The following is a 72,089-nucleotide window of genomic DNA, read 5'->3' as shown; positions in this document are numbered from 1 at the left end:
GTTTGGTAGTACAAACGCTACATTTGTTTCTAACTTCAACCTGATGAAACGATGTATTTGTTTCTACGTTAGCTGTGTAGAAAAGTCTGTTTACAAACAACATGTGCATGCATTATTGAAATTTCAAACAGGGTCAGTAAACACTGATTAAAGGATGTATGTGTTTCCACTTTTCTAGCTTTTAGAAAACAACAACAAACGCCACACAACGTTTACAAATTTTTGGTTAGAAAGAAATGCACTCTATGTAAATGAAAATTATTATATAATTTGACATTTTTGGCCAATGCGTTTGAGTTTCCTTTTGACTAATTAGTGAGGCTGGTATCTTTTGTCACTCGTTTGGACACCGTTTGTGCAGAAAGTTGATTTGTTATAGCATTTTGACGTGGTAAAAATGGAAAAACATATATACTTGACCATAAATGGCCATGAGACCCATATTTCGTCTGTTTAGATATGACACAAGGCCACTACTGGTGGACGTTTGTCTCCGAGGGTATCACCAGCCCAGTAGTCAGCACTTCGGTGTTGACATGAATATCAATTGCATGGTCATTTTTAAATTTTCTGTTACAAAACTTTTGAAATTTGCGAAAAACTTAGGAATTTCTTATCCCACGAAATAGATTACTTTAGCTGTATTTGGCACAAATCTTTTGGAGTTTAGGATCCTCAATGCTCTTAAACTTTGTACTTGTTTGGCTTTATAACTTTTTTTATCTGAGTCTCAATGATGAGTCTTCTGTAGACGAAACGCGCGTCTGGCGTATTAAATTATAATCCTGGTACCTTTGATAACTATTTACACCACTGGGTCGATGTCATTGCTGGTGGACGTTTCGTCCGCGATGGTATCACCAGCCTAGTAGTCAGCACTTCGGTGTTGACATGAATATCAATTATATGGTCATTTTTTATAAATTATCTGTTACAAAACTTTTGAAATTTTCGAAAAACTAAGGATTTTCTTATCCCAGGAATAGATTACTTTAGCTGTATTTGCACAACTTTTTGGAATTTTGGGTCCTCAATGCTCTTTAATTTTGTACTTGCTTGGCTTTATAACTGTTTTGAGTTGATCGTCACTGATGAGTCTTATGTAGACGAAAGGCGCGTCCGGCGTATTAAATTATAATCCTGGTACATGTACCTTTGATAACTACTTAGTCCATTTACCATGCATATATTGACAATTTCACCACAAACATTTTGTAGAAAACAGTCTTTTTCGGTAAAGTCGTGACGAAAAAATATGATGATTATGAAAAGATATCAAAAGGAGTCCAATTCTGTCGTTTTCATCAAGTTTGCACTAAAATTTAAAGATTGCATGCACATATCTAGGACAAAAGTCTAAATTATAAATACTAATATATATATATATATCTCAGACTAATATCAAATGCACATATTACGGATTTTTTCGATAGAATAATAATACTTTTTGATTTTCGAATACTGGTAAAAGATACCAAACCTTTGTACTCCGAAAAGGATATGATAACAAATGCAATCCAAGCGACCAGAATTGTTATTGGATATTTTTTTTAATCCCTTCTGGCAAAAGTGGACCTTCTATCATATTATTTTGATATTCAACCTCCTCTTATATAGTTATGGTAAGCAGAAGTATAATTTCAAATTAGAGAAAAACATACGATTATAAACTGAGACGCTATCGCGGTATTGTATTTTAGTATTCAGTAATAGCTATGATATATTATTACCAGTCCCCTCGCAAAATTGGTTTTATATTTCAGATTATGCGATTATAGACTTTATCCGTAGTGTAGGTGAGATGTAACATTAAATCAAATCTGAAGATAATCCGCTTAAAATGAAAGCACAAAGCTGGTAGACAGACGGAATGTCAAATATTATACCATCTGCGACTTTGTTCAGTTGAATATACATGGTTTATTGAATTATAATAGTTGAATTGAATGTATCATCAATAATGCATACTATGGAATGATATGCTTTGTGCCGAACATTTTGTCACATTTCATTGTCTTGTTCTGTCCTAATGACTTGGATATTATATATGTTGTTGATGAACATTCGCGGACATATCACCGCCCACATGCATTATACAAAATTATGTTAATAAGTTCCACGAATAACCACACACATTACGTCGTGTGAATAACAGATCACCAAACATTGTAAATAGCATGTTAAAATAAAACTATGATATAATTTCTCATTACTTAACCTCGTGTTATATGATAAATCAATGCCATTCGTATTGCACTTAATATACGAAACGCAATGACTTTTGTACTTTTATAAACATGATCGTATAACAACTTTCCAGTGGTATTCTTAAACGTGCAGTGATACAATAATGTTTGTTCCTTATTGAAGGCCTGACTTTACCTTCGAGATTAATGTATGTTGATAAAATCTGTTTAAGGTGGTACCTAACACTACAGGGAGATAACTCTGTAAAATCAGCTAAACGTTTTAATTACGTTGTGTTGTATATTAAGGGAATATTAAGCTTCTCAATGATCAAAATAAGTGTTTGTCAAACTGCTATATAACCAGTGTAATTTTTCTGATAAAACGGTTGGTTAAAATTTTTTGAAATTCTTATAATTTTGTAAAAGGGTCAAAGTAAATACTTTGTCAAAATTTAAAAAAAATTAAACGAGCCAAAGTAATTTTAGTTAAAGTGTTGGGTACCATCTTAATACAATTCTTTCGTGTTGGTCTTTAGTTTTTTTATATTGTATTTCGTGTACTAATGTTGTCTTTTGGTTAGTTCCCCTTTTAAGCCATGTTTTAGCCAGTTTATTTTTCGACTGGTGAGTTTGAATGTCCCTCTTGTATCTTTAGCCTCTATTTTAGTATATAAGTATCAATATAGTAAAATAAAATGATTCTTTGATGACCTCGTTTTCTTTGTAAGAATTCAACTATACTGCAATGTTCCAAACACACAATTGTTTAAATTCAGTTACTTTCAATCTTAAGGGGATTTCTATACGGCGATAGTGTCGATCATTTACATATTGGAATTAGCGTGTGATAGCCTTATTGTATGAAATAAAGGCGGTTTGATGCAATGGAACAGCATCTAAATGACGAGATAACTATAAAAAAGACTACAAAGCAAGATACATTCTTTACATATCATATATATGGTATCAAGTTTTACATCTTCCGGAATCTTTAAGGATGTTCGCTACTCTGTTAAAAAACCAAGCTTTTTAAAAGACTGTTATGAATGGAAAGTATTTCAAGATACAAGCCTTTGAAAATTTGGCGGGAATTAATTCTCTCTAGATTTTTCTTACATTTAACATTGGCACCTTTTTTGTTTCAAAAACTATGAAAAAATAACAAGAATTATCTAAGATTTTGAAATACGGATTTTTAAACTTTATACAATAAAATTATGAAAAGAAAAGTAGGGGTCAGTGGGCAAAATATTGTAATGGCAATACATGGATTAAACCAGAGGGTTCCAAAAAATCTGACAAAAATTAAAAAAAAATAGAGGAGCAAACATCCTTAAGGTGGTACATAACACTACAGGGAGATAACTCTGTAAAATCAGCTAAAGGTTTTAATTACGTTGTGTTGATAAGGAAATATTAAGCTTAAAAGATCAAAATTAGTGTTTGTCAAACTACAATATAACCAGTGTAATTTTTCTGATAAAATGGTTGGTTCAAATTTTTTGAATTTTTTATATTTTTGTAACAGGGTCAACGTAAATACTTTGTCAAAGTTTAATGAAAATTAAACGAGCCAATTTAATTTGAGTGAAGGAGTTGGGTACCACCTTACATATTAGAATTGTTGGCTATTCGTTTTATGTTCAGTGGCAAATACTTTATTTTATTCTGGACATTGAATAAGATTAACAAGACGGAAAAAGTAATCACTTACGCAAAATATTAACCTATAAAGTATATATCAAGCATAAGATATCCTTCAAAGGTTTGACTAGAACATTGTAGAATGCTCCGAACTCGATGTAATTAAGGCTCAAACATGATTTACCTGTCAAAGTAAAAATGTAGGTTGTAATTTTTATAAACTGTTGAGTACGGGGACATAGATATAACACAACAATGTCTCAAAGGTATCTGTTCATCAGATAATCAATGAGTCTGGATTGGAGTGGTTTTTTTAATTCTTAAATTTAAGGTCATTCCGACTTTCATAAGGATCGTGAAACGCATTAAAATGTGAATTTTAATGTATTTCCATACTCTATCAAATATCCTATTATCTAGTATTCTTTGAGTACAATTATATATTCAATGGTTTGGCATCTTCTTATCTCTTCTAAATCGTTCCGTTATAAAATTTTTTTTTTACTCTCTTTGATTTCAGTCTTGCACTGCACAAACAATTTAAATGCAAATGTTAATGCAAATGTTTATATTAAATAAAATGCCTCATTTTTCAACGTATCATTTGATAGGTGTCATGTGACATATGTATATTATGTCATGTGGTTTTTATTTGTAGATTTCGTTACGTCATTTAATTTAGTTCCTGTTGGTGGCTTTTCATTACATCAGTCTACGTGTTGTTCCTATTTGTGGTATTTGTTGGTTTTGTAGCTTTCGATCCCTCTCAATACCACTACTCACGCAGTAGAAAAAAAATCCTATTTGTCAAATTGTTTATTTCCTCAAAATAGTAGTCTTTATTAGGCTATATAAGGTTCTTGGAAATTGGATTGGTGTAGAAAGATATTTTTTCTAATAAGTGTCGTAAGCATTAATTGTATCAGGAAATTTTAGTTAACATAAACAAAGCTTTGTTTTTGGTGTAACATTGGTAAAGTATCATACAGAGACACCATGGTGGGTCGTATTGATCTGTTAGTTATAGTTTTGGTGTTTATGATTGGTTCAAATCACTGTTTTCTATTTACAAAAGAAAAAGTTGATTGTCAACTATCGCAATGGAGCGAGTGGAGCGAGGTATATGGATTTGGAGCACGATCTAAAGAAAGGGTAATTCTTAGGTATCCCGACAATGGTGGCAAACCCTGTCCAACTGATACGGACATAACTGAGTACACATGTAAGTTACGTTTATTTGTAAGGACATGGTGATAATGAACTTTAAATTGCTACGAATTATCGAAAATATATACAAACATGTATGTCTTTTCAAAAATAAAAAAATAAATCGTTCATGTATGTTAAAGTGATACATTTTTACAATAATAAATAACAAAAAGTAAAATCAAAAAAATATTGAACTCCGTGGAAAATTCAAAACGGAAAGTCTCTAATCAATTGGCAAAATCAAATGATACAGGCTTATCAAACGAATGAACAATAACTGTCATATTCCTGACTTTGTACAGGCATTTTCAAATATAGAAAATGGTGGATTGAACCTGGTTTTATAACGCTAAACCTCTCACTTGTATGACAGTCGCATTAAATTCCATAATATTTACAACGATGCGTGAACAAACCAGACATAATAGGTAAAAGTGTCAAAATAGGGGTACAGCAGTCAGCACTGTGTCACAATCTCAATTAGAACAAAACAAACAAATATTTAACATAGAAGCACAAAAACCATCTATAAAATTAAACAAACACATTCATTGCTTACGTATATATGTATTTTAAATCAACCCATAAATATTTGAAGTATTTGAAGTCCTGTGACTGAATGGCAAGGTTCACATCAACTCTAATGAGTCGCGTGTTTGACGTCATAATGTAAACAACACACAGGAAGAAATATAAAATAATTTTGTTGTTCAAAGCATTTTCAAAATTATAATTTCACATGGGGAATGGTGGTATACAGGGTTGAAAAAAACAAAAGTTTTGATAAAACTAATTTCAGAAAAAGACCGAGATTTGAATTAAAATTATCCAGAAGTTAAGTTCATTTCATTAAATGAAATAACATGTTTTGTTCATTAATATTTTCTATGCTTTTGATATTCTGGAACAACCGCTTGGTAATCCAATATTGAATTGATTTCTCCATTTATTCTTAATTCCTAAAAAAAAAACGAAAAAAACCGTATGTCAATGTTTTACACGCTATACACGCCTATAAACTTAAAGCAGTTTTTTTTTATTGATTTTTGACTTGTTTCGATATTCAGGCTACAGTATGTCCTTTTAAATTACAAATGTATGCCTTTCTTAATATAACTTAATTTGTTATAATAAGACAGATTTCTTCTTCGAGGAAATACTTTTTTTATTAAGATTATATGATAAACACAAATATGAAATGTATCGGGCCTATGAACAGTATCATATAAGTTCAAGCTATAAATTAATATGACTTTTTCATTATAATAAATATTTATTGCAGCAAGGAAACCAACGATTCAATCAACAGCAAATACAGTAATTACCAGTTTTCTGCAGAAAAAATTGATGAGAAATCCATCGTCTTCACCAGGAACTGTTAAAGCAAAGGTGCCAGGTGATTTCAGAGATTTATTGATCATTCTTGATTCGTCTGGCAGTATAAATTCTCGTAACTTTAAAATAGTAAAAGAGCAATTAAGTGAACTTTTAGGTCTGTTGTGCCCATCTACAGATCCCTTTATTTCAAATAAACGTACTGTTTATAACCGAGCGGCGCTGATTCAGTATTCTAATAATGTGGTTGAAGAATTTGATTTTAATGACAATCATAATCTAGCTGAGCTCAAGGCAGCAATACAGTCAGTACCATATCAAGGAGGAAGTACTTGTACCGGTGATGCCTTTTATAAGGCCATACAAATGTTTACATCATCCAAAGGTATGATTATTTGATATGTTAATAATTACATTATGTATGTTTCAGTATCATACGTTATTTAGGCTATCATAAATCTCGCGTCATTCTTCATTTCAAAATGAACTATACATAATGGCATAATGTTTTAAAAAAAAGTGCACAGGCAAATATAGAAAAACTTGATTGTTATCGTGTTTTCTTGATCATAAAGAAAAAAATGTAAATATAATTATTCCATATTGATATAATGTTAGTAGTTTCTTTTTTTTTTATTATGAATAGGATTGTGAATATATAAGCATAATTATCTGCGGAAAAAGAATATTAACCGCGCAAAACGTCGCGTGCTTTTACATGCATAAATTTGGGTAAAAAACGTTTGATGTACAATTGGTTTTGGTAAATAATTTCCAATACATACATTTTTCTCGGAATAATGAATAAAACCAATACTGTCTTTTGTTTCGGTAAATGTGTGTTTCAATTGACTTTTAAAAACTGATATTCACTTCGGCCATTGGCCTCAGTGCATATAATTTATTTTTCTAAAATCAATAAAACTACATATTTACCTCATCAAAAGACAGTAATTGTATAGTATTGATTGCTTCTGAGAGTAATTTCCTAGGGTTGTAAAAGCGTTGACCGTGCGTACATTTGTAGAATGAAGCGGGAGGCGCTTCATACAAGATGTAGTTCGGTCAACGCTTTTACACACTAATGAATTTACAAAAAGAAGCATTAATTTCTCAAATAATAGAGAAAAATGGTTTTGAGTCGATAACATCATAAGTCATGTAAGAGGGAGAAAACATATAACTCCAAGACTAAATAAAAATGACAAAAAAATATATCCATTATTATTATAAAATATCCATTATTATTATAATATAATATTATTACTGTTAAAATTTCCTTATATATTTGGCAATTATGTTTTTATTATGGTATAACTTGTTCTCTAGAGTTTTACATGTAAAATATGCTTGGCGTTAAATGTTAATTTAACATGTTTTTCATGCGTGTTTAACCTTAACCACAGTCTCTTGAAATGTTTTTCTATTAATTTATTCATCATTTGATGTTTAATGTAATGTAAGTAATATATTTTGGTGTTTTGGCATTTCAGGCATGCGTCAAGGTACCAAACATGAAGTGTTAATTCTTACTGATGGACAATCAAACTGCGGAAGACCTGTTTCATCAGTATTACCTATGTTGAAAGAAAAAGCAACTGTGTTTGGATTAATGATTGGTGGACATTCGGATAATGGCAAGGCCGAACTTACATCGTATGTCAGTCAACCTAAACCTGATCACTTATTTGCAGTCGACAACTTTCAAGTTCTGAAAGACCTGCTGAAAGAAATAAAAAAACGAATAGTTAAGACAAATCCATGTGCACCATTTGAATTATCGAAAAAATAATACTATATAAAAGTTTGTTACGAAATTCGTTTTTTGTTTAAATCCATTTAGGTCGATTGTATTAATGAACAATATTTACGTTTGGGAAAACTCGACCATACATTTCTACTATATCAATATATATATAAAGGACCAAACTTTCGTAAATTGATCTATTTCAAAAACCTGAAATTGGCATAAGAAATCTCTCAAGGTGTAATACCCCCATCGATATCCCCTATCAGTCATTTTTTTTTTTACCTTTTTCAATAAAATATGCAGAATTTATCTTTGTTTCAAATAAGAAATATTTGGTTTTTGTAAAGTTTATCATGTCCAGTACTATAGATAAAATTTCACATACGTTTCATGGCATTTTAGAAAAGTAACCATGCAACTTCCAGTTTCCAAAATATTTTAAAGAAACGCCAAAAAATAATAATAATGGTGCTAATAAACACCCAGATTTTTTTTTACTGCAATAAAACATGTAAAATGTAGGATAAGTTTGCTACAACTGTCAAATTTAAGATAATATTTTGTTTCGACTCTTTCCATACGTAAATGGATGTGGCATACTATACTTTATTGGTATAACACCTTTATAATAGTGCATTATAGGCTACCATGTCAGCACAATGTGAGATACGTACATTTTAATATTTGGACGTAAAAGCCCTTACAAAGTGCCACAATCTACGATTCAAAATAATCTGTTACAAAAGGGTGACACGGTGAATATTCAATCCATTGACAATACTTGAATTAGGAATGGTAGTCATTGGCATGAATAAAAGGTCATCAATTTGTATTTTATAAAGTGAGGTGCCAAACATAATTTGTTTTGAATTAAAAGTCCTATCAAACTTGCTTCTACGTGATATTTGCAAGAGGCTTGTCTGATTAAAAACCCCACATAAAAATATTACAGTCAATCTTAAATCTCTAATTTCATGGTGACCATTCATTTAATGCAGTATCGTGTAGCTTCAAACCTTCAAAAACACGTGGTTTTGTTGTAAATCTGTTTGTATATTGCAAAGAGGATATTACCCATTAGGAAATGTATGCATTTGATATAGGAAAGACATATCTTCTATTTAATTTTTGTAAAGGAATTTTAGAACTAGGAATAAACAGTTTGCGAACTATTGACAGCAACTTTGCATATAATTTATCTCAGGTCAAATGACTTGTGTGTAACCATTAAACAAGGAAAACCAATGGTTAAATCTATATAAAATAGTCATCAAAGGTACCAGGATTATAATTTAGTACGAAAGACGTGAAACACTAATGCACCACATCAACAAACTACTGAACATTTGATTTTTGACTTAGGCAGGTGCAAACAAATGCAGCGGTTTTAAACGCTTTAATAGGTACTAAAAAAATTATCAAAGGTACCAGGATTATAATTTTATACGCCAGACGTACTTCACCCTTATCTGAAACAATAGTGTGATATCACAACTTAACATATCAATTTAAAATGGTTTGACTCAATCAAAAGACAGATAAACACTAGTGAACTAGTGTTTGTTTTGTTCAATTTCATTTGACTGTCATACAAATGAGAGGTTTAGCTGTAAAACTAGACTGAATCCAACATTTTCTACATAACAAATTCCTGTACCAAGTACGAATATGAAAGTTGTTATTCACGATATGTCTGAGCTTTTTCTATTTGATTATGGACTTTTCGTTTTGAACTTTCGGTATTTTTGTTATTTTACCTTCAAATCATGTATGTTAGTGTTTAGCAATATGAGTGATCTAAGTTTTGTGCAAACAAAATTCATTTAGTAATAAAGATTTCTTGTAATAAATGTTTTTTTTAACCTAAATACGATTTAGCAAGGTATTTGTTTTCAGTTATTCAAAATTAGAAGAAACGTGTTGAGTTTAGTGGAACAACAACACTAAAAACGAACTTACTCCTGAAATTCAGTTCACAGTTATTTAATAAAGGGATGACTACCAACACGATACATGTGTTGTCCTAACTTTAGGGGTAAATATCTGCTTTTATTAATATACAGACGCACAGCTAGAAAGTAGTACGAAACACCGAACTTGAGATCATGACAACATTGTTTAAGGGAAGAAGTCAATGCGTTTAGAATCATAAGCTTGTCGTTTTTAGACAACAAGAAAGGTACTTTAATTTGTACTGTCAACAAAAGTGATCATGTGTAGAAACAAACAGCAGCAATTATTCAACATTATCTCTATGACGTCAGAGGCGGTGTAAGAAATTCGTTCATGCGTATTGTTTTCCATGAAGTCTGAATGCTTTGACATAAGTAATTGTTAGATCTTAGTGCTGTGATACATTTTGTTGTACTTTTGCAAGGAAAGTGAATAAAGTACAGAATACTTTTCTGCAACAAGTGAGAATAATGTTTTGACAGAATATAATAAAATTGATGAACTGTGAAATAACTCAATCATATAAAATTAATTAAATTATACATAGTCTTGTGCATGTTGTGTAAACACACATTTGATATGTTGTTTTCACTTATAATCTGCCTGTCCGTGTACTTTCTCACAGTTAAATCTTTATTAAGCGAATTATTTAGTAGTTTTGTAAATTTGTAATTAGGGTTTCTAGTGAGATGATAATTTTAATGTTGTTTGATTTTCTATAATTTTTTCCAGCATTTATGAACTGTGACGAATTGATGCATTTCTATTGGTTTATGGAGAGCATCCCCTTGCACTATAATATTGCAGGTTGCCAAGTTTTAAAAAAAATCACGTCTTGTTTTGGCGATCTCCTTCCATCATTGATATTACAAAGAATAGATACTTTTACAGCTTACTGTTTATGGAATCGGCCTTGCTCATCTTAGAATGCCGTACGGTGACCTATAGTTGTTAATTTGATCTTTTGTGAATAGTTTTTTAATTGGCAATCATACCAAATCTTCTTTTTATATTGAAGGCCTTTATCTCGTCGTCTGTTATAATTATGTAGAACTGAATCGTATTCGTTCATCTCATTTTCGACAATTTAATTTTCACCTTTGGTTATGAATGAATTAAAACATGTACATTTGTATAATAAGAACATATTTGTCATGTGCAATGATGTATTATAATTGATAGTAATAGTCACAGGTGCATCACCAACTACTTTTTTTTTCGAAAGAAATGACATAAATTTGAACATGACGTAAATTATTGAAATATGTACCTATATGTATGTTCTTTCTGAATAAAATAAGTGATCGAGGTCTTTCTGTATTTGATTAATCGTTAAATTTAGACAACCATAACAAAAACATATTGTTTTTTTTCACTTTTTGGGGATATGCAGACCGAAGTATGCCTTTTAAAACGATAATAACTAAGTTGCTCTTAATTTTCATACAAAAATGGCAGAAATTTCTAACAATGTGTTAAAATTAATATTTTGTTATATGACGTCCGTCATTCGCTTTGTAAGAAAAGCCATGTTCTTTTTACAGTAAACATAGAATGCACGCGATTGATGTCATTGGTATTTTGAATAAAGTAATCACCGGTTGGATGCGCAGAAACTTGAAACAACGTGATTGAAGAATTAAATTTCGATGTTCATATCATCTAAAGGTAACATTTTTTAGTTGTTGAAAAAAAGCTAATATACCACTGAGTCAGTAAACGATGAGTAGAAGAAAAACAAAAGAACTGAACTTGAAATCAAATTCAAGAAGGGGAAGTCCAGAAAAACTGACAAGATAAAAAACTATAAATCAACAGACAAAACTATCGCCTCACTCTTTACTTCTACATGCATTTTACGAAAAAAGACTTTAATTACAGAAAACAAAAACGTAACACACGTAAGGACCAAGACACTACAAACATGTCTATCAATATTTCACAGTTAACAATTCTTATATATTTGGTTGGTGTGTTTGAGTTGGTGTAGAAGGTGTTTAATGACGTTATATATACATGTAGTTGACTTAATATTAAAGCAAACATATTTTGCAGTCGTGTGTCATAAATGACAGTTCTCTTTATATGTGTTTTTATGAACATTCAATTTGTGAACATATTTTTTTCATACAAAAAACGTAGGTAAATGTTTATATATAGATCGATTATAATAATATCAGGCATACGGCGAGGTACCAAACATGAGGTTTTTTATTGTTACCGAAAGACAATCGAACTACGGAAAAACTGTTTCAACAATATTGCCAACGTAACATGCCCATGATGCCAAAGCATCCGTATTTGAATAAATGCTTTCGTATGTCAGTAAACTTATACCTGATCACTTATTTGCCTTCGACAACTTTAAAGATCTGAAGAAACTACTGATTGTCATTAAAGATTAGATAAATAAGAAAAGTCCATGTGCACCATTTGAATTATCAAAAAAATTATACTTCATAAAGTTTTCTCCTAAATCCCTTTTCTATCTGAAATCATTAGTGCTGATTGCAACGAAGGACAATTAGCCCGTTTGGCAAAATATGACCTTTAATTCTAATTTAATCTTAAAATACTTAGACGGCAAAACTTTTGTTCTTAAATGGAACTATTTCAAACGCCTTTATGCCTGGTAAAATAAATCAATCAATATTAGTTTCTTATAATCAAAAACGTCAACACAATTGTTTAAAGTGATCAGCAAGAAATATAGCTGACTCAATAATCACCGGTACATGCAATAAAATAATAATTTACAATAAGAGAACACTTAAATGCTTAATAACATTTGTTAAATATTTTTTTAGTCTAAATTTAAATATTTTGGCATAGGTCGAAACAACCCATGAAGCAGGTGTTTTCACAAAGCTTGATATTATACTAAATCTTAATACACACCATAATCATTTGTACTACATGTACCTATTATCGTCTGATCTTTAAATAGGTAGGGTGTTTCAGATTATAAGAATTAACTTTGTAATCGAAATAACTATGTAGGTTAATATGGTTATATTCAAAAATGTGTTTAGAAGAATTAAGAAATATTGTTGTTTTAAATACAATATACAAATATAGCATAGGGTTAATATGGTTTTTTGATCGACATGAGGGAGGAATAAAATTGAGAATGGAAATGGGGAATGTGCCAAAGAGACAACAGCCCGACCATAGAAAAAAAAACAACAACAGAAGGTCACCAATAGGTCTTCAATGTAGCGAGAAATTCCCGCACCCGGAGGCGTCCTTCAGCTGGCCCCTAAACAAATATATACTAGTTCAGTGATAATGAACGCCATACTAATTTCCAAATTGTACACAAGAAACTAAAATTAAAATAATACAAGACTAACAAAGGCCAGAGGCTCCTGACTTGGGAGAGGCACAAAAATGCAGCGGGGTTAAATATGTTTGTGATATCTCAACCCTCCCCCTATACCTCTAGCCAATGTAGAAAAGTAAACGCATAACAATACGTGTTTCATAAAGTAAACACATAATAAAACATGTTTCATAAATACTATTATGTCTATAGCGAACTTGATAAAAACATAATCTACAAATATGCACACAAACTCCAAAACAGCGTTTATATCCATCCTCCTTACTACGCTACGTTGACGTTGGTAGTATAGCGGAGTTTGATATGCACACTTTAATTTCAAATTGTATAAAATTGAGAAAGGAAATGGGGAATGTGTCAAAGCGACAACAACCCGACCATAGATCAGACAACAGCCGAAGGCCACCAATGGGTCTTCAATGTAGCGAGAAACTCCCACACCCGGAGGCGGTCTTCAGCTGGCTCCTTAAAAATATGTATACCAGTACAGTGATAATGGATTTCATACTAAAATTAAAAAAAATTAAAAATCATACAAGACTAACAAAGGCCAGAGGCTCCTGACTTGGGACAGGCGCAAAACTGCGGCGGGATTAAACATGTTAATGAGATCTCAACCCTCCCCTATACCTCTAGCCAATGTAGAAAAGTAAACGCATAACGATACGCACATTACAATTCAGTTCAAGAGAAGTCCGAGTCCGATGTCAGAAGATGTAACAAAAGAAAATAAATAAAATGACAAAAATACACAAATAACAACGGACTACCAGCAGTTAACTGATACGCAAGCTCCAGACCTCAATTAAACTGATTGAAAGATTATGTCTTCATCATATGAGTATCAGGCACAATCCCTCTCGTTAGGGGTTCAGTATCATACTATCATAAAATATATGAGAAGAACAAAGATGTCATCTTTAATGACCTAACAACAGTATCGTAACTATATCCCTTCTTAATAAGTCTGTTTAAAGGTTTAGTAAGCTTTTGAGTTGAATACTGACATGTTTGTGCTTTGTAAAGAATATTACAATAACCGATTGGATGTGAAATACCTGAACGTATAAGATGTCTGCATGTTGAGTTATATTTACGAATTATTTCCTTATACTGATGATAAAATGTTTTGACAAGTTTGTGATATCGAAAACTCTGGTGTAATAATTTTTAAATAATACATAAATAATTTCTCTCGCTAAAATCTAATAAGTTGTTACAAACACGAGCGAATCGTACAAGTTGAGATACATAAACACCATAAGATGGTGATAAGGGAACGTCACCATCTAAAAATGGATAATTAACGATAGGAAATGAAAAATCATATCTTTTATCATAAATTTTTGTATAAAGCTTCCCGTTAATGATTTAGATATCAAGATCGAGGAAAGGGCAGTGGTCATTGTCAGTATTAGCTTCATTTTTTAATCTTTGTCTTAATTTAACTGTCTAATCAAAGTAAAAATCGAGGGTGTTAGCCAAAACGACCGACTAGATAACAAGCACAGCATTTAATGATATTATAAGGTCAACATAAAACATACTTTTATAAACAATTTTCTGACATATGCCAATAAATTACCAAAATAATGATTAATAAAAATCTTTTTACCATGTATTTGATACATTAAAGAATCAGGTGAGTGAGCAAAATACAATTAATCCTTCTTTTTTTTTGTTTGATCAAGGAATCGACAAGAGGATACATATTATCTAATAATCAGATTAAAACAAAAAATAATCACTGTATAGATAATAAAAAGCGGACCATAATACCAAAAAGCTATATTAAGAAGTAAAGGAATTGTAATCTTAACGCAAAAAAGAAGCCTTATATACTCTTTCAGAATTGATTAGGGCTGTTGATATAAGTCAGAATTAAAAATTAAGTGAATGGGTCTATGAATACACATGCTCATCAATTTTCAAAGATCACAATGTTGCAAAGCACATGTCATACGTCCATGACAAATATGTTATTGTTCCCGCGGAAAGAGTCAAAACAACAGAGGTCTTGTTTTGTAAATCACATCACATTAATTGCTTGATAAATTGAATGAAATATTGACAATTCACTTGGAAACTTTTGGAAATCTTTGATAATTATAGGACTTGGTCTGTTCATATTTCCATTGGAACTAAAAATGAAGAACTTGATCGTGTTTACAAGGAACGTACATCTACAGCTCTGTTTAGAAAATGCACGAATTTAGCTTTTCTTACAAATGTTCAAAATCATCTGAATACGCGTTGATAAAGACCAGTCACTGTGATATTTGATAAATACAATGTCTAAGCGCTAAACACCTATTTTGATTTATAATTCAAAAGCTATCAATCAAAACTAGTTTATGCGATTGAAAGCCTGAAATTACAAAATATTTTAAACAATAAATATACCCAGATATCGTCTTTAACGTAGATATAGAGACAAATAAGTTTTGTCTTCTACAAAATCTTAAAAACAAACCTTTTTAAATGGCATTATGAAAAAAAAGTGCCTTGCATTTATGTTGTCAACATAACCAGTCAATATTGGAAGGACAACAATGTGAAACGATTAATGATTAGGCACTCAAATGGATAAAAATACTTAAATATGTTCTATAATACTTGTAAAATTAAACAGATTGAACTTGCATAACATCCGAGATAATAAAAAATAAAACGCAATTGAAAGAAAATGTTGATGAAGTATTTATGTTTTGTTAACTGAAATGATAGAAACATAGGAGAAACGATCTTATATAAATAAAGATTCAAAACAGGTTTGAGTGTCTGGTAATGCAATACTTTGACGTCAGGAGATACATATGTTACATTGTAACTGACACGTGACTTGATCTTAAAATTTTAATAAACATTTTATTGCTCACCAAGTGCTTTGTGACAATTTTTTCACACTCTATCAGTAAGATCGTTTTGATTATAAAGATGATCTTGTTCCTCAGCGGCGTCACTCGTGCTTTATGTGACATAAACGAGCGATTGTTTTCTTATTTAAAATCTTCTTTTCTACAAAAAGATATTAATATATGTACTGATATTCGTGGGATACCAGTTTGAATGAGATCGTAAGTAAAGGTGAACAAAAAAGTTCAAAAGATATTCTAAAAGCTTGAATTTAGACTTTTGCAAAAACAACGAAATCAAATATCTACGAAAAGACCTTTTTTCTTTAATCAACGAAAAGGGATACCATTGAAAATAAATGAGTAAATCTTACACATTAACTTTCAAGAAGGGACAGACAATCAGTACTTAGAGGATTAGTAATGTGAACTTGAGGTAATTATTGCAATTTGATCAAAAACACATTTTTTGAATGGCAATCGGGAAAAAAATTGTTTTCTTTAGTAATAAGTATTGGCAGTAGTGATATCCGGTTAGAGTGTGAGGTTAGTCAGATTAGTTTTTTGTATAAAGTTTAAATATGACATTCAATCAAGAATTAATAATTCTGTAGACCATTGAGAGAGTCGTTGAAGACACTAATTTTCAAATAATGTGCAGGTTTGTTTAAGGACGAAGTCAGAAGCCATGAAGCAATACATGGAAAGTGAAAATAATAAATCATTATGTGTTGGGTCTTATTTCATTCATATTTGGCTCAAAAGAAAAACAAAGTTTTTTGTTTTTTATTTGTACTGTTTTGAAGTATGAAAATCCTGTTGTCATGGAAACCATCAATTTGGTACAAAATTTTGAAAATGAAACAAATTTTAGACCTAAATACTACAAAATACATTTTTAGATAAATCTGTATCTTTCATAAATAGTATAAGAAAACATTATTTCAGATTTACATTACTAATTATTTAAAAAAGTACCCAATTGGTAACCATGGCAATATGAAAATAGCATATTTTGCATGTTTTTCTGATATTGCTAAGGCAGCAACCATTTGATTTTCTGGGGGGGGGGGGGGGGAGGGGGGGAGGGCTTTGGTTTTTTTTTCTGGACAAACAATCTATTTTTTTCGCGACAAGTAGAAAACAATTTTTTTCTTTCAATTTTAGCATTACATATAGTGGCAGCTGAGGGTGAAACAAACAATTTTTTTTCTCAGAATCAAAAACAAATAATTTTTTTCTCCAAAAACTGGAAACAAACTTTTTTTCCATAAAAAAAACATAGCCCCCCCCCCCCAGAAAATCAAATGGTTGCTGCCTAAGTTAGAAATTTATTTACAACCACCACATCCAGCCTACTGAGTGACATGTATCAATTCATATTGGACTCAATTAACCAATAATAAAATAAAATTGGCTGGCAAATCAAAATTGTAGGGAAAAAAAATATCAAAAGTTGACATTTTTGAAATTATGAAAAAAGTATGAAAAGGTAGGATAAAGGTCTATATTGGTTTGTCTTGTTTTTTTTCAACACAAAGTATTTTTTATCATTTTATCCTTCTTACATACTTGTTATTTCAGAAATTAAAAGTTTTTCTTGTGCATTTGTTAAAAAAAACTATACCACTGTGATATCAAAAAGTTCGTGAAAAATGAAAAAAAAATGGCAAATTTTTCAAAAATGTAATTTTTAATTTTGTTTTTCAAAAATGAATTAAATCCATTGTATTTATTTTAATCAAAAATATGTTGCAATAAAATGTTTTCAAGGTATATCTATAAAATCTGGGTGGTCTATATAAATGCTCATGTAACTGTAACATATGGAATTCAAAATTGTTCATTTTGCCTCTTTTAGGACATTTTTTCATCAAATGGGTGAAGTTAAAAATTCTTTTAATCCAAACTTGTTGGTGTGTTTTATAGGAGTTTGAATACATTGCATCAATGAGCATATATCATACACTTACCTACAAATGTATTTTTATTGATTATAATTTCACAACAGCTGGTTCCATTTTTGTCTTGTAAATGTTACCTGTAGTTGTAATGTCTGTGTCATTTTGGTCTCTTGTGGACAGTCTCATTGGCAATCATACCACATCTTCCTTTTGTATATACCGTTTTGATAATTTAACTAAGGAAGCAAGTCCTTTAAAATTTGAATCAACTGGAGTGAACGCTAGAAGAACAAAAAAATAAAAAAAAAAGCAAAATATTTTCCTTTTACTGATTAGAATATAATATGATATGCTTTGGATTAATTTGATCTGGTGTTCTCAATCAAATTTTGATCATCTGATCAACAAATTGTTAAAAGATTTACAAGTCTTAAAGTGACCGCAATAATGACAAGATAGACAACAGTGATGCACTTTTAGATGCTCTCTAATGAAAGATTATCTTGCAGCTGTATCCATCCTTTTATTTATCTCTTTGAAAGCTAAGAGAACAGCTATCAATAATAAACAAAGTCATAATCAGTTAATAAATATATTTGAACATGAGAAATGAGTATAAAATTCAATTACACAAGTTACAAACAAACTACACATTTAAAAAACTTAGAAGACTAATCTGAATTTATTCCTGCAGGCTACCAAAATACTGAACACTGAATCCAATTCTATACTACTATCAAAAAAGGTCAGCCAGAAAAGCTCACACCTGTTATTCACCAATAAATGCAGAAAAAAGATTGATATGTATATATCCTAGTTATGAAACATAAATAACCTTTAAAACAATACAATTACTTATTTTTGCTAACATTAAAAAATTATGTATGATGAAAGCTTGTAAACATCAATTTGTTACTCTTTCTTATATACACACTCTGATGTTATAGATGTGATAGATAATTATGATTGTATAAAACACATTTGACATTTGTTTAAGATAAATTAACATATAAACTTCTTATTGATATTGCTATTTTCCTAAAGCAAAATTTATATCATGCTTTGAAATTGTTTAGAAAGTGCATGCAAATTTTTTCCCATTTAAATATCTAAATGGATAGAAATTTGAGAAAGCTGTCAGTAAATTCTAAAAAAAATGAGATAATTTGAATAAGAAAGGGAGGTAAACTTAAAAAAAATGATTGTTAGTTCTTGTAGGTTTTTTTGTTAGTATATTACAGTTCAATCCAATGCACATATATGGAATTGTCTGCCTTTGAATTATTTGTAGAGTTATGTCCCTTTAATTATCATTTACAAATATGCGAATTAGATAATAATCTTCATATTTTAATTTTAGAATCAAATCATTTATCATGTAGAAATGATGCAAACAATTTATATAAACCCCTGAACATGAAAATTTTCTAATAAATCAAAATAATCATAAAATATATAAGTATACATCATGTGTAGTGTATCTTGTCAGAAAGATTTAAACCTTCATAAAACTTGTCATTAAGCTGCTACTAAATTCAGTTCTATAAATTCTGCTTCAGTTGTTTCTGCTTGTTCATCATCTGCTGTATACAAAGGATTGTATAATTTGCGTTTATTTAATACAAGACGACTAAAGTAAATAGCTATCTGTGTTGCTGATAGGAACTCTTCTTGAGAAAAACGTTTTCGTCAACTTATTCTTACCATTCTCATATCCTGTGATACTTCTTCCGGATCAAACTTCTGTCCAGTTTTCCCCCTCTGTCGAACTTTTCTTGAAGATACTTCTTTTGGTCCTGGGTAAACCTTTTGACTGTTCTCCTTAACTTTAATGCCCATCCCTGAGTAAGATCACTGTTAGAATTACCAGAAGAAAAGTTATTTGAATTAAAAGTTACTGTATTGACCTTTTCTATATGCCTGGAATATTCAATCTTTGATTTGTCAGAAAGTTTCTTAGTTTCCTGTTTTACACTCTGCTTTCCATGAAAACATCCAGCATTATCAGAACGAATGTAGGCATTTGTCAGTGAAGGATTAATTTGACGAAAAATTTCTAAACTGTTCCCAAGAACAGCATTTGATGTCTCAGCATCTTGGGTGCACTGTCAAAGATGTGACTAACAGTATGCATTGTCAAGGCCTGTCTATATTTGAAAGTTACAACACTTACATGCCAATTGAGTCCCCGTTTACCGAACCAATTAGATTGCGATTCTCTGTATTGCATTGGAATAAACTTCATGGCCCAATCACGTTCCACTAACATTTCGTCTTCTTTGAGATTTTCTAGGACAGATTTACGAGCCATATCCTGATTAAATAAAAAAATGTAACAGAGCGAAGAATATGTTTTTTCCATTCCTGAACAGCTCTGACACTCTAAAAAAAAGTAATTACAATGTATTAGCATAAAGAAGAAGTGCATTGTTTACTGACAAAAAGTGTGGACATACATTCTTCTGCAACAGTCAATAAAACAACAATTCCCCAATTTTACAACATCAATTGTACAATTTGAATTATTCAAAAAAAAAATTTTGTCAACTTTTGTGTGATCAGGCAGACACTGTCAGGAAGGATAGGATATACATGACAAGTCAAGAAGGACAGGATTTACATGACAAGTCAGGAAGGACAGGATTTATATGACAAGTCAGGAAGGACAGGATTTATATGACAAGTCAGGAAGGACAGGATTTATATGACAAGTCAGGAAGGACAGGATTTATATGACAAGTCAGAAAGGATAGGACTTATATGACAAGTCGGGAAGGATAGGACTTATATGACAAGTCAGGAAGGATAGAATTTATATGACAAGTCAGGAAGGACAGGATTTACATGACAAGTCAGGAAGGACAGGATTTATATGACAAGTCAGGAAGGACAGGATTTATATGACAAGTCAGGAAGGATAGGACTTATATGACAAGTCAGGAAGGACAGGATTTATATGACAAGTCAGGAAGGACAGGATTTATATGACAAGTCAGGAAGGACAGGATTTATATGACAAGTCAGGAAGAACAGGATTTATATGACAAGCCAGGAAGGACAAGATTTATATGACAAGTCAGGAAGGATAGGACTTATATGACAAGTCAGGAAGGATAGGATTTATATGACAAGTCAGGAAGGGCAGGATTTATATGACAAGTTAGGGGTGTGTCGTTCAGTATTTATTGTTTGTTTTTGAAGTTCATAGGTGTTTTTGTTTCTCGTTTTTATATAAATTAAACCATTTGTTTTCATGTTTGCATTGATTTAGACTAGTCATTTTAGGATCCTTCATAGCTTGCTGTTCTGTGTGAGCCAAGGCTCCATGTTAAAATACATTATGTAATCTACTTGCTTACTATAAATACATTGTGACTAGGATGGAGAGATGTTTCATTGGCACTCAAACCACATCTTCTCATGTATATATATAAAAATACTTGCATAATAAAGCTATCATTAACCTCTGAAATAGTATACATTGTATCATCACGTTGATCATCATTGTCATAAGTTATGGTCTTTGAGACATCCATTAAGTCTTCAAGAACAGTGTCCAGTTCTTCACATTGGCTGCAAGAATTTTGATGTAAATGGCTGCAACTGGAAGTGTAGTCTTTGGTCCCATCAGATAGTGCAAATGTGCAGCAATGATCAGCTACCTCTGATCCCTTTACAACATGATTCTGAAATTCAAAGAGTATTTCCTAGAAATAGGCACACTGAAAAATTTCATGTGTCATATGATTATTCTTTAGCATACAAACAGTAGGCCTCAGTGTATCATATATAAAATAAACAAGAACAGACTTAGTTATATCAACATTGATATGAACTGTCACATATCTAAAGCTTAGTTTCAAATTTTAAAAAAGCTCTGATTTATAATAGAAGTTTATGAAAAAATGTGATGAAAATTGTTAATAAAATTGTTAATGCATGCTGTTGTTCAGGTAAATAAAAAAAAAAGTGCCAGTTTTATAATTTTAAACTATACGTCAAGTGTATCCTTATAAGATTCATTGAGTTCCTTTTGGTACTTACTACTGGTAGGTACAAAGATAACTGTTGCATTGTCAATATGATCTGTTTAGGACATTCTGACAGACAATAAAGGCACCCAAAACTAGTGATACGGCCCTAATTATAGTCTTTAGAATGCTTGATAATAACTTACCTTGTACTCTAACATAAGATACTGCTTAGAAGATGTTCGCAGCTTGCAAATATTATCTTGCCATTCCTTCCCTATTTCCAATCTTCCAAACAAGTCAGCTATTTTCTGCAGACTCTCTGTTGCTTTGTTTCCATCTGCAGCGTAATTGTCTAACCCTTTCAAAGACTTCCTTACATTAGGTCCTATGGCATGAAGAATTCTCATGTAAGAGCTTAAACCTCCTTTTTTCTCAAAATTATCTTCTTCATAGTAGCTAAAATACTGCTGAACCATACGGGTTCTAACGTTGTTAACGATGTTTGCACCTGTCCTAAGTCAGGAATCTGATGTACAGTAGTTGTCGTCTGTTTATGTAATTTATACATGTTTCTTGTTTTTTATATAGATCGTTGGTTTTCCTGTTTGAATGGGTTTACACTAGTAATATTGGGGCCCTTTATAGCTTGTTGTTCAGTGTGAGCCAAGGCTCTGTGTTGAAGGCCGTACATTAACCTATAATGGTTTACTTTTGGATGGAGTTGTCTCATTGACACTCATACCACATCTTCTTATATCTAATTAGTTTTGTAGTTGAAAAAATGCATATATAAAGGACGGATTTTTAAAGTATTCAGCTTACGCTGTATGTGCACTTTAAATTTTAGATATAAAATTAAGTAAGCCATTTATCCCTGTCAGAAATACAGGAGCATGGAGATAAAAGATTTGAAAAATGTCATTTATTGATCGAAGTGGAAGCATGCACTAACTGACACTCAGAAATTCTATGACTTTCTGGTTTGGTTGTTGTCTCTTTAACACATTCCTTTTTTTTTTTAAATTCTATTATCTATGTCCCTCAGATAATTTAAGTCCAGTTTCTGTTGTTGTTTCACAGAATTGCTCATTATTTTTTGAATTTGTAGATGCATGTATCATATTTGTCTGCAAGAAGAAAAATATGGGTTAAAATATTAGAACAAATGTTCAAACAATCATGTTAAAGCAGGTGCACAACTTCAACATGTATGTATGCATCTTTCTATAAAGTTTCAGAGATCTGGGTTTAAACAGAAGGAGTTGATTGCACAAAAACTTAAACACGCCTATGTAAATCTTGAGAAAAGTGAAAAAAATCTCACCGTGTAAAAAAAAATTGACACACATTTTGTTCTTATTTTTCTTCTAGAAAAAATATCATAATTTACTATATATTTGAACAATGATATTTATCTTTTTATAAATTAAGAAATAATTCCTTCGTGTCATGCTCTATGCTCATTTTAACATGGGTAAGCATTATATTTGTTAATATTTTATACTGTGCGTTAGTGAGGTTTAAAATGAAGTAAAATATAATGCATTTAATACAAAATATTTTCACATAAAAAAAACCCCTCAAAACTTCAAAACACTGTAACTATCTATCTACAAAAAAAGCTTCTTGAAATTCTGTTTGGTGGATTCAGAGGAGTTGCCACGACAAACTGTTGCATTACATGTAGCATATTTAGGTCAACTTTTTGCGTTCAAAGGGGCATAACTTTAAAAGGCAAGATTGCACACATAACTCCATCAGGTCACACCAATATAATTTCTTGTTCTATAGATTTTTGGGCTCCAAAAATTTGAGCGAGCAGGCGACTTGAAAAGTTTTATAAAAAAATATTCAATTTGCAAATGTTTAAGGCGAAGTATGAAAAGTGAAGGCGAGCGATTACAATTTTTTGTTGTAAATATAAATAAAAGGTTTGGACAATAATAAAACTTGATTTATCACTTGTAGTTTGACATTTCTTTAATATATGAAGTGTTTTCCCCTGGTCACTAAGAAATAATAAGATGTGGTACATGTATGTGTGCCTAGTAGGCAATTGACAATCCAAGTCAAAATCAGGTTTGAAACAAATCCCTCAATGTTATTTATAAATATCCCTTTTTAGAGGGGTCGATTAAAGTTATATTATATGTTTTTGTAAAAAAAACAATTTTAGTACAAAAGGGCTCATATTTCCCTAAAGAACTATATATCTATCTTGTGTTAAATGGCCAAAAACATGTCTTAAGTAAATTGTAATATTCCTGGACTTTGACATAATCATTTTCTTTTATATTATTCAAAATAAGTGGAAAAGTTGTTTAAAATATGATGTATCTCCCCTCCCTTGTTAAGTTAAGTTTTTCTATTTTATTTTCTACAACAGTAAAATGACCCCTAATATTTACAAAAAACAAAACGTGCAGGAAATGGATATGATTTTATTTGAAATGCGGGAAGCGGGAATATTTTTTAAAAGATTCTAAAAAAAAGAGGATGCGGACGAGTCCGTTGAACGAGGAATTGAATTGGTGTGACCTAATAAGCAGAGAATATTATTTCTAAACTATAATTCAAAGGTTTTAAAACAATGTTTATTCTACAAACCTCCTGCAATGTCTCATGTGTATCAGATGGAACTACCTGGTCTTTTAAACTGTCACACAATGCAACTCTACATTGGCGACAAAACCCTGAAAAAAAAAATGAAAAAGATAAATACGAATTCAAACATATTGATTCCAAAACTTTATGTACACAACAGAGAACTCAATAATCTAAAAATAAAATGCATGAAAGAAATATATAATTTAATATCAGTATATTGCTTTACAAAAATTCTGGATGGTCTGCATAGAATCCAGCCCCCCCCCCCTGACAAAAGCATTGTCAAGAGTTTTTTCAGACTGAATTATTGACTACATGATACACACTGTATTGTTACATCAGTTCTGTACAATATTCATATAGTAATTTTCAAAATATATATAATGGTCTCAGAGAAGAAGGTGATTGAATAAGTTCACGACGACATGAATTGATGTCATTTATATATAACAATATATCTCATAGCCCATCAGATGAGGCAAGTTGTTTGCAGGTTATTGTGCTCTTGTATTTGTATTGGTTTGTTCCGAATTGCAGCTTTGATCATATTAAATCATGATATTGTTGTCAACATTAAAAACAGAGATAAAATTCATTTATCGGTATCAGTTCTTCAAAATTGTATCTGAAACTGTAAATTTCAACTTTTCAAATATGAAGTCTACATCTTAGTTATGTTAGTTAAATTATACCTGAACCAACTGGAATCAAAATCTCATACTGTCTATACATCTGTTGACTCTGAGTGAGACTGTGGTATCAGAAGCCTGGTGTTTGTGACAGCAGTTCGAAAGTGGTTCCTTAGACATGCATACTTTTTTCCTCCTAAATCCTTTACCAAGTTGAAATTTGTGATTGGGACATATGCTATGGTCATCAATGGCTCCAGTCTCTTCAAAATACCCTGATCTTGGCTTTATTAGATCATACTCAGATTTAATGGTTGAGCCAGCTATATGTGTAGCTCTTAAATGTGAAAGGATACTTCTAACACAGGATCTTATTGGCAACCATTTGGATTCAGGTGAAATGTTGCCATTCGGACCACAAGGGGTCTCAGATATAAAAGAAAAAGAGCAGGTTTCCATACCGTTAACAAAAATGATTTATTAAAACATTTTGTAATCAGTGCAACACAAATTCATTCATTTACCATTTTAATTTTAAAATATGAGGAATAATCAGTTTTAATATAAAAAAAAATTTTGAAAAATTTAATGCATTATTTAGGACGGTTTTGATGCATTAAATGAGACTTACATTTTCTGACTAGGGGCTCAACTTCAATATTAAAATTAAGATAGCACTATAGGCATTTTCATAAAGTGCCCCTGCTAATCTGATATTAAAAGGTATTTTTTAAAGGAAAACAGTCTACACCGTTACCGACTAGTCTGATGCCTCCTAGTAAATATTGCTTCAGACTTGTGAACATTTTCAAAATTTTATAATAGTCATATAGAGATTTTGATATTAAGTGTCCAGACTAGTAGTCAGATTAAAACGTTTTTGGCGCACTGGATAATGTTCAGAAAAAATATAGAGCTGAGCATTTTTTGTAAGTAGTCCTATAATATATCATCAGAGTTAGATATCAATTATGACGTTTTTTATTGGATATTTTTTTTTACTATTAATATTTTCTGGTTTGAACATTGATATTAACAAAATATCCGATAAAAAACGTTGAATGTAAATGTTATCAAACTCATGTCAGCTATTGTTTTACGCCACCCTATGTATACAATGTCTACTCTAGCAACTGAGAAATTGACTTTCACTCAAAAATTTAACAAAGTAACTTAAGGTTAAAGTCACTTTATCAATAGTGAACTCTGTTGTACTACCCAAGGTCTACATGTACAATTCAAGTATGTATACATTAGCTAGTAGCTGAGAAAATTGCTGTGTTTCACATTTGTTTTTCATTCATTGTTTTGTACATTAATTCAGCTGTTAGATTTCTTGTTTGAATTGTTCTACATTTGTGATTTCGGTGCCATTTGTTGCCGACTATGAGATTATGTGCTTTACTCATTGTTAAAGGCTGAACAGTGACCAATAGCAGTTCACTTCTTTGTCAAATGGTCTCTTGTGGAGAGTTGTCTCATTTCCAATCATACCACATTTTCTTTTCTATACATCCTGAACTTTTGAGTCCATAAGCCAGTGGCTCAGTTTTTAGAAAATGTTATTCCAGCATATTGGTTTGCATTCATGTGTCAGAGTTGCCAAATAATAATTTGATATATTTGTTAAAATTTAATTATGATACTAGTTAAGGAAGTACATACAAAAGTTTGCCCAAAAAATTGAGCAGGTTTATTTTAAGCTTTCCCCCACCAACCTCTAAACCCAGGACTATCTGATGCAACAAAAAAAAAGCAAAGAGAAGATGGAAGAAGGTTCCCCTTATCATAAAGGAACCAGTCCTCTCTTTGAGAAATGATTTTGTTTCAATTAACCTACCTGCAATGACCTGTGAAATTTGCCACTGCATGTTGTATCATAGTGTTTAAGATTTTTTTTAGCATTATATTATTCTAACGTGTAGCAGCTATTTTGCCAGACGAAGCTTGTCTGGAAAAACAGCCGTGGAACGTCAGGGTAATATCGGCCGGACTACACTCTGTGCTGTTCAAACAAACATGTTCGTCTCTGTATGAAATTATAACAAATAAAAAGAGGAAAAGTTACAGTATGGTCTTTATGCAAGCTTTACATATGGACAGAAACAATTGCAACGCTGCCAACAGTGCCATTGGCTGTGATATTAGCAGTATGACTTTTAGTGTTACTGTCTAAGTGTCTTTAAAGGAGTAGGTCCGGTAAAGGCCGATTTTGGCCTCAAATTTCAGGTTCATCTAACGAAAGTTTTTGGACACTTTTTAAACACTAAAGTGTCTATTTCAATTGATTCGATTAGGTTATGTGAAAGATTTTAACTAATTTAGTCATTAAAAACACTCTGATTCAAGCTTAAATATGAAAAATCTATCAAATATGTAAAAAAACGTCACTTTTCACATGGTTTTCATCCTCAACCTTTATATATGTTTTGTATTATCACCAAATACAACTAACATTTCAATATTATGAATGAACACGAATGCGGCCACTTTCATTTTAGACGAAAAACCGTCTAAAAATTAACCAAAATGCTGAAAAAAAGATTTCAGTAATTTAGCATGACTTAATGATGCTTGAACGCGATATTTGTGCATTGTATTGTAAAAAACAGCTCATATTTACGTAGCAGAAGCATTTTACTTTCAAAAATATAGCTTAAAGATTACATTTTCACAATTTTCTAAAACTGCTATATTTTGGGGCCAAAAGGGGTCTTACTGAACCTACTCCTTTGAGGTTTGTGTGTTTGATTGATTTTATTTTGTTATTGCATGATCGATCTTAGTCTCAAGTTTTAATAATCAGATAGATTTTGTGGTACGGTGCAGTCCAGTGTATCCGCACACCTAAGACTTATGAATTCACTTCATTCAACTAATAAAACCAATAATTGGATAATATTGTGTGAACACATTCATAACATACTTTCATTTCATAAAATCTTCTGATTGTATGGTTTCATCCTCTAGAGTTTGTGTAATATGTGTCCAAAATTAGCATGATTAGGGAAACCCCTGTTCTGAGAGTTCCTCCAATGTCCGGTGATTTCGCGCATGCCTTCCAAAAATAGCTCATTTTGAATAAAGGAAAGGTTTATACTACGAAATATAGCTGAGTTTGAACCTAACACACTGCCAAGGATACACAGCAAAATATTTCAATCTGATATAAATTTGACTTAAATAAAACATTTTTTATCTAATGATGTAATTTTTTTAATGGACATTGACCAAATATAGCAAATCACGGGACTGCAGTTATTAATTAACTCTTGAACAAATTTTAATGTTTTTTTCCCCTACGGAAGGCTAAAACAATAACAAGAACGATTTTGTTCGTGTTACCGTGTTGATATGACGAAATCAGCTAATGCGCGATATCACAGGCCGCGCGAACACCGGGGACTCCACTGTACATTAAACAATGAATGTGTGTGTTCTTCTTCTAATTACCATTTGTAGTTTATACTCTGCTATTCATGCTTGTCTGCCCCTTTCGTCTGCTATCCCATGTGAAATTCTCACCAACAATCCATTCACATTATATTTATACAATTTGGCTGATTATGTACCCAATAAAAGCTTATTATTAAAAAAAGATGTACTATTTTTGGCTAAAATCAGCATTATTTATTGATCAAGAGCAATTCTATTCAAAGGCTGAGATTACTTATGGGACTGATTTTTGACATAAAACTATATTTTTTTTATCGAAATCTGAGAATTGGTGTTGATAACACTTTGTAGGTCTGAGTCTGCACCTGTTTCCATAGCAACACAATAAGTTGGGGTCTCTAAACTACCAATTCTTTAAAAATAGTATATTCATTAACTTAATATGAATCGTTTAATTTAGTTTTCAACCTAATTATTGATTTTGACACTTTCCATATTTTTTACTAAATGTTTGGTACCTAGTGACATTCTCTCCGAAAATCTGACAAAAATTCAAAAATAGAGGAGGAAACATCCTTAAGGTGGTACAAAACACAACAGGGAGATAACTCTGTAAAATCATCTAAAGGTTTTAATAACGTTGTGTTGTTAAGGGAATATTAAGCTTCTCAATGATCAAAATTAGTGTTTGTCAAACTACAATCTGACCAGTGTAATTTTTCTGATAAAATGGTTGGTTAAAATTTTCGAATTTTTTATATTTTTGTCAAAGGGTCAAAGTAAATACTTTATTAAAATTTTATGAAAATTAAACCAGCCAAATTTATTTTAGTGAAGGAGTTGGGTACCACCTTATTGGCTATTCATTTCATGTTCAGTGGAAAATACTTTATTTTATTCTGGACATTAAATAAAATTAACAAGACGGAAAAAGTCTTCACTTTATACACAAAATATTAACCTTTTAAGTATATATCAAGCATAAGATATCCATCAAAGGTTTGACTAGAACATTGTAGAATGCTCCGAACTCGAATTAATGCTCAAACATGATTTACTCTTCAAAGTAAAAATATAGGTTGTAATATTTATAAACTGTTGAAATCAAAGGAGTACGGGGACGTAGATATAACAAAACAATGTCTGAAAGGTATCTGTTCATCAGATAATCAATGATTCTGGATTGTAGTGTTTTTTTTATTCCTAAATTTAAGGTCATCCCGACCTTCATAAGGATCGTGAAACGCATAAAAATGTGAATTTAATGTATTTCCATACTCTATCAAATATCCTATTATCTAGTATTCTTTTAGTACAATTATCTATTCAATATTTTGGCATCTTCTTATCTCTTCTAAATCGTTCCGTTATACTCTCTTTGATTTCAGTCTCGCACTGCACAAACAATTAAAATGCAAATGTTAATGCAAATGTTTATATTAAATAAAATGCCTCATTTTTCAACTATCAATTGATGGGTGTCATGTGACATATGTATATTATGTCATGTGGTTTTTGTTTGTATATTTCGTTACGTCATTTAATTTAGTTCCTGTTTGTGGCTTTTCATTACATCATTCTGCGTGTTGTTCCTATTTGTGGTATTTGTTTGTTTTCTAGCTTTCGATCCCTCTCAATTCTCACTACTCACGCAGTAGAAAAAAAATCCTATTTGTCAAATTGTTTATTTCCACAAAATAGTAGTCTTTATTAGGCTATATAAGGTTCTTGGAAACCGGGATTGGTATAAAAAGATATGTATTCCTTATAAGTATCGTATGCATTAAAAGTTTCAGGAAATTTTAGGTCACATAAAAATAAAAGCTTTGTTTTTAGTGTAACATTCGTAAAGTATCATTCAGACACATCATGATGGGTCGTATTGATCTGTTAGTTATAGTTTTGGTGTTTATGATTGGTTCCAATCACTGTTGGTTTGAACTATTTACAAACGAAAAAGTTGACTGTCAAATGTCGCAATGGAGCGAGTGGAGCGAGGTTTATGGATTTGGAGCACGGTCTAAAAAAAGGGTAATTCTTAGGTCTCCCGACAATGGTGGCAAGCCCTGTCCAACTGATACGGACATAACTGAGTACACATGTAAGTTACTTGAATTTGTAAGGACAAGGGGATAATTAACGAACCAATCAAGTACATTGATATAATAAGAATATATCATGTTCATTAATGTGTTGTAACTGATATTAATTGTCACATGCACAGTTTTATTCACCTTTATTTCTGAAAATATATCATTTAAAGGAAATGAAATGATAAAATGATTGACTGAGCTTTACCTTGCTAAGAATTTTAGAAAATATAACCAACATGAATGTCTTTTCAGAAATAAAAAAAGTCTGTTTCTGTTAAAGTGATACAATTAGACAACAATAAATAAAAAAAGCGTGTTTTGTCATTACACGCTAATGACACTTCATGTATTGTTCATTAAAATTTTCTATGCTTTTGATTTTCGGAAACAACTGCTCGATGTTTCAATATTGAATGATTTCGCCATGAATTGTTTACTTGTGAAAGCACATGTTCATTAAAACAATGCATTGAAAAACAAGCACAAATTTGCATATAACGTATAACATGGTTGTGTAGCATAACGGCGTAATTATACGAATTGAATGCTTCTCTTTATAATTTTAAAGGGTTAAAAAAAAATTATTGTACGAACATTTTGTGCATGATGCGATTCCGCGCTTCGTTAAAACTGTGCTTTTCACGCTTATATCTCTTAAAAAAAAGCAGACATTTATTTATTATTTTTTTTATTCTTTTGGATATTAAGGCTATATTGTGCCCCTTTAAACTACAAAGTTATGCCGTTTTAAATAGAATTGAGTTTGTTTTAAAAAGACATATTTCTTCTTCGTTGAAATACAATTTTAGTATGTATTATAAATACAAATGTATATCAATTGTGATAAATATTGATTTCAGCGAGGACACCAACGATTCAATCCATAGCAAAAACAGTAATCACCAAATTTCTGCAGAAAAATTTGAAGACAAATCCAACGTCTTCTCGAGAAACCGTTAACGCAAAGGTGCCGGGTCTTTTCAGAGATTTGTTGATCATTCTTGATTCGTCTGGCAGCATAGGATCTGGTAACTTTGAAATAGTAAAAGAGCAATTAGGTGAACTTTTAGGCCTGCTGTGTCCATCTACAGATCCCTTTATTTCAAATAAACGTACTGTTTATAACCGAGCGGCGCTGATTCAGTATTCTAATAATGTGGTTGAAGAATTTGATTTCAATGACAATCATAATTTATCAGAGCTCAAGGCAGCAATACAGTCAGTACCATATCAAGGAAGAACTACATGTACCGGTGATGCCTTTTATAAGGCCATACGAATGTTTACATCACCCAAAGGTATTATTATTTGATATGTTAATAATTACATTAGATATATGTTTAATTATTATACGTTATTTTGATTGACTATCATCAATCTCGCATCATTCTTCATTTCAAAATAAACTATACATAATGGCTTAATGTTTTAAAAAAAAAGTGCACAGGCAAATATAGAAAAACTTAATTGTTATCGTGTATTCTTGATCATAAAGAAAAAAATGTAATTATAATTATTTCATATTGATAAAATGTTAGTAGTTTCTGTTTTTTTAGTTATGAATAGGATTTTAGATATATAAGCATACTCTTCTTCGGAAAAAGAAAATTCACCGCGCAAAACATCGCGTGCATTTACATGCATACATTTTGGTAAAACACGTTTGATGTACAATTGGTTTTGGTGAATAATATTAGTTACATAGTGTGCTAGTGACCTAATACGGTATATATGGGGTCAGTAAATTCCATATTGGGTGAGAGCGAAGCTCGAATCCCCATATGGAAATCACTGACCCCATATATACCGTAATACGTCACAAGCACACTATGTAACGAATTTATCTTACCGACTATCTAAACCTGTGAAAATTAGACTAGTGACCTATCAAAATGAGCAAGTCTTCAATACTGTGAGCATTAAGAAACTACTTTACAGATGTCAACAATAACATTTTGGTAGGTTTAAATGTGTTTCATGAATTTATTTCAATCTTAATCATCAATTTCTTCGTCTGTATAAACCTTTAAGATTTTTTTCTCAGTACTTTATGTTTTTATAAAGGGACGCAACACCACTACTAACCGTGTATGGAATAAGCTCCGCCTCCCTTCTTACCTAATTTGGAATATAAACGGACATAACACCACTACTAACATTATATGAAATAAGCCCCGCCTCCCTACTTACTTAATATGAAATATACACGATCTCCACGCGGACACTTTTAACCAATCATATTCTTAGAAATGTATAGGAGGTAAGATAATTGCCATTACATACATTTTTCTCGGAATATGGAATAAAACCAATACTACCTTTTGTTTTGGTAAATATGTGGTTCAATTGACTTTTGCAAAACTGATATTCACTTCGTCCGTTGGCCTCAGTGAACATGATTTTTTTTTCTAAAATCAACAAAACTACATATTTACATCACCAAAAAGACAATAATTGTATAGCATTGAATGCTTCTTAAAGTAATTTCATAGGGTTGTAAAAGCGTTGACTGTGCGCTCATTTTTAAAATGAAGCGGCTCCGCGCTTCATACATAATGTACTTCGGTCAACGCTTTTACACACTAATGAATTTACAAAAAGAATCATTCATTTCTTAAATAATAGAGAAATATAGTATTGAGTCGATAACACCATAAGTAGGGGAAAACACATAACCCCAGGACTACATAAAAAAGACAAAAAAATGTCCATTATTATTGTAATATAATATTATTGCTGTTAGAATTTTTCTTTTATATTTGGCAAATATGTTTTTATTAAGGTATGGCGTGTTTACTAGAGTTCATCATGTTAAGTAAACATGTTTTTCATGTGTGTTTTACCTTAAACACAGTCTGTTTTTCTGTGTTTTTTTCAATAGTTTATTCATCATTTGATGTTGAGTGTTATGTAAAGAATATATTTTGGCGTTTTTTCATTTCAGGCATGCGTCAAGGTACCAAACATGAAGTTTTAATTCTAACTGATGGGCAATCAAACTGCGGAAGAAATCTTTCAACTGTATTACCAATGTTGCACGCAAAAGCAACTGTATTTGGATTAATGATTGGTGTACATTCGAAGAATGGCAAGGCGGAACTCACATCGTATGTCAGTCAACCTATACCGGATCACTTATTTGCCGTCGACAACTTTCAAGTTCTGAAAGACCTACTGAAAGTAATAAAAGACCAGATAGATAAGAAAAATCAATGTGCACTATTTGACCTATCGAAAAAATAATACTATATAAAAGTTTGTTACGAAATCCGTTTTCTGTTTGAATCTATTTATGTCGATTGTATTAGTGAACAAGGTTTACGTTTGGGAAAACATGACTACTACACATTTCTACTTTATCAAAATATATATAAAGGACCATTTCGTAAATTGGTCGTTTTCAAAAACCTGAAATTGGTAGAATAAATCTCGTAAGGTGTAATACCCCCATCGGTTTCTCCCTATCAGTCTTTGTTAAAATTACACTTTTCAATAAAATATGGAGAATTTATCTTTGTTTCAAATGAAAGAATAACTTGGCTTGAGTAATTTTATCATGCCCAGTACTATAGATAAAATTTCACATACGTTTCATGGCATTTTAGAAAATAACCACCACTGTAAGTTAACCAGTCAACTGTTTGCGTCTTCTTTTTTTTTTAGCTATGTACAAGCTTTAGTAACCATGAAACTTCCAGTTTCCAAAATATTCTAAAGAAACGCCAAATAAAAAAGAATGGTGTTACTAATAAACACCCAGATAGTTTTACTGCATAGACATGTAAGATAGATTTGCTACAACTGTCAAATTCGATCCTTTTCATACGCAAATGGATGTGGAAAACATTAATTTAGTGGTATTACACCTTTATAATAGTGCATTATAGCACCCAAACTAAGAAGATTTTTCATATTCGGACGTAAAAGCCCTTACAGGACTTTTGCCACAATCTACGATTCAAAATAATCTATTACAAGACAATAACAATCAAAACCAAGAAGTAAACATAGATTCATAAAACCAAAAGACATTTACATCAACTGTTACACATATATAACAAATGAGAAAAAACACGTACTCCACTAAAAACGGGGAGTGAAATCAGGTGCTCCGGAAGGGTAAACATTTCCTGCACCGTATACGGCACCCGTCGTGTTATTTCTTTGTTCAGTTCGGTAAAGATGGAAGGTTATTATGACTGAGGAAGAATATCAGATATGGTTTCTGACACACGTTTGTCATAATGGCCAATCAGCTCATGATGGCGACCGTAAAATGTCTTGAGTGATGACCTTAATTTGATTGATTCATAGCCCTGTCTTAGCAAATTTAGAGAAAGCAGTACTCCTCGTTCAACAAAATCAACGTACTTTGAGCTAGCTCTAGAGTCACGTATCAATTGAGACACATATATTCCATAGGTTGGTGTCGCTGGAATATTGCTATACAGAAATGGAAAGTTGACTTATAGGATAGGAAAACTAAAATCATCGCGTTGGTATTCTGGTATTTAACCTAACATCAGTAGTCATTTCGAGAAAAAGGTCTAAATATGAAACAGATTTATTTGTTGTCGGTAGTATCTTTAATTTCAAGTTCACTTGGATATATTTAATGTAAGTGATCACTGAATCTTTTATTATTAAGAGACAAAATATTCAATCCATTGACAATACTTGAATTAGAAATGGTATTCATAGGCATGAAAAAAAGGTCATAAATTTGTATTAGAACTAGGAATAAACAGTTTGCGAACTATGACAGCAACTTTGCATAGAATTTATCTCGGGTCCAATTACTTGTGTTAAACCATTCAAATCGGAAAATCAATGGTTTTATCTATAAAAAAACGAGAAACGTGAAACACTTATATAACACATCAACAAACGACAACTGCTGAACATTTGATTTCTGACTTAGGACAGGTGCAAACGAATGCAGCGGGTTTTAAACGCTTTAACATGTTTAATAGATACCAAACTTCACCCTTATCTGAAAAATAGTGTAACATCACAATATAAATTATTGATTACAATGACTAGACTCATTCAAAAGACAGATAAACACTAGTGAACATATGTCTGTTTGTTTCGTTTACACATTGTTGTCAATTTTATTAGTCTGCATTGAATTACAAATATTTTTTATACTTAAGAGTTAATTGGTGGTTATCCGTTTCTTTTTGGACGCCTGATTTTTTACTTCATTCATCTAGTGTTAAATTGAATTTATTACATTAAAAAACTTACCAGCAATACTCTAACGATTACTAGAAGTAATCAAAATAATTAACAAAGAGCAAACTCATATCACCTGCGCCAAAATATGCGATACAGGACATGCTTACAAGTCATACATGCATTTAAAATAAACCGTCTGTAATTTTATTATTATTTTTGGTTATCGAAATCATCTGAGTATATTGATGTGATAACCCCCCCCCCCCAAAAAAAAAAAAGAAGCTGCAGATATGAATTATAAATATCTCCTACTTTTAGACTAATATCATATGGGACATTTGGAGAATCTTATTTGGTAAAATTATAATTTATAAATTATTTTGGATTCAAGGGATCAAATATTGCCCATGTTGCCTTCTACCTCTCAGAGGATCTGATAGCAAAACTGATCCTTGTGACAAGAATTGATATGAAGTAATTTTAAAAGTCCCCTCCCGCAAAAAAGTGTTTACCATGTAAAATTACATTTCAATAACACATGGTAAGAGGGAACCTTCTTTCAAATTAAAATATGATACGATTCAAATGAAACCGTTATAGCCGCAAGAATTAGTTCGGAATTATGTTACTAGTGCTCTTGTAATCTATATACTGATTATGTTGTTATCGAATTTGTACTGCGGATTCCTGATTTTTCGTTGGATACCAATTTTCGTGGGTTTCGTGGTTACAGGTGAACCAAGATTTCAAATGTTCCACGAATATCATACTTTCAATATGTTTTGTATACAGAGATTTAGAAAACCTAGAAATCAAATATCCACGAAAATGCAAGTTTTCTGCAATCAACGAACATTGATAACAACGAAAATAAAAATAAATGAATCCACAGTAAGTTTTTTTTTTAAACTTGAAACGTTCCTCTTAAAACAAAGATGATAGTATTGTTATAACAAAAGACAGAAAGACAAATAGTTTAACCTTCGGCACTTTACTTGGAATATTTAACAAAATGATAATGCTACTGGGAGAAAGGACAAAAAGACAAACAATAGTATACGAAAACAACATAGAAAACTGAAGACTTATCAACACGAACCCAGGTGATTTCAGGTAGGGTAAGTAAATCATGCCACCAGAAGAACCCGTTGTATTGCGAATGAAAGTATAATGTCGATGAATATAATATTTCGGTAGGTAAGAAAAAAGGTATGGGATTGTGGTTACAACAGGTGGAACAAATCTATTGTCAACCAACTCGTGATTGCGTCCATCAAGTTGTCGAAGTACGAATTAGATAAGAAAGCAATAAAAGCGCTGTTCCTCACCATTTAAAATAATTAAACATGTTTATGGATTATATGTCATGACTTGATAACCCTTAGGCAAATTAATTTTCTCCCTTTCTCAGGAGTATATTATATTTATTTATACAAATTGAAAGAGTTGGTATTGATTTATTTCAGAAAACACAATGGCAAACATACATACGCGTATTTTGTCTTAGGAAGGGATAAATCCTACTTTTGTAAAGAATCGCTCTGATTCAAACAAAACATTCTCTGAAACTGACATTATCAAGATGCTTGAATTCTTGATTCTTGATATATTTGTAACGTGTTGAAGACGTGTTTTTCATCAAACTGTCGGAATTCCAATGGGAACCAATTGTACCCTCTTTTTCCGAGGCTGACTTCCTACAGGAACTTCTAATGAAGAAAGATAAAAAGGTGTGGCTGGTAAAATAAATCAATCCAAACGTCAGCACAATTGTTTGAGGTGATCAGCAACACATATAGTTAACTGAATATTCACTGGTACATGAAACATGATATTGTTCAATAATAGAACACTTAAATTCTTAATTTAAAAACTATTTTCGTAACTCTAAATCTGATTATAGTTCAAATGTTGATATGATAACAATATAACCTACCGAAATAGACTATTTACCGGGTTTGTAATAACATTAGCAGCACGACGGGTACCACATGTAGAGCAGGATCTCTTTACCCTTCTGGAGCATCTGAGATCACCCCCAGTTTTGGTGTTGTTGGTGTTGCTTAGTCTTTATGTTCTTATCTTGTGTCATTTATACTATTTGTCTGTTTGTCTTTTTATTTTTTAGCCATGGCTTTGTCAGTTTATTTTCGATCTATGAGTTGAAGTGTCCCTTTGGTATCTGGTACAATGTTCATTATTTGTTTAACATATTTTTTTAATTTTTAGGCATAGGTCGGAACAACCAATGGAGCAGGTGTTTTCTGAAAGCTTGATATCTTAGTATTACTTTATTTCTTCCACTTGCCTTGGCGGAGTTTAACCCGTTTGCTCATTACATAACAGTCCAACTATAGACAGGTGTTTTCTTATAAACTCATCAATTGAGTTTCCAGTTATGGTAAATAATTCTGTTAAAATATGAAAACACTATATCTGTATTCGCAAACAAAAAATAAATAATTGGACACAGCCGTTGATTTTTCTTGAAAAGCGGAATTTATAACCATGTAAAATTTGTCACGTTATGGAATTTGTGGATATAAAAGCAAAAATATAACGACACCAGCTTCAAAATCTGCATTTGTCGTAATTCTATAAATATTTGGTGATAAGGACTCAGTTATAACCATAACATGCATAACAACAAACATCCTTATCACACTAATCTTCAAATAGACTGTCCTTGTGCAAATTGAAATATGAAACGCCCGATCAGTTGAAAAAACATTGGTAATACACAATACTAGTTTGTACTACATGTACCTATTATCGTCTGATCTTAGAATAATAAGGGTGTTACAGGTTTCACATTTCAATTTGCACAAGGACAGTCTATTTGAAGATTAGTGTGATAAGGATGTTTGCCGTTATGCATGTTATGGTTATAACTGAGTCCTTATCACCAGTGTCACCAAATATTTATAGAATTACGACAAATGCAGATTTTGAAGCTGGTGTCGTTATATTTTACTTTTATATCCACAAATGTTACAAAGTGTTACAGGTTATTTGAATTAACTTTGTAATCGAATTAACTTTGTAGGTTATAATGATTATATTAAGAAATTTGTATAAATAATTCAGGGATTTTTTGTTTGCAAATACAATATACAAATGTAGCGTAGGATTAATACTTCAAGTGTACTGTATAATTGTTGGCTTTATTCACATTGATTAGTGTTTTTATTTGTTTGTGTTTTTTTTACATTGTTTGAATTGGGAGACTCACCAACATAGAAATGTAAAATTGCGTTCAGAAGGTACGAATCAAGGTGTAAACGATTTTTTGTTCCTACCTATAAAAATATTACAATGAGAAAAATTGAAGCATATTTCCGTTTCAGATACTATTTTACACAGAAAATTTATGATGTACGAACCCTATGTAGTTTATAAGAGGGAATACACAGTTAAAGTAAAAATACGTTTTATCGGCGAATTAAGACATGGTTTCTGTCGGTCATATTAAAGAAAGAGTTTTGTGTAGACATAAATTAGATGCACATTCGTAAATCTAATTAGTATATAAAAGTTTACACTAAAATTGCAAATCTTATCATTGAAATGAAACAGGTAATGAAACTTTAAACTATTAACAAAAAAACACTAAATAAACGCCGAAGAGGATCGTTGTGTTTGATAATAGATTTATTTCATATCGTCCCCAAAACATATGCCCATTTATAATTGACATACTATGAGGCAAAACTCGTTTGTGCATTCAAAAGCTTGTAACTTCAACATTGTTTAAACAAGAATTATACCCGGATTTGGTCTTTAAAAAAAGGCAACAGTAGTATACCGCTGTTCAAACTCATAAATCCATGGACAAAAAACAAAATCGGGGTAACAAACTAAAACTGAGGGAAACGCATTACATATAAGAGGAGAACAACGACACAACACTACAATGTAACACACACAGAAACGGACCAAGCATTAGACAAAATCCCACGAGAATAACAAATATAACATCAAAATAAAATACATGAATTTGAGATAGACAAGTACCGTGACACGTCTTTACGCACTGTGAATTTACACTAAATAAATAGAGAAAACAAACGACGCAACGTTAAAATGTAACACACACAGAAACGAACTATAATATAACAATGGCCATATTCCTGACTTGGTACAGGACATTTTTAAAGGAAAAAATGGTGGGTTGAACCTGGTTTTGTGGCATGCCAAACCTCCCTCCATTAAACTCTTTGTATGTCTACTAAATAATTTTAAAAAATAAACTTTCTTTTAATAGCATTGTAGAAAAAAATCGTTTTCAATGGAAACACACCTTGTATTTTTACTTCCTTTCTGAAACAAGTATATTTTTCAAGCAATTGTAAATCAAATAATTTACTAAAAGTTTTTTTTTCTGAATGAACAGCATTTCTGATCAAATTAGGTAATGATGTTATATTAATTTTCATATTCATATCTCTGGTAAGTTCAATGTTTGTTGGCAACAAGGCCAGTCAATATATAATACAGTTAATGATGATATGAATACTTTAATATGTTCTATAATACTGGTTAAATAAAAAAAATGATCCAAGATGATAAAACGAAATTGGTAGAAATATGTTGATATATTCACTTTTTGATAGTTGAAATGATACAAAACAAAGAAGACACGATTTAACAATGATGGCTGATTATATCATGTTATATCATGTCATATTACATATACAGATGTACATTTTGTTTTTCATTTCTGACATGTTTCAGCTTGTTGTTTTGCAATCGTGTGACGTCAGATGATGTAGATAAATAAGTGATATTGTTACCGAAACATCATGGCTTGATCTAAAAATTTCATTTTAAGAACAATTTCTACTGCACATCACAGAAAATGAACGGCGTTTTTTTTCTTTTCTTCATCCTATAGCCAAATTTAAGCCTTCAACACAAAAACAAAATTCATGTAATACGATAATATTCGACTTTAGTCTACATATTTTTCTTTATCAAACTTTTATAATGCATTTCAACTTGATATCACATTTTGCAATTTATACATTACAATCATTTATAATTATTGTACTGTATACATGTATTGACTTGCATTGCAAGATTTTAATTGAACATAATGTAAAGGAGACAGCAATCTAAAAACATACATTTAAACGTGGTCTTGAGATCATAAACATTAAACTAGCACGAACTGTTAGAAATATGTTTGTCGGGTTTTCATAGGTGGACATTGAAGCAAAATCATTACATCGTGACGTTGTTCATGGTAGATATTTACAATTTATCAAATCTGTAAAAAAAAAACGTTTATGAAATAAGCTTTGTGAAAACACCTACAAAAGTCGGTAAATAAGTTTAACTTATCTGTTTTTCATTGTTTTGATATGTTTGGTCCTCCTTACAGAGAATTGATGTTAAACTATAGAATGTAGTCCGCTCTTTAAAGTTACAAGTTGGAAAATGATTTCAGAGTTCAATAATAACAAACGTCTGGACCATTCAACTCCGGTTGATGTTTTTTTTATCTCCGGTTTATAAACTTTCATACTCCTTAGATGGAGCACTTCTTTGTTTGTTTTGTATATCTTTGATGAAAATAAGAAGACAAGTCATAACTTCTTAATTAACTTCATGTAGAAAGAATTTTATTGAAATGTCTAGTCGTAATATTTGCCATTATTTCCTCAAAATTGATAAAAATTGTTTTTACCTGTAGATCATTGTTTTTCCATGATACTAAATAACTATAACATATATTTTTGCAGAGGCTCAAATGAAAAGAAACGTCCACTTTATTATGTTGAGCTTAGTGTAACAACACTAAATATAAACTCTATTGTGAAATTTGATACACAGTTTATTGATGAAGGATATAACTATAACACAGGAGACGGTATATTTGTTGTACCAGTCTCAGGAGTTTATTTACTTTCTTTGAACGTTCAGACACACCAATCGAAAACTGTAGAAACTGAACTGAAAGTTGATAACATCGTTAAAGGAAAGCAGTTAATGGCTTTAGGATCTGGTGCTGGTCATTTTGGGACCACTATGAATGTATTTTGCACTGTCAACAAGGATGATCATGTTTGGATTCAAACAATTTCAGTTTATTCAGATAACTATTTCTATCAAACACTTGATGATGTTAGAAGTTCCTTTATGGGACTTTTATTCAAGAAGTCAAGAATATTTTACCGAGTTTATGTCTTAAATATTTGTAATATGAAACATGCCTACGTTTAAATCAAGGATATCTAGAACTCAATACAACGGTCTTCAAAAGTTTAATAGTTATAAATTAGCGTGTTAAATTATGAGAACAATTATGAAGGTTTTGACTTTTAAGTATATTATCTAAAATGAAAACATTGTTAAAGCCAATGTACTATTTTATCATCATTTAGTATCTTTCTGTCAGTGTATAAGTTTTATACATTTACTTTCGCCCTAAAGTAGTTGGAACACATGCTATATTGAAGGTTTCTGGACTCGTTGAATTTAAATCTCAGATTTTCCTGCGATGTAGTCGTTGATTTTTGACTAAAGTGACCAAACACTTGCAGACGTTGTACAGATTTACACATGGTAACTATAAGTGCAATGTGACCGTTGTATATACTTCCAATACGGACATATCAGGGACTTATTTAGCATCTCCTCGGTTAAATCGCGTATTGGTTTGTTTTCGCTTCTTTTATTGACATCAATACTTGCAAGTACAGAAACTATAATCGGTAAATTTAGAGAACATAAAAAAATATAAAAAATGTTGCACAGTAGTAACCTTATGAGAAGTGAAAAAACGTCACACAATATATGTGTTCAACTAATGTTCACCTTGATGATCCCGTTATATTGTCTTATTTTAACCGACAAAATAGGATCAAGACAGAATACATAAGAAAGGTAATGACAAAGCAAGGCGAGAAAAACACATTGCAAAAACGAAATGACGTACAGAAAACAATATCGAAAGAACATACAAAAAATAAAGATATATCTATAACAGCACTACCAATAAACTAGTTGGAAAATGTAAATACACCAAAAGTGGAAGCACAAAAAAAAAAACCACCTGGCAATATATATGCATGTAGATCATGGAATCATTTGATTCTTTTATAAGTTTGACATATTTAAACTCAATACATTTAAAAGATTTTTTATACTGAGAATATCAACATATGGTTTTTTTTATTTATCTTTCATCAAAGTTAAACATACAAGAACATCAACTATAAAAAACAAATCTTCTGAACAAAATACTACTTATTTTAGTCAAAATTATATGCCCAGTATTTGTTCTACTATATTCTCATTAAACAAACTTAAATTGAAAAACACAGGCTGCCTATTATAATTCAAGATGACTATGTCATATGCCTTATATGATAACAGAAATTAAATAAGTAGAATAAAACATGAAATAAACATGCAGTTAATGCATTGATATCGTCAGTTGTTTTTATAAACCTTTTCATAAGAATATATATTCTCTTCCGTTTGATATTTATTAATTTTATGCGGTCTACTCTAAGCAAACATTCGCCGCCTGATCAGGGTGTTTGAAAGTTTGAAATTGCCTCGTTGTATTGCAATCATATCCCGATCATGACATAACATATATTTTTTAAAACAATGCATTTTTCTCTATGATTTATGTATAAATTTTGGTCATACTCGTCAATGGTATTTATGTCCGTTAGATTTGTACACTTCGGTATTGGTTTAAAATTCCTGCATCATTTTTAGTCTCTTCTGTCATATGAACCTGACTGCGACTGAGATTAAGAACAGCAATAAAAGCGCCGTTTCTTAAAGTTTTTCTTCTTCTTTTATGCAAGCTTATTAGTTTGTGTAATGAAGCAATAACCATATGATTGTTTCCCTTTGAAGTTGTAAATATACGTGCATTTGCACACATGTTCCATATTAACACAAAAATTAAATTTGATCGCAAATCAAAAAGCAAACAGTTTAACGTGATTTGATCTAATGAAACATCTACATTATATCTTCAATCATATTTTACTATCTATGCAGTTAGAATTTGTTCCATGTGTTTAATGTTTTTGATAACGTCCTATTCAAATCACTTCTTTACTATACAAACAATTTCAATACAAACAAAAAAATGCCGTTTTTGTGGGTGCCGTTTTTGACTTTGGAAGAATTTTTTAATATAATGTGAAGTTGCATGAATATACAAATAAAAAACTATAAAAAGTTGTTTATGAAGTAATACTTATGTTAGTCGTATTTTACTCGTGAATATGGATGAACCTTCATAACTACTAATCTGCGTTTGTTTCGTGCTTTTTTGCAGAACCAATGTCCTAATTAGTTTTATTATCTGATGATTTTTATCTAAACAAGATTGTAGCACCAGTTCATTGACGTTAAGATTGATAGTTTTTAAATATCTTTTGAGGTATTTCAATTACCAAACACATTGTAGAAACACGCAGACTTTTAAGTGTAACATATATTTTTCTTTTTTCAATATTTGTTTTTCATTTTCAGATGCTTAGACACACGACTTAAATTTTATTTTTTAATTTACTGGATCTGGTTCGATACCACGTCCGATGGTATCATCAACCCAGTAGTCAATGTCTTTATAAAATAGCACTGACATAAATTATAACATATTACATACTCCGAAAATAAATTAAGTTACCTGTATTATGATTTGGCAAAGTTGGCCTTAGATGAATTGGCTATTTTCTTTTATGTCCGTTTTTTTTCATATAGCACCTCAAGTTTTCAGGTCTTATAAATTCGTGCCTTATGGGGACATATTAGCCGAGTGGTCTAAGTTGTTCACTTAAAGTCTGTCAATACCGAGGTTGTGGATTCGAACGTCGCACATGGCAGGTATCGACTTCGTCGTTGATTGACTAGTATTGATGATTTTACAGCCAAAATTTAGTGGCTCTCTCTATGTTCTCCAACTTCTTCAACCAATAGAATATGACGCCAATGATATAGCAAGTCTGATTAAACAACAACAAACAATCAATCAATCAATCATTCTTGGGTGTCAATGTTTAAGTGCTTTGATCGGTCCTGAAGAAGGCAAATCCCGAAAAGCGTTTCGAACGGCATAACTAATATAAGTTATTTTAGTTAATGTGGATCTGATGTTCCTTAATGCAATTGAAGCAATACATAAACTTGAAAATTATACTAAGTGGTAAAAAAAAAACAAATTTTGGAGAATGACGAACAGCTACAGGATACAAATGACAATGAAAAAGGCAGACATTTTGCACTGAAAAACTAAATATTGAGCAATACTAACCAAAAATGCACATAACTATTAAAGGGTACGTTCACCTCCCAGGAAAAAATAATTTGAATCAAATGTTACGTTCACTTAAAATCGGTAAATTTGAACCCGCATTAGTACAAGTCCTTAATATGTTTTATCATGTAGTTCCTTCGGTAGTTTTTATTTCGAATGCCGATATCCTTGCCAAAAGAGAATTAAAACAGCACTAGGAAGATAAAACAAATATGCATACATCCCCAATACCAAAATATATCGAATACACATCAAATGAATAAGCATGGACTCTTCTATTGTTTCTATACTTGATTATTCGTCTGATGCATGTTGACTTTTTTTTTTTAGTTTTTTGATACTGAAGATATCAGTAAAAAGACAATAATATCCAGAACCGTGCTATTCACTACAATGCAGCAATTTATAGATATACAATTAACTTTGCTATATAACGGAATATTGGATAGATCCCGATACAGTATTGTCGATTTATGGATATATTGAACAATGCTTCTGTATGGTCTTTAATATTATATATGCTAGAAAAAAGTGTATTTTATTTTCTTACAGTACCATATTGGAGCTTAAACCTTTAGTGTTATCTCTATTTTTGCCTTTTTTACCACAATGTTATCAACTACTTTAATGTCATACTGTATAGCTGATTGTATAAACTTTCATTCTTATTTACGAAAGCCGAGAAGGATCATTCAAAATTCAAAATTCAGAATTCAAAATTCAGAATTCAAAATTCAAATTTCAAAATTCAAAATTTAAAATTCAAAATTCAAAACTCAAAAATAAATATTGCGAAATCATAACACGTGTTTCCGGTATGAAGAACTGTCATCCTGACACCTTTTAGACAGTTTTACCCTAGAACAGTTTTAGACAGTTCTACCTAGAACTGACCAAAGTTTTAGACAGTTCTACGACTAGAACATGTACAGTTCTACGACTAAAACAGTTTAGAACTGATTTGGTCAGTGCTACTGCTAGAATTGATTTAGTCAGTTCTATCATAGAAAAGTTTTAAGAACTCTTTGTCTTAACTATAGATAAGTCAAAAGAATATAATATATTTTGCGTGTGGCTTTATCAACGATAGTTATAACATTGAATGGTGACCAGTGAGCTGTCCTAACTGCAGTGACGTCATTTAGAACTGTTCTACAATCCTGACAGGTTTGGTCATTTCTACGGCTAGAACAGTTTTTGACATGCAGTTCTACATAGAACAGTTTTAGATAGTTCTACCCTAGAACTGATCCTGGCAGTTCTACTAAGAACAGTTATAGGGTAGAACTGTGCTAGGTAGATATGTTTTAGGAAGTCTAGAACAGATCTATGACAGATTATTCTGAGAGTTCTAATGAGAGGTTAGAAGTAATCTCCACTGTACAAGGGCAATAACTTTAATAAACAAAAACACTTTTAATTTGTTCTTTAACAGTTTTTATTAACATCTTGAAAGCTTCAGAGCAAAAGCTGATGACCAAATATTTACACAAAATAGACTGACACGACCGCAAGATAAATAAGATTAAAGCTAGATAATTCACACTGCTGATCAGATCAATTCTATACCCGATTACTCAAATTTCCACGATCAAGCGTAACCAATTTTTTGATCGGGACTGTTTGCATTTGGAGTTTCTACCCGACTGCTACCAGACCGCAAAAGACTCAAACTCGACCTTTAACGACTCCTTCACGACTTCTTCGCGACTGATCATGGGATCCAGCCACTAGTTCAATATCTTTTTGATGATCCCGACCAATTTACGATCCTTACATGATCTTTACTCGACTTTCTCGACTAAGTACCCGGCCACGTCCACTTGTATTTTTGTCCATCTGACGAGTTAAGCCTTTTTCAACTGATTGTTATAGTTCGTTCTTATGTTGTACTGTTATACCACTGACCCAGGTTAGGAGGAGGGTTGGGATACCGCTAACATGTTTAACCCCGCCACATTATTTATGTATGTGCCTGTCCCAAGTCAGGAGCCTGTACTTCAGTGGTTGTCGTTTGTTTATGTGTTACATATTTGTTTTTCGTTCATTTTTTTTTATATAAATAAGGCCGTTAGTTTTCTCGTTTGAATTGTTTTACATTGTCATATCGGGGCCTTTTATATCTGACTATGCGGTATGGGCTTTGATCATTGTTGAAGGCCGTACGGTGACCTATTATAGTTCTTAAATTCTGTGTTATTTTGGTCTCTTGTGGACAGTTGTCTAATTGGCAATCATACCACATCGTCTTTTTTATAAATCAACAATACTCGATCTCAACACGATCCTGACTAGACCAGATCAACATGATCGTATAATAGTATTGGTGGCAGAAATAATCGGTATTGGTCGGTTGAGAACATATTCAGTATAAAACGTACAATGAATAAATTGTCTTATTTTCGAGCCCCCGCCACTATAGAGGAGAAAATTAAGTGTTACCCTTGTCCGTCTCATCGCCCGACAGTCCGTACGCTGTATAACTCTAGTTTCCCCCAACCAATAGTATATAAAACTTATATGCAATACTTTGCACCACAAAACACAGAAAAAAATAATCTGGGTTGTGTCAATTTTTCCGTTCTATCGTTATGCCCCTTTAGAAATGAAAAAAATAGCCGATTTTTTTGTTTCCATTTTCTAAGTTATGTTTGCCTCAACAAAATGTTATGAAAATTACAAATACTTATAACCCCAAAACTCAGATCAAGTTGAAATAGCGGGTCATCATACATTTATGTGTCCCGTGGACTAAACTTGAATTGTGGCGAAGAAAATGAACATGAAGCAACGGCGCCGAGAAATATGTGTGAGGCTTCAGTTAGCTGACACGTCGATTCTTGTTCGAGAGGCCTGTGAGACAGTTGCGGGATGTTTTTTTTTTTTTCTTGTAGAAAAAAATGCCTTAATTTGGCAAAAGGGTCTAAGAGAACTGAAAATTGTAATGCAGGAAAATAAATTCTTCACAAAGCACAATATGAATGAAACAAGAGATTCTGAAGAGCTTGTGTCGCTCACCTTGTTTTTTGTTTTGGAAATCATGTAAAATAAGGTGAAAATCACAACAAATAGTACAAGATACCCATATAACGATTAAGACCAAGTGTGGTTTAATTTGGCCTAATAGTTAAATTAATAGTAGTTCATTCCTGCAGTGTAGTCTTACATTAGTTACTGAAGACCACTTATCATTTTTTAAATAAGTGTTCAAGATGTGACCATTTGAAATTGTTTTTTTAACATTTTCCCATGGACTTCTTTACAGGAAACCCCTATGTTTATTTTCGTCCTGAACATGCATGAAATATTTGCCACTGGACGTTAATAATCAAATAATCAATCGATTTTTAGCCATGGCGGCAATGTTGGTTGGATGGCAGGATCATCGGATACATTTTTTAATCAAGATACCCTACTGAAAATGGTGGCTAAGTTTAATTCTATGTGGCCCAGTTGATTGAGTGAAGAAGATTTTTTGCAAAAGTTTACAAAATTTACAAAAAATTGTAAACAATTAAGTATAAAGGGCAATAACTCCTTAGGGGTCAATTGACCATTTTGGCTATGTTTGCCTATTTGTTGATCTTACTTTGCTGAGCATTATTGCTGTTTACAGTTTACATGTATCTCTATCTATAATCTTATTCAAGATAAACCAATAACTGCAACTTGTCCTTACAATTACCAATTCAGGGACAGCAACCCAACTACGGGTTGTCTGATTTGTCTGGAAATTTCAGGGCAGATATATCATAACCACATGAAATTTTGAAATACTAAGGCTTTTCTACCTCAGGTATAGTTTACCTTAGCTGTGTTTGGCAAAACTTTTAGGAATTTTGGTCCTCAATGCTCTTCAACCTCGTACTTTATTTGGCCCTTTTAACTTTTTTAGATTCGGCGTCACTGATGTATACTCGTGTATGGCCGAGTAGAGATCGAAGAGTGATCGAATGTGGTCGCGGAGAGATCGGGTTTTGGTCGAGTTGGTCTGGGATGAAAAAAATATAGAAGTCGCAGTGATCATGAAGCGATCGGCATTGGTCGAGTTAATCTTGACCACATATCTTACAGATTGAAGTTGATCGAGAAATGATCGGATATTAGTCGAGCAAAGATCGAAATGATCGAGTACTGATCGGTAAACTATTTGTATTCCGACCTAACTCGATCTCTACACGATCCTTTCCCGATCAATTCGATCACTACTCGACCAATTATTGATCTCTTCTCGAGTGACTGGCTTCTCGATCCTTACTCGAATGTTTTTGACATGTCAAAAACTCTCGGGTAGAAAGTCAGATCGATGACGACCCGAACATTCTTGTTGATTGAGACGGACCAGACTCCCGATCGCTTAATTTGTCTTGATCGAGATTGATCGAGTTGGTCTGATCGGCAGTGTGAACCTAGCTTAAAAATGCGCGATTCTAGTCGGAGCGATTGCTATACGATCTCAAAACGACGTTACTACGACCTCACAACGACCATCTCGTTCTCTCTGCGACCCAACAACGCTTCTTCTACGACTATACCACGATTATACTACGCTTTTCAAGACCTTAGTACGATTCTAGCACGCTCATGCAGTCCTCATTCTACGACCTGATTACGTTCATACTACAACCATTTCGAGTTCTAGTAATGCTCATTGTCATTGTCTTTAAAATACATAAAAGCTCCTCAGGTTTTGATTTTGTATCAGTACCACTATTACTTTATGAAATATCGTCATTTGATCTAGATGGATTAGCAATACGTTGATTCAGGTTGGATTGTTGATTCGACATCTCTACTGGATAAGGATTCGTACCAGAGACCCATCTGACTCAACTACTACCCCTACCACCACGCACACAAGTTCTGGTGGATGTTGGTGACATGTCAGTGTTGTTTTCTGGAACTCTACTTATTAATGACAGTTGGAAGTAATGGAACAGTATTAATATGGAATATGATGTGGATATCATTGATGAGAGCGTAATTGGATCGCGGTATGCACTTGCTAAGATCGTATAATGATCTTGATAAGAGAGTGCTATAATTGCAGAAGATGCGTGGTAAGATCGTTTTGCAGTCGGATTAATCGTGGTATGTCGTAGTGAGAACTTATTGAGCGTAGTAAGATCGCGATAATCGTATTAAGGTCGCAGAATAAGAGTGGTAAGAACGTGGTATAATCGTAGCGGGATCGTTGTAGAAGCGTAATGAGAACATAGTAGCATCGTGGAAACAACAAAAAATCCTATTTTCATGCCGCTCATACCGCGACCTCACCACGATTTGAATTTATTTTAGATCGTGGTGAGCGTAGTGCGATCGTGGTCTAGTGTGACTGGGGCATTAGGGGTTTATTGACAATGGTCATTTGACTTATTTGTAGATCGTAGTTTTCTTAACATTATTGCTGCTTTCAGTTTATCTTTATCTATAATAATATTCAAGATGATAACCAAAAACATCATAATTTCCTTAAAATTGCTAATTCAGGGGCAGCTACCCAGCAACGGGTTCTTTGATTCGTCTGAAAATTTCTGGGCAGATATATCTAAACCTGATGAACATTTTTATCTTGTCAAATTTACTCTAAATGCTTTAGTTTCAAAGATATACTGAAATTTCATTTGTTTTCGATGGTATCAATTTTCGTGGATTAAGGAAAACTTGCATATTCGTGGATACTTACTTTCGTGGTTTTGTGGAAGTCTGCGTACACGCCTAACGCCTATATAAAAATTGACATTCGTTGATCATTTAATTTCATGGTTCACTTGTACCAACGAAATCCACAAATATATGTATCCAACGAATAATAATGAATCTACAGTAAGCCTAAGCTGCATTTACCCCTACGTTGTATTTTTAGCAATGGCGGCCATGTTGGTTGGCAGGCGGGGTCGTCGGACACATTTTTTAAACTAGAAATCCCAATGATGATTGTGTCCAAGTTTGTTTTAAATGGGTCCAGACGACGACGACAGATCCAAATGATGAGGAAAGCTCACTTGATCTTGACCTTTTAGGTCAAGTGAGATAAAATTGAATATCTTGATTAGATTGTTCTTAAACTAAATGCAATCAATATTGAACTCTACGCCAGGTCGACTGTTGACCTCAATTTACCTGAGAATGCAGCCGCACATATCTTATTGCGCCGACAACAAATTTGCTTGAAAGGTGAATCAATTTGAAATACGATCTAATAAGAAATAGTTGCGGCATGACAAGCTAGGGGATCTAGGATTTTGGAAAGGGGGCGAGGTATAATAAGATCTTTTTTGAACTTTTTTTTTTGCTAAAACAACATAAAATAAGTGTAAAATGCACTTTTGCAACAGTTCCTGTATATCTTATATTTAAAGTGTAAGGGTTGGACATGTTTGATGCCGTATTCTCCCAATTACTTGTCTATAATAAAATTATTGAAACCTTTTTTTTGGCTAAAAAAACATAAAATTTGTCAGTAAAAATGTACATGGAAGATTTTCATTTGTTGTATGTTTAGGTAGCATAACCTCACAGACTTCTTGTTGTAAACTAGATATTAGCCGGGCTATTCAATGAAATTACTATAATAAAATTAATAATGGAAATGGGGAATGTGTCAAAGAGACAACAATCCGACCATAGTGGAGACAACAGCTGTAGGCCACCAAAGGTTCTTCATTGTAGTGAGAAACTCCCGCACATGAGACAAGATAGACAAACAAGCAATGTTTATCCGACACGAGTTAAGAAAGACAAACAAGCAATATTTATCCAAAAATGTTTGACACCCAACAAGGGAAGTGAGGGATTCCAAAACAACCAAGGCTACGAATGAGTCTGAAATGACAACGAATTTATGAATGGCGGTCAACAAATGGAGACATAAAGGCCACACCCAGCAGGCAGGTTGCAGTCGTGCCTTAAAAAAAGAATTCAATATATCAGTCCGGCGAAACAGACACTCTGGTCAGATATGGGATTTGCATTCGAACCGTGAAACAAGCCTCCCCCCAACAAAATACGCCGTTGTTTATTCATCATGTTCATTTATTGCTAGAAATGTTTTTTTCTAATAGCCAAAAAAAAAAAACAAAAAAAAAACGGACAAGATTATTGTTTTCAATGCATATATATACATCCAGAATCTTTGTTTAAGGCAAAACTCAGACTGCCTCCGTAAATCAAATGGTTCTTACCTTAGAATCAAAATCTATCTAGAGCTTACTGACTGGGGATCATTATTCAGCTATGTTATTAATAGACTGGGGCGTGTGGGGTTAAACATTGCTTTCGTAAGTAAATAATATTAACGTGAAACTTTTTTCACAAGAATGTAATAAAGTATTACATGTACTTTCTGTTTAGTGAAATTGTGAAATAGAGGTCTATATGTTCTTGCTAAATCCTTTGTCGGTTTGAAGGTGTCATGCTTTTTATCCTCAGCCTAAGCAATGTGTTACTGTAATTTGAATTTCAAAATGACTTGAGTAACACTTTTTTCGACGCACGAGTCAACTCCACCGTAGCAAATCACATGACTTTGACATAATCCATAATATATTACAGTAAATACGAGCGAAAAATATCTTTACAAGTAAAGAATTGTCGCATGAAAATTAGATACACGCACGGGAAATCGCGTTCACGAAGTCTAGTCTGATTAATCATTGTACAAAAAACAAAAGTGCAAACAAAAAGGGGGGCTACGCCCTCTACGACCCCTCTGGATCCGTCACTGCAACCACAAATTTATAGGAAAGAAATGCTGTAACAGAAAGGAGATGTCATGAGAAATGACCTTGAAATAACTTATTGAAAGAAATACATATTCAATATTGTAACGTGACCGAGGGGAGGAACGACACCGACGCAGACTGACAGACATAATCATACTATGGCACAACAATACGACAATGTATCCTATGGTAATTCCCATGAACTAAATAATACGTTATCTGTTCATTCACAAATTTACATTACTTCAGATGCATTGACAAACTACGCTACAAAGTTTTAACATATTAACTCTAAAAACCAAGTCCTTCAGTATCTATACTGATTAAAACAATCAAGGAAAATTCTTACAGTCGTGACAGTACTACAGCTTCTAGTATCTTGACCAACTGACCTTTATCATAGAGTTTTATTACTTTCTCTTTAGACAAAACAAATAGGCATAACTAATTTTATTACCCTACATCCCAAAACATCGTTACTTGTCTTAATTAATCTAGCTGACAGTTCAACTTTAACTGCAGATAATAAAACTAGCCATTTGTCAAATAAGCCTTGCGTCATTAATTTTCTATGTACACAAATAAACAGTTATAAAGCAAATGAGTAAGAGGTTAATATTTACAAAACATAAATATTTCAATACCGTTTTTCAAAGAGTCCTATTCATCCTATATTTGTTTTGGTGTAATTGCAACAAAATTGTTAGCTAATTTTCTTTAGCCTTTTTCTAATTATTATTCATTACTTGAATTAATAAATTAGTATACCTTTCTAAACATTATAATAAACACTATAACATCTTAACCAGCAGCCATCCTTCACCGAGGTAAGTCGAGGCACAGAGACCACGTGACAAAGAAACGGCGGGATTCGGAATCGGAATTCTTTGTGTTTTGAATTATGATATATGAATTTTGAATTTTGAATTTTGAATGATCCTTCTCGGCTTTCGTACTTATTCCATCTGGTTTGACACAAGAAAAGAATCAACTTCTATAACTTATTGTTAATACTGTCTCGATAAAAATAATAAATTAAACAAAACAATGTTTGACAGTCATGTATTATAAACTGATTGTACGCCAACTTTTAAATGAAAGGAAGATCTGTATTAACATGTTAAAGCTGAAATAATTTTTACTGAATTTACTGTTTATCTATATCTATTCTAGAAGTTGTACCTTGATTGAATAGTAGAAGAATTGTGTATGTCATCTGATATATATTAAAGCAAAATTATCTACCTTAATTGAAGTTTCTCAAAGAAGTTAAGACAGGTGATTCTATGGAATGAAATTTTTTCGAAAGAACAAAGAAAAACGTATTCTATTATCACACTGAGGTCAAGTGTAGATACAACTTCAAAAATTATGCTAATCATGATATACTAAAATAGTTCATTCTCTCGACTTACAGGTACAAATAAATCTGCAATTAAATAATCAGATGCACGTCAGACGCCAAATAACTTCAATGTATCTTTGACCAACCAGTTAAATCACGCAGCGAAATCGGAAAATGAGTTTGCATATTTTTCTTTATATTGGAGTAATTGTATTCCACATAGTGTTTTCTAAATCCATAAGCAATGGAACGTTTGAAAATAGAACAGATGCTTTGGAAAAGTCATTTGACTCATTGGTTTTACGGATAAATAATATTAGTGACATTCTGAATAATCTTCAAACGAGTAAGTAAAGGCTTTTGATAAAGGGAAGTATATGTGGGATATACATTTATGAGGCAGCTATTTATCACTGAAAGAAAAATGCTTGCACATAAGTTTATTTTTGGCGATTGGCGATCCAAATAATAGTCAACAGAGGTACTGAAATGCTTAAAGTAAAGATTGGTAAAGTTTAATACCACTGCAACTGTTTGCACCTGTCATAATTCAGGAATCTGGTGTTCAGTAGTTGTCGTTAGTGATATGTTTCATGAGTGTTTGTCGTTTCTTGTTTTTTTCTTATATAGATCAGACCGTTGATTTCTCCGTTTGAATGGTTATATAGCTTGCTGTTCGGTGTAAGCCAAAGCTTTGTGTTGAAGACCAATATTTTACCTAAACTGGTTTATTTTTATAAATTGTCACTTGGAGAGTTGTCTCATTGGTACCCATACCGCATCGTCTTGTATCTATTTATACATACCTTTTGTTTAATAGTATCGAAACTGTAAGACGACATTTTAGAAGAGTTATTGAGTCAGACCTTTAATTACGAATTTTATAAAAAATTTCGCGTTTGAACTATGTTTAGAAATAACAATAGGTAGATATAATCTTTAATTGCCTTCGAGTAGACAAATTATACACATTTTGCATGAACAAACTATACATGTTTGCAGCCACCTTTATTTAATCTGTGGGTATAAATGAAAAGTATTAATGTGTCTAATCAATTAGTTATAACAAAAAGTTTAAGATTTTGGGTTCTGGTATAGTTTCAATGGAAACAAAAATTCGATCCTGTAATTAAGATAATTTACAAAAAGTTATTACTATGAAGTTCAAACCATTGGCAATAAAATTAAAATAAAATTTACCAAAATTGAATTGCATTTTTAAGGAAAATATAAAAGCAAGTGATTACTATACATTGGGAAAATGTTCAGGATGTTTAAAGCCACTATTTTATAAACATGTAAACTATAAGAAGTCAAGGTCAAGTCAAACGAGCAAGTACGTAACCATACATGATTTGAGCTTGGACTATAAAAACTATCAAATAAACTTTAAACAATCATTCATTTACATTGGAAAGATACCGAGCAACTATTTATTTTTATACAGGATATAGGATTTGTGCCTAGCAACAATATGTTTTTGCTTTCATTGGGACAAAATCCGAAAATATGGTTATTAAGCATGTAGCTGAGTTTATAGATAAAAGAATGAAAATTCAGATACCCTCAATTGTTTTTGCAAATCTGTGGCATTTTTATTGCTGATGTGTGCCAAGTGTGGTTGATTTACTGGTAGCTCAGAAATTATAATAAGGGAAACCGTTTGAGTGCATGTGTCGTCTTGATTATTTAATTTGGTTTTGTATCAATAAGAATGTATTCACTAGCTACCAAATCCTGAAGCAGAAACTATTTATAGTAACATGTGTGCACATCGAGCCTTTCATTTAACAGCTTTATATTGGTCGAATGTCGGAATCCACACTATGAAATAAATTAAAAAAATACATAAGAAAATGAATCTAGTAACTGAGAATTATAAATGCCTGATGTTTAGTTTTTTTAGTGACTACTCCACAGCAATTAGTAAAGTTTCAGGCCTTTTTTCGATGTCCTAAAAACTCGTAAACTACATGTTCGGATTGTTTCCGTTTCCTCATACGAAATATATATAAAAAGAAAAAGATGTTTTAGCATACATTAGGCCATTACTTTTATCATTTAAATATGAATATTTTCCATTTTTTCATGCCGGGGCTTTTTGCACTTTCTTAATTGGATGAGTATTTTATTGTTGAAGGCTGCACGACATCCGTACAGTGTGATCCTTTCACTACCTATGGATACCTGTGTCGTTAACAATTGTACAGCATCTTCTAAGTTCTACTTTTAAAGAAGATGTTGCAAACGACAAACACACATCCCGTGTCCATCTTCATTTCAATTAAAGGATCTACGAAATTTAAAATCCTAAACCAAGAAGTCAGTCAATTGTATTTGATTTGATCAATTTTGGCGTAATGTTTCATGTTTTGTTGAAAATCACAATTCGTACTAACAGACTATAACAAAAGATTTATTTTCAACATGAGTTTACTTTAACAATGTATATTTCAGAAATTTCGACGGAGAAGAAACGTCCGTTGTTTTATGTTGAGCTTAGTGGTAACAGACATCTTCAAACAAACTCTATTGTGAAATTCGACACACAACTTATAGACGAGGGAAACAACTTCAACACGGGTGATGGTATATTTGTTACTCCAATCTCAGGAGTGTATTTCTTTTCCTGGATCATTCAGACACACTTTTCGAAAAATGTACAAACCGAACTGAGAGTTGACAACATTGTTAAAGGAAGGATGTTAATGTCTTTAGGATCTGGAGCTGGTCATTTTGGAACTACAAGAAATGTGTTTTGCACTGTAAACAAGGGCGATCATGTTTGGATACAAACAGACAATCATTATGCAGACAATTATTTCTACAACGCGCAAGGCGGTGTTAGAAGCTCTTTCATGGGACTTCTTATCCAAGAAAATTGAAATGTTCTACAGATGTAACTGTAAGATGATAGTGCTATAAAGAAACATCTGTTTACCTTAGCAAGAAAAGTCTATTTCATAAAAATACTGTCCTGCAATAACAACCATAATATGGATATAGCATATACAAAATTGTAATAATGGATACATTGATGAATTAAATATATATTTCTAGAAAATAAAATTGTCCCTCGTGTATAAAGTACAGGACTTGTTAATATTTTATACACACATGTGATATGTTGTGTCACTTACTATCTGTCAGGTTTGTACTTTTCGCAGTTACATCTTTGTTTTGTTAACCGTCCAACTATGTTAAACTAAATTATTAGTGAGTGTTTGTAGTGAGATTATGACGTCATATTGTTTTGTATTTTAGATATTTTCCCATCATTGACAAATTGTAACGAATTGCTTTATTTATATATCGGTTTATGGAAGGCAACACGTTAGTTTCTGAATTATTACATTCCTTTCGTTTGTACTTTTCTTCTGCACACGTTTTCTCCTGAACTGTTGTTTTGGATTGTCTTCAATATACTACCGTTTTTCGGACGATTGGTTGATTGTTCGTTATCAATTAATTTCTTTATGAACGCCATGTATATTTGTTCACATATATCTGAATAACTATTTTAATAATTGTCATGTTGCCTCCAGTTAGGTCTCGAGTTCTCAACTTCACATTTTAAAAGCAACCATTGCCATTCTCCAATAGACTAACAAGGGACGACATTACATTTGTTTTTATATTTTACTAGAAATCGTACATGTCAACAAAAGCCTCGCTTGCATATGTTTATATGAGAGAAAAAAAATTTAAATATGTCTTCCTCAAGAGTTAATTCAGGATCTGTTTTCTATACAGTTCAAAATGAAAATCGTTAAAACCGAACACTATGGATGTTTGAATTTCGAAAATTGCGATAGTTTTTAAAACATCTAAGAATCGTCCAAGAATATGCTGCGTCATTATCCGTATTTGGAGGTACTAGAATTATATTTACGGCTCTCATTTCGATTCCATTATTTAATTTTTGAACACCTTCTTATAATATCTTGTGCATCTTAGATGTTCTTTTACATAACTTGACTTTTAATAGTCTCATATTAATTCGTTAGAAGTCAGTAAAAACTAATAAAGTAATACATATATAAACAAGAGTGCACACACTGAAATGTCTCGCCTTCTTTACTAATCATTGCTATTATGTTGATAGTCCTAAGTATAAAGCTTTATTACAACTGTCACATAAACTTAACATTAACCCAGATAGCTAAACAAAGACCAATGAACCATTAAAATGAGGTCAAGGTCTAATGAACCCTGTCAGGCAGACATGTACAGTTAACAAAGCTTCCATACAATAAATATAGTTGACCTATTACTTATTGTTTAAGAAAAATAGACCAAAACACAAAAACTTAACACTGTGCAATGAACCGTTCAATTGAGGTCATGGTAAAAAAAACCTGCGGGACTGACATATAGATCATAATATATTTCCATACACCAAATATAGTTGACCTTTGGCATATAATATTAGATAAAAAGACCGAAACTTAAAAGCTTAAATTTGACCACTGAACCATGAAAATGCCCGCTAGACATGTACACCTTACAATCATTCCATACAACAAATATAGTAGACCTATTGCATAAAGTATGAGAAAAACAGACCAAAACACAAAAACTTAACTATAACTACTGAACCATGAAAATGAGGTCAAGGTCAGATGACACCTGCCAGTTGGACATGTACACCTTCCAGTCCTTCCATACACCAAATATACTAGCCCTATTGCTTATAGTATCTGAGATATGGACTAGACCACCAAAACTTAACCTTGTTCACTGATCCATGAAATGAGGTCAAGGTCAAGTGAAAACTGTCTGACGGGGATATGGATCTTGCAAGGTACGCACATACCAAATATAGTTATCCTATTACTAATAATAAGAGAGAATTCAACATTACAAAAATTCTGAACTTTTGTTTCAAGTGGTCACTGAACCATGAAAATGAGGTCAAGGACATTGGACATGTGACTGACGGAAACTTCGTAACATGAGGCATGTATATACAAAGTATGAAGCATCCAGGTCTTTCACCTTCTAAAATATAAACCTTTTAAGAAGTTAGCTAACGCCGCCGCCGGATCACTATCCCTATGACGAACTTTCTGCAAAAAAAGTTGCAGGCTCGACAAAAACTACGAAATGTATCGAAGTTTGCCCAATGTAACGCTACGATCGATATACAAATGTTGTCGCCTTATTCACGTAAGCTACATATTGTAAATATAAATTTACGTGTATTCAAATGAAGAATACATTGTTCAAATAAAAACAAATGCAAGATGTCAATTCATATTCTACAAATTTCGAATTACTAATACTCAGATCACAAATTTACAAAATCCAAAAGTACATTTTTACAATGACAAATGTTCCATGTAGCAAGTGCAGAAGATCTGAAGTAAAATTTTGAATTATATAGTTGCATAGTTCGAGTTGCGTTCAATTGTCGAGTTGACCTGTTGCAAATTAAAGAATTGCATGTTATTATTTCATAATTACAGAGTTGCACACACACAATTTACAATTTTGGATTTATGACACCTGTGACTTTCGATACACAATAGGAATGAACATGAAATTAAATCTAAGGACAGAAGCAAACCGGTTGAAGAGATTTGATCCACTGAAACATCTATAAAACGTATAAATCCGACTAAACTAGCTTAAATTTTGCAGTAAATAGTTGTTTAATTTTAACTTATTGCTGCAGATAAGGTCTTACTTAAATCACTAAAAGTATAGTAAACAAACACTACACATATACTTGTAGCAAGATAACATTTTTCATTAATGACTTTCTTGACTTTGGATGAATTCAAATTAACCGGGAGGTTCATTTTGTTTGTACGTTGATTGCATCAGTAATTAACATACTGGTGATGGTTTATTTTACCAAATCGTTTGATTTACAAGATGTTTTAAACTAGAAGTTGTCGATCAATCAGAGGACGTACATTTTACTAAAAACAGTTTTGGGTTTTCATTGCGAAAAGTTTAATTTTTCTGTCCGTTTTTACCTATTTGCTCTATTCTTAGATATTTTCACTTATACAAATCTAAATGCTTAATTCAGTTTTTTAAACATTGCTAAGATCATAACGTATTACTACTTGGTGCTTTGGAGTTAACTGTCTCATTTCAGACCTTTTTTAAAAGTCCTCTCCGCTATAGAAAGGATTGCTGTACGTGAGTGGACACAATTAGAATAGTTGTAATTTGTAATGAGTCAAAATACAAATTCGTCTTTTTTCAGAATATAACTTTTGCATTTGACAACAATTGACAAATGAAATACAAAACAATTCTTTTATTCTAATGGTAATTTAGAAATAAGTTACATAACCCTTAATTAAACGTAGCTTGAAATCATCACTAACAGTCATTTGTCATAAACAAATCTCACTAAAACTTTATTTCATCTGAATATAACTAAATCCGATCTGCATTGTAAAGAGAAAAATATGAATAGATCATGTGCTTTGTACATGTTGAAGTTTCTGATTCATCATTCCACTTCTTCCTCTTTGTGTATTTCTACTACATCACTCAGTAATGCTCTTTCTAGTTTAGATAATGGCTATTGATCTTTCTCAATTTAAACTACTTACAACTTAGATAACTAATATTTGTTCCTGAGTGTGTTTGCCAAAAAAAAAAAAAAGAAAAAAATTTATTTTAGGTATTTAAGGTTCGCGAAAATCAGATAAGTATAACAAGAACTTTTTTTCTTGTAAGGGTTAAATTTCAGGAAATTTAGCCAAAGATAAAAGGTTTGCTTCCAGTGCAACATTCGTGAAGTCTCATACAGAGAAATCATGGTTGGTCGTTTCATTGTGATAGTAATAGTTTTAGCGTTTATATTTGGTCGCAGTCACAGTTTTATCTTTACGAAAGATAAAGTTGATTGTCTTATTTCGCCATGGAGCGAGTGGAGCCAAATTAACGAATTTGGGGAACACTCTAAACAAAGGGTTATTCTTAGGTATCCTGACAATGGTGGCATGGCCTGTCCTACTGATACCGAGTTTAACGAGGTAGCACGTAAGTAACATGTACTTGTAAGGTTATTCGGGTAATGAATGAATCAATACATGTACATTTGAATACAATATTATATGGACTGTGCAATTATGTTTATAACATTTATTAATTGTCACAAGCACCTATTTGGTTACATATACTGCTCAATATATTCTATTGAAATCATCTAAAAAAATCATTGAAAACAATCACTAGATTCATGTTCTTTCGATATAAAAAAAAAGGCTGGATCTTAAGGTTCTTGTGAAATTTGTACGGTTAATGTTTTAAAAGTTGTTTCACACGATATCACATCATAATAATAGTACTATTTTACACGGTTGTAGAATTCAAAGTATTTAAAATATTCATTATGTATTGATGAAGACTTAAATGGAGAACAGTTTTTTTTATGTTTCATTAATTAAAATATTGTACTAATGATAACTATTTCCCAGTGGAGGCAACACATAAATGAATGAGAAATAAAAAAAAAAGAAAATGTTTTAATCAATTGATGCATTATTATAACTTTTCGGCAGGTTACTTTTTCTGAGGTAGGACACCCTCGTACTCATTCAAGAAAGAGCAACGTAAATATGTAAATTCAAGAATTTAATCGGTTTCATTTTGAGGGAATGTTAACTCTGTAATGCTTTCTATACAAGACTTAATCTTTGGAAAACAGTAAACACCCCCCTCCCAAATTACACCGATTATATATTTGATTTTACTTATTGTGGTTGCTCGTAGTTGACGAGAATAAAGATGGCCAACTAGAGAGTAGATAACCAGTCGAAATTATAAATTTTACATTGGTGTTGATGATAAATAGTAAGTTAACGTATAACGTAACATAAAATGTTTATTCTTGACTCAAACATGTGAATGATACATGAATATGAAACCTCCTTTAAATTATACTTAATTTTATTCTAGCGTAATTATTGAATATTTCGTCAACGAAAAACGAGCATCAAATGTTCCAAAATGCCTGTTATCTTAAAAAGATTTTTTCTTTTGCTAAACCGGATTTGTTGACATGCTATTTTACTAAAATAACAGTCCATCGAAAGACATGACAACCTAGCCATATAGACTATGCGGCATGGGCTTTGCTCATTGTTGAAGGCCATACGGTTACCTATAGTTGTTAATGTCTGTGTCATTTTGGTCTCATGTGGACAGTTGTCTCATTGAAATATCATTCCACATCTTCTTTTTTATAGCCGGACGTATTATTATTTAGTATTTTCCTTAAGTAATTATAAGTGTTTCATTTGTTCGACCCATCCAGGACTTCAGCTCTTGATTCAAAGTAAACAGGCTACAATTAGAACACCAAGGTGTGTATTTTATTTGTACAGTCGGCTTTTTAAAAGAAATACTATCGAAAGCAAACCTAATATGAAATATTCAAGAATTATCTCTTTACAAAAGCTAAAGTTGACTGTCTGATGTCGCAATGGAGTGGATGGAGCGAAGTTTATGGATTTGGCGAACGTTCTAAAGAAAGAGTCATTATTAGGAATCCAGACAATGGTGGCAAACCCTGTCCTACTGATACGGAAATAACAGAGTACACAGGTAGGTTACATGTTTTTGTAGGTAAATCTGGATTATAAATGAATCAATACATGTATGTACATTTGTATAGAAAATTATGCGTCGTTTAAATTATTTGCAATACTGGATTGTTGCACACATTAATTGCCACGTATTCATTTGTACTTACTTTTTTTAACCAAATCACTCCAAAATGAAACAAGATAAAATATATATTGTGGATGACTGAATTTCATATTGTCAAAAATATGTTAAAATACCTACCTACTTGTAAAACCTGTACATAGATTACATATTGATCACATTGTTTGGTTGAAATATTCAAGACAAAAAATCCCTTTTAAAGAAACAGTATTTTGCTTTTCTATATATATTTAGGTGTTTTCAATTATCATACTAACAAGAACAGTATTTTTCTATTACTTGCATTCATGTATAGCTTCCTGTACATGAACTGACGAGTCATTCTCTTATAACAAAAGAGATTACTTATTCATTCAAAGATTACTGATTATATCATAATGCAATAAAATACACATCCTTTTTCTTTAATTTGTTGAAATTAACTGATGGGAATATTTTTGCTCATAATAATCATAAATATAATTAAAAACCAATTGTTCAGAGAACAATTGAAGGTCTTTCCACCAAAACAATGTATTTTAATATGAAAGGTGTAAAAATAGGTTTAAAATGTCATTTCAATCGTCAAATGATAGCTTATTGTACGCTGATTCCAAAAATATATGGTTTCTAAACAATATTTTTTTAGATAAGGGAGATAATTTCTTACTTCCGGTTTGAAAAACTCTATTTCCGATAATATTTGACTATTTACTTGACACTGATTCCAAAAATATCTTGTTTTTTATACTTTTATGTAATAAAGTACAATAAATAGCTACTTCCGGTTTACACAAGGTCACTTCCGGTTGTTTTTTTAAGTTTAAATGGTTTGATACCGTTTGTCAAAAAGTCTCATGACTTTATTATGTATACAGATGGGGTAAAAGCAAAGGTCAAAATCTAGAACGTCAAATTAAGCTATGACCTTGTGATCAATTTCAAGGTCATTAACCAAGAACCTCAAATCAAAAAACCATAGGTCTTAATTATGTTTAGTTAATGAGTTATATCACCATACGCGTATTTTTAAATACCAAAGGGGAGAAAACTCCCTTTCACATTCAACGTACCCTTGCAATCAAAATTTACGTGTTACGACATGTCACAACAAACGATTTAGAAAAAATAATTTGTCGATATCTTAAACGTTTTTTGGAAATGAGTGGATATGAGCCATATTCAAAAATTAGAATATGACCTTGACCTTTGACCTTGACCTAATTTTCATTTTTTTGGACCAAGGACCTCAAATCAAAAGATCCTAGGTCTCTATCAATTATGGTTGACCAGTTAGAAATGCAATTCACTTATATCAAATGAATAAGGGGAAATAACTCTCGTATGGAACATTCATATCACTTCGGTCAAAATAGGACAAATCATGCAAAGGATATAACGAGCAATTTTGTAAAATAAATTTGTCATAATATTTTACGTTTGCGAAGGAGTTGCGCTCACAAGGAAAACAGTGTTTGGGGAGATTACTCCTACAAAGAAAAGTTTTCGGTTACGCAGGGTAAATTTCAAAAGCGCATCAATTGTTCGATATCATATACCAAATATCTAAGTGACATATTGCAAAACAAATGTTTATCGCAAGAACAAAATTAGGCGGAAGAAAAAAAAAAAAAAATTCAGAGAACAATTGAAGGTCTTTCCATCCTTTTTGATATGAAAAGTTGTGAAACTAAGTTTAAAATGTCATTTCAATTGTCAAATGATAGCTCCTAGTAAGCTGATTCCAAAAATATATTGTTTCCATACATTTTTTTTTAAATAAGGGAGATAATTTGTTACTTCCGGTTTGAAAAATGTTACTTCCGATTATATTTAAATATTTACTTGAAACCGATTCCAAAAATATCTGGTTCTATATACTTTTATCTTAATAAAGTACAAAAAATAGCTACTTCCGGTTTACAAAAGGTCACTTCCGGTTGTTTTTTTTCAAGGTTAAATGGCTTGATACCTTTTTCTAAAATTTGTATATCTTTATCATGTATACATATAGAATAAAAGCAAAGGTCAAAATATAGAACGTCAAATTAAGCTATGACCTTCAGATCAATTTCAAGGTCATAAACCAAGGACCTCAAATCAAAAGACCATAGGTCTTAATTATATTTAGTTAATGAGTTATATCACCAAACGCGTATTTTTTAATACAAGAGGGGAGAAAACTCCCTTTCACATTCAACGTACACTTGCAATCAAAATTTACATCTTACGACATGTCGCAACTAACAATTTAGTAAAAATAATTTGTTGATATCTTATACAGTCTTTGGATATAAGTGAAAATAAGCCAAATTCAAATATTAAAATATGACCTTGACCTTTGACCTTGACCTAATTTTCATTTTTTGGGACCAAGGACCTCAAATCAAAAGATCCTAGGTCTCTATCACTTATGGTTTATAAGATAGAAATTCATATCACTTATATCAGATGCATAAGGGGAAATAACTCTCATATGGAGCGGTCATATCGCTTCGGTCAAAATAGGACAAATCATGCGAAGGATATAACGAGCAATTTTGTAAAATAAATTTGTCATAATCTTTTACGGTTGCGAAGGAGATGCGCTAACAAGGAAAACAGTGTTTGGGGAGATAACTCCTACAAAGAAAAGTATTTGTTTACGCAGGGTAAATTTCAAAAGCGCATAAACTGTTCGATATCATATACAAAATATCTAAGCGACATATTGCGAAACAAATGTTTATCGCAAGAACAAAATTAGGCGGAAGAAAAAAAAAAAAAAATTAAAAACCAATTGTTCAGAGAACAATTGAAGGTCTTTCCATATCAAAGAAATTTTGATAAGAAGATAGTTGTTCATACTGATACGATAAATAATGGTTTAATCATATTTTTAAGTGATATAAAGGAGATAATATGCTACTTCCGGTGAAATGAATGTCACTTCCGGTCTATTATGATAGCTTCTTTCACACTGATTCCAAAAATATATAGTTTCTATATACTTTTGTATTAAGAATGGGAGATACATGGTCACTTCCGGTTTGTTGGAAGTCATTTTTAGTCTTCAGTAATAAGTTTATGTATCTATATGACAAAATATATGGATTCTGAGTACTTTTATACGAAAAAATTGCAAAAAAGGTTACTTCCGGTTTTCTCAAGGTCACTCCCGGTAGTCATTTTTCAAGGTTATTTGTCATCCAACCTTTTGCACAAGGTCAAATACCATTAAAATGGACTTAGTTGAAGTTATAATCAAATAACCTCATATCAAGACATTTCAGGGGCACTAACTCCTATTAGATGCTATTTAATTATATCAGACCAAATGTAACATATCTTCATAACTATATAGCAATCATTTTGCACTTGTTCTTTAATATGTACCTTTTCAAGGGTTGGAGAAAATGCAAACACATGGAAAATTCCGAATTTAGAACTTGACCTTGACCTTTGACCTTGACCCCATTTTCTAATAAAGGGCCTAGGGATCTCAAATAAATACATTCCAGGGTTATACGGTTGACGGTTTATTAGTTAATAACACATATTGAGAAAATAATTTTGTAAAGGTAGATAACTCCTATAAAATTTCATCGAATCGCTTCGCTCCAAATAAGCCAAATTTTCCTTAGGATGTAACGAACAATTTGTAAAAAGAATTTTGTCGCTATCTTTTTTTGTTACAAAGGAGATGCACTCTGATGATAAACAGTGAATAGGGAGATAACTCTTACAAAGAAAAGTGTTCGGCTTAGCAGGGTTAAATGTAAAAGCGCATAAACTGTACGATACTATATGAAAAATATCTAAGCGACATATTGAGAAACAAACATTTGTCGCAATATCAAAATTAGGCGGAAGAAAAAAAAAATAAAAAAAAAAATAATAATAATAATAATCAGAAGAAATACAATAGGTCTTTCCACAGAAAGGTGGAAAGACCTAATTATAACAGATATTGTTTTCAGCAAAGAGACCTATGGTTCACGAAACAGCAAATCAAGTAATCACCAATTTTCTGCAGAGAAATTTAAAAACAGATCCTTCGCCTCCACGGGGAACAACTCAAACACAGGTTCCAATTGGTCTTTTCAGACATTTATTGATAATAATTGATTCATCTGCTAGCATAGGATCTGATCACTTTGGTATAGCAAAACAGCAATTATGCGAACTTTTGAGTCTGATATGTCCTCTTCCAGATCCCTTCGATTCAAGTGTACATAATGGTAATAATCGAGCGGCACTTATTCAGTTTTCTGATGACGCGATTGAAGAATTTGATTTCGATGACAAACATAATATAGTAGAATTTAAAAAAGCAATACTGGCAGTCCCATATCAAAATGGAATGACCTGTACCGGTGATGCCTTTTATAAGGCAGTACAAATGTTTGCATCATATAAAGGTAATATTATTTTTCATATTAATATAGGGTGAATTACCATTGAGTTGAGTCATTTGATAAATAATACCATAAGCAAATTAGATGGAAAGCAGTAAAATACCTGCCAAGAAGAAAACCAGTAAGACAAAACGACAAAGACACTGCATACAGTTCTCATCACTATATCGCAGTTTACATTTCTTACATATTTGACAGATTTATTTGTATAGGGCAGTAAGGTGTTCGCTGACATCGGATACAGTTGATAATATCAACAGTACCAATTTCAATGCACCAGAAGAACATTTCGAAAATTAATGTCTCTTCAATGATGATCGAGACCAAAATAATGAGTAGTTTAAAGTAAACATGTTTTCTATGTTTTTTTTTTATATACAGCAGCTGAATTTAATGAATATTGATTCATTATTATTTCAGGCATGCGTCAGGGTACCAAAAAAGAAGTTTTGATTTTAAGTGATGGACAATCAAACTGCGGGAAAAATATTTCAAAGGTATTGCCAGAGTTGCAGGCAAAAGCAGCTGTATTTGGATTAATGATCGGTGGTTTTACGGACAGTGGCATGTCAGAACTCACATCGTATGTCACTAAACCTAAACCTAAACACTTATTTGCCGTAAATAGCTTTCAAGAGCTGGAAGAACTACTGAAGCTAATCAGACAGCAGATTGATGAGACTAATCCATGTGCACCATTTGACATATCTAAAAAATGATACTTTATAAAAAACAATTCGTTACGCTCGTTTTCTATCTAAATCCATTTTATCAAAAAGATAAAGGAAGATGCGATGTGAGGGATTTAGTAATCACTGCGTAAATGTTCTTTTAATTTTTAATATGTAATAATCTCCTGTTAAATTCTTTATTTGTCACTGTTGCTTAAGCTTGATGCCGAACATTTTTAAGATTCAAAGCTCGATCGCTTTAAACCAGATTGTAATTGATCGTACACTTATATTTACATCGGAACGAAAATTCATTATAGAATTTATGTATCGAAATGAATTACTTAAAAAATGCATACTTTTTTTTGTTTGGTTTTACTTTCTCCTAAATACACGCAGACCAGAAAAATATTTGAAAAGAATTATATCATCAATGGATATTTTCTAATGCGTTTAATAACTTTGCTTTTTTTAAAGTTATATGTTTCTTTCTCTCCCCCTTACGTTGCTTTGCCTACTTTGTTTGAGTTCAGCTATTTATTTGTTCCTTTTCAGTCATATCAGCTAATGAAATTTGTATACATTTAGGATTGGGATTTCAAAACTAAACATGGACATTGATTGCCGAAATGATCATAGTGGTCATTAAAAAAAGTTAAGTTATTATTAATATAACAAATGTTATAAGTAAGTTAGTTTTATGCGATATACTATTATTATAACAGCATTTTTCACATGCATCTGTTTTATTCTTAGGTATACACATGTATAAAGAAATGTGGTGTATAGCTTTACTGAAGTGCTTATGTTAATTTGTTCAGGTTTTATTTAAAAATATTCTTGTCGAATCAAATTGCTTGAATTTGCCTCCTAATTTTTATTGAACATACTTATTTCGTATACTAAGTGGCTATGCATGACCATAAGAGAGAGTTTTTATTGCATATTGAATAAAACAAAATTATTAAACATTAATTATATAGGAATGTATGCTGTGTCCCAAATTTAAAAAAAAGTTTGTAATTAGTTATCACATCGATCTTAAATTTAAATATCCTGCAATTAAAATCTTTCGTTTAAACAATATTTTTCGACAATTGCAAGTTTCTTTCATTTAATTAAAGTATCACACACTTGGTCCTTATGTGCAACGCTATCTTTCAATTGTTTGTATTTATTATTGACGTAATCACTGCGTAAATGTAAATTGTTGTCTTCCTTTGTTTGTGTTTCCGCAATGTTGAAATAGTTGGACTCGCCAACATACGAACACAAAAGTGCAATCAGAATTTCCTAATCGAGTTTTTTTTACACAGTTTATTGTTTGTTGCGATGCTATATAATTAATTTAAGTCCTTTATTAAAAAATTGAACTTCAGACTTAACATTATAATTGCAAAGAATTATGATTTTTTCTCCAGTTCCAGAATTAATTCTTTCGAATAATTTCTGTACAACGTAATAAATACGACCCCCTTTTTGAATCATATAATTGTATTTACATAAGTGTGTCCTCTGTGTAGAAACGAATGACAATATACGAATCTTGTACGTACAGCTCACATATGATATTCGATAATAAAAATATATTATGTTTGATCAGATTTTTTTCTTCAGATAATTGAAAACATGTTGACGCATACTTCATAGCTGCTTATTAAAGTTAAAACAACTTATTTATACTGTCTTTCTCTTATCTGTATCTAGTTGTTAAGTGCAAACACTGTACTATTACGTATATATTATGACAAAAATAGTAATACGAAAATCAATTTGTCTTTTTTGTAGAAATATTAATCGAATAATACGTATATAATGTGTTTATTGCGTCAACGGGCAAATATCTGTTGTATATTCAGAACAAAAGCGAATTAACAATATATATAACAGATTGTTTTGCACCTTTTCGGGTGTTTATCATGTTTCTACTAAGAAGGGACCGAGATATCTAGATAAACCAAGCTTAAAACCAAACGTGCGTTTCGACTACAAAAGACTCATCATTGACGCTCGAATCAAACAAGTTAAAAAAGCCAAATAAAGTACAAAGTTGAATAGAATAGGACTAAGAATACCTAAAAGGTTTGCCAAATACAGCTAAGGTAATTGTTCTTGTTCATTTCTAGGGTTTAGGTTAGTTAACCGGAAGTCATTGTTGAGACATGCATCGCGTTTAACATTTTTTATCGTCTAATTGTACATGTATTCCTATTTATAGTGAGAGAAACAATTATGATCACACAGTTCGTCCCATTTGTTTTTAGAAGTTTCAAAGAACTTAAAATGTGATTTTCCTTTGGTGTCCATATGAATACTAACATTGAACAAGTGCAGCGTGAACTATTCGACATGTAATATTTTGCAATTCAAGTATATAGCTACATAGATGATTGTTACCATGTCGAAATGTACTATTGTATTGTTTGTTTGTGTATTTCTGTCCTGAATGTTCTTGCATTTATTTGTAGTGTATTCATGTCATGTTATGTTGTCATAATAGTGTTATGATTAACATTGCCATAAAAGCGCGAGGTTTGACTCACCACATAACCAGGTTCAACCCCTGTTGTTGCACTTTCGTGTTTCTGTTGTTTCGATATTTTGACTGATAGTTGATGTTTTTCCCCACGGTTTCAGTTTGTAGCTCGGATTTGTTTTCTCTCAATCAATTTAAGACTTTCGAACAGCGGTATACTACTACTGCCTTTACGGTTTATGGTTTCATGACGATGTCAAAACAGAAACATTCAAACTTTTAAAACAGAAACTTACCGATACAAGTCTTGGTTTGCAATTCCCATGTTTTCCTTATGGACTGCGCTCTGAATTCACACGAACATAACAAAATAATAATTAATACAGAAAAATCAACATTAAACTTCGAATTACCATTGAAACAGGATTTCAAAATGTCACCTTAGTTGATTACCGTCTATCAAAACAATTCCATTTCTGTTGTTGAATTTCAGCCTGTAGGTTTCCGTTGACTCATGCAGATTTGTTTTCATTGCAAATATTTACAAAACCTATATCACAAATAACGTTTCAAAACAGTTTTTGTTATATATGGTTAGTTCAAACGTACGAAAGCTGTACCATCAGCATCAATATATGTTTGAAATTGTTGAAGTTTCAACACGAAAGAAACAGATGTGGGGTTGGAGTTGTAATATATCAATGGTACAGCAAATCAACGACACAAATATTGAAATAACAAATATGCTTAAATTTTCAATAAAAAAGGCAAATATTTCAAAACGTCATAGGAAAAAACTATCATGACCACTGGATGCATCCGTCATGGTTGGCGATCGGTGTGTTGTGAGGAATATTTCGCTATATTAAACACACATTAAAACTATCTGTCACATGCATTATTTCAATACATCATTGTAAATATACCAATAAACCAAAGTAACGATAGACAACTTTGAACACAAATTTGTCATAAAACATTATACATAGGAAAAACTGTTAAATAATCCAACGAAAAATATTCATTTACAAAGCAAATGTATATGATTAAAATAATCTGATGAAATTGGAAAGTATGAAAATGCAGTGTTATTGAACACAGGGGTCAACTTTATTTTGCTGAAAATTATGACAAAAATTGGCACTTAATATCGAAGATGAGACTTAATTATTCAAACATCTTCAGAGGCAATACACATTTTTAGCAGATCATGTTTAAATTGTGGTTTTTTATTTCTATGGCGATTTTGATTTTTTTGGGTTAAAATACAATTTTTCAAGGAACAATGATTCCAACAAACAAAAAACGCATTCGCGTAATTGCCTTAATTCAATGGTTTTGATAAGAAAATAAGAAAAAATTTATTAAAGCCATTGGGAAATTTACCTCGGCACCATGTATCCAAAGTCTTTATCTATCGAAAATGATTTGCCTTGTGTCTTTTTTTGT

The 72,089-nt window shown here is 31.8% G+C and overlaps 3 protein-coding genes across 3 annotated transcripts; all 3 read left to right on the top strand.

Moving 5' to 3' along the window:
- The first annotated feature begins 4,708 nt into the window (after window positions 1-4,708).
- On the top strand, window positions 4,709-9,018 carry LOC139481739 (cartilage matrix protein-like). The gene is made up of 3 exons (XM_071265230.1): window positions 4,709-5,055; window positions 6,325-6,762; window positions 7,871-9,018. Exons 1-3 carry the CDS (start codon window positions 4,830-4,832, stop codon window positions 8,167-8,169), a joined length of 963 nt encoding a protein of 320 aa, XP_071121331.1. The 5' UTR covers window positions 4,709-4,829; the 3' UTR covers window positions 8,170-9,018.
- Window positions 9,019-30,561: 21,543 nt separating this feature from the next.
- On the top strand, window positions 30,562-34,392 carry LOC139481738 (cartilage matrix protein-like). Its single transcript, XM_071265228.1, has 3 exons — window positions 30,562-30,889; window positions 31,742-32,179; window positions 33,826-34,392. Exons 1-3 carry the CDS (start codon window positions 30,658-30,660, stop codon window positions 34,122-34,124), a joined length of 969 nt encoding a protein of 322 aa, XP_071121329.1. The 5' UTR covers window positions 30,562-30,657; the 3' UTR covers window positions 34,125-34,392.
- A 26,729-nt stretch (window positions 34,393-61,121) lies between these two features.
- Window positions 61,122-68,534, top strand: LOC139482909 (collagen alpha-1(XIV) chain-like). Its single transcript, XM_071266933.1, has 4 exons — window positions 61,122-61,428; window positions 62,848-62,994; window positions 67,056-67,496; window positions 67,914-68,534. The coding sequence occupies exons 1-4, from the start codon at window positions 61,203-61,205 to the stop codon at window positions 68,210-68,212; spliced, it is 1,113 nt and encodes a 370-aa protein (XP_071123034.1). The 5' UTR covers window positions 61,122-61,202; the 3' UTR covers window positions 68,213-68,534.
- The last annotated feature ends 3,555 nt before the right edge of the window (window positions 68,535-72,089 follow it).

Source organism: Mytilus edulis, chromosome 7 (assembly GCF_963676685.1).
Source record: "Mytilus edulis chromosome 7, xbMytEdul2.2, whole genome shotgun sequence".
Lineage (NCBI taxonomy): Eukaryota > Metazoa > Mollusca > Bivalvia > Mytilida > Mytilidae > Mytilus > Mytilus edulis.
This window is presented reverse-complemented; position numbering and strand designations above follow the sequence as displayed.

Excerpts from the sequence above, each read along its gene's own strand:
- LOC139481739 (XM_071265230.1), top strand. The coding sequence starts at position 4,830 with ATGGTGGGTCGTATTGATCTGTTAGTTATAGTTTTGGTGTTTATGATT. Across the intron at positions 5,056-6,324 it reads GGACATAACTGAGTACACAT|CAAGGAAACCAACGATTCAA; the intron begins GTAAGTTACGTT and ends TATTTATTGCAG. Across the intron at positions 6,763-7,870 it reads AATGTTTACATCATCCAAAG|GCATGCGTCAAGGTACCAAA; the intron begins GTATGATTATTT and ends TTGGCATTTCAG.
- LOC139481738 (XM_071265228.1), top strand. The coding sequence starts at position 30,658 with ATGATGGGTCGTATTGATCTGTTAGTTATAGTTTTGGTGTTTATGATT. Across the intron at positions 30,890-31,741 it reads GGACATAACTGAGTACACAT|CGAGGACACCAACGATTCAA; the intron begins GTAAGTTACTTG and ends TATTGATTTCAG. Across the intron at positions 32,180-33,825 it reads AATGTTTACATCACCCAAAG|GCATGCGTCAAGGTACCAAA; the intron begins GTATTATTATTT and ends TTTTCATTTCAG.
- LOC139482909 (XM_071266933.1), top strand. The coding sequence starts at position 61,203 with ATGGTTGGTCGTTTCATTGTGATAGTAATAGTTTTAGCGTTTATATTT. Across the intron at positions 61,429-62,847 it reads CGAGTTTAACGAGGTAGCAC|CTAAAGTTGACTGTCTGATG; the intron begins GTAAGTAACATG and ends TCTTTACAAAAG. Across the intron at positions 62,995-67,055 it reads GGAAATAACAGAGTACACAG|CAAAGAGACCTATGGTTCAC; the intron begins GTAGGTTACATG and ends TATTGTTTTCAG.